The sequence below is a fragment of the Ziziphus jujuba genome, chromosome 1, assembly GCF_031755915.1.
Source record: "Ziziphus jujuba cultivar Dongzao chromosome 1, ASM3175591v1".
Taxonomy (NCBI): domain Eukaryota; kingdom Viridiplantae; phylum Streptophyta; class Magnoliopsida; order Rosales; family Rhamnaceae; genus Ziziphus; species Ziziphus jujuba.
In genome coordinates this window covers 34,083,983-34,155,007 of record NC_083379.1, presented here as the reverse complement: position 1 = coordinate 34,155,007, position 71,025 = coordinate 34,083,983, and the positions used below count along the sequence as shown (strand labels likewise).

At 34.5% G+C, this 71,025-nt stretch overlaps 6 protein-coding genes, 1 long non-coding RNA gene and 1 pseudogene across 27 annotated transcripts in view; 7 read left to right on the top strand and 1 right to left on the bottom strand.

Annotated features, from left to right (window-relative positions):
• Positions 1–6,899, top strand: part of LOC107405956 (G-type lectin S-receptor-like serine/threonine-protein kinase At1g11330) — a 7,854-nt gene extending 955 nt beyond the window's left edge. Inside the window, exons 2-6 of the mRNA XM_060813846.1 lie at positions 5,312–5,499; positions 5,634–5,841; positions 5,936–6,173; positions 6,341–6,491; positions 6,687–6,899. Of these exons, the coding sequence (XP_060669829.1) occupies positions 5,312–5,499; positions 5,634–5,841; positions 5,936–6,173; positions 6,341–6,491; positions 6,687–6,899 (998 nt within the window). The remainder of the gene's footprint in view (positions 1–5,311; positions 5,500–5,633; positions 5,842–5,935; positions 6,174–6,340; positions 6,492–6,686) is intronic.
• Positions 6,900–15,516: 8,617 nt separating this feature from the next.
• LOC107405954 (receptor-like serine/threonine-protein kinase SD1-8) lies at positions 15,517–18,949 on the top strand. Its single transcript, XM_016013045.4, has 7 exons — positions 15,517–16,824; positions 17,168–17,284; positions 17,370–17,590; positions 17,712–17,919; positions 18,014–18,251; positions 18,401–18,551; positions 18,647–18,949. The coding sequence occupies exons 1-7, from the start codon at positions 15,675–15,677 to the stop codon at positions 18,947–18,949; spliced, it is 2,388 nt and encodes a 795-aa protein (XP_015868531.3). The 5' UTR covers positions 15,517–15,674.
• A 56-nt stretch (positions 18,950–19,005) lies between these two features.
• On the bottom strand, positions 19,006–34,763 carry LOC132799553 (uncharacterized). Of its 18 annotated transcripts, XR_009634279.1 has the most exons (11): positions 34,433–34,661; positions 34,285–34,356; positions 33,492–33,614; positions 32,567–32,636; positions 30,735–30,982; positions 23,108–23,245; positions 21,344–21,490; positions 20,794–20,868; positions 20,537–20,652; positions 19,900–19,967; positions 19,006–19,020 (listed from the first exon to the last, which is right to left on the bottom strand). It is a non-coding gene; the product is annotated as an uncharacterized LOC132799553 (long non-coding RNA). The 18 variants fall into 18 exon arrangements; XR_009634274.1 differs by lacking the exon at positions 19,006–19,020 and having other exon boundaries at positions 19,844–19,967; positions 34,433–34,659; XR_009634280.1 differs by lacking the exons at positions 20,537–20,652; positions 20,794–20,868 and having other exon boundaries at positions 34,433–34,656.
• Positions 34,764–38,718: 3,955 nt separating this feature from the next.
• Positions 38,719–42,362, top strand: LOC107404298 (G-type lectin S-receptor-like serine/threonine-protein kinase SD1-13). 3 transcript variants are annotated; one of them, XM_060811666.1, is made up of 7 exons: positions 38,719–40,031; positions 40,305–40,400; positions 40,501–40,646; positions 40,919–41,126; positions 41,235–41,472; positions 41,566–41,716; positions 41,806–42,361. In XM_060811666.1, exons 1-7 carry the CDS (start codon positions 38,861–38,863, stop codon positions 42,088–42,090), a joined length of 2,295 nt encoding a protein of 764 aa, XP_060667649.1. In that variant the 5' UTR covers positions 38,719–38,860; the 3' UTR covers positions 42,091–42,361. The 3 variants fall into 3 exon arrangements, with proteins under 3 accessions (XP_060667649.1, XP_060667641.1, XP_060667648.1); XM_060811665.1 differs by having other exon boundaries at positions 38,720–40,031; positions 40,501–40,718; positions 41,806–42,360; XM_060811658.1 differs by having other exon boundaries at positions 40,501–40,718; positions 40,919–41,472; positions 41,806–42,362.
• An 11,518-nt stretch (positions 42,363–53,880) lies between these two features.
• Positions 53,881–54,730, top strand: LOC107428895 (G-type lectin S-receptor-like serine/threonine-protein kinase SD1-13). The gene is made up of 3 exons (XM_048467409.1): positions 53,881–53,963; positions 54,104–54,191; positions 54,350–54,730. Exons 1-3 carry the CDS (start codon positions 53,881–53,883, stop codon positions 54,728–54,730), a joined length of 552 nt encoding a protein of 183 aa, XP_048323366.1.
• Positions 54,731–57,404: 2,674 nt separating this feature from the next.
• Positions 57,405–62,255, top strand: LOC107428904 (G-type lectin S-receptor-like serine/threonine-protein kinase CES101). 2 transcript variants are annotated; one of them, XM_060816923.1, is made up of 8 exons: positions 57,405–57,557; positions 59,058–60,049; positions 60,332–60,445; positions 60,524–60,744; positions 60,887–61,094; positions 61,170–61,407; positions 61,546–61,696; positions 61,798–62,255. In XM_060816923.1, exons 2-8 carry the CDS (start codon positions 59,194–59,196, stop codon positions 62,059–62,061), a joined length of 2,052 nt encoding a protein of 683 aa, XP_060672906.1. In that variant the 5' UTR covers positions 57,405–57,557; positions 59,058–59,193; the 3' UTR covers positions 62,062–62,255. The 2 variants fall into 2 exon arrangements, with proteins under 2 accessions (XP_060672906.1, XP_048323293.2); XM_048467336.2 differs by lacking the exon at positions 57,405–57,557 and having other exon boundaries at positions 57,596–60,049.
• A 1,510-nt stretch (positions 62,256–63,765) lies between these two features.
• On the top strand, positions 63,766–65,918 carry LOC132803640 (S-locus-specific glycoprotein S6-like; annotated as a pseudogene).
• A 488-nt stretch (positions 65,919–66,406) lies between these two features.
• On the top strand, positions 66,407–68,276 carry LOC132800352 (cysteine-rich receptor-like protein kinase 10). Its single transcript, XM_060813839.1, has 3 exons — positions 66,407–66,570; positions 66,666–66,874; positions 68,192–68,276. The coding sequence occupies exons 1-3, from the start codon at positions 66,427–66,429 to the stop codon at positions 68,274–68,276; spliced, it is 438 nt and encodes a 145-aa protein (XP_060669822.1). The 5' UTR covers positions 66,407–66,426.
• The last annotated feature ends 2,749 nt before the right edge of the window (positions 68,277–71,025 follow it).

Genomic DNA, 71,025 nt, shown 5'->3' with positions numbered 1-71,025 from the left:
ATTTGAAGAAACAGAGCCTCTGTTCTTCAAGTTGGTGTTTCGAAAATTTGCTCAAAATATTAATTTGACAATACCAGGTGAACGTACTCGACGAGACTAGAACAACCAAGTTCGCCGGAGAGAAACGCAGAGCTTCACGCTCCCGCACGCGCCGTCTGAAATTTTCTGCAGCAGATCACGTGCCTCACGCGCCGTCTAGAGGTTGAAGACGACCACGTCAGCAGACACATCAGCACACTCAGCCACGTCATCTGCCACGCGACCCGACACGTCGTCAGCCACACAATCACCACGTCATCTGCCATGTGTTGACATGTCAACACAATATGCGACATCATCAGAAGTTTTTGAAATTATAGAACAGCCCCTGAATTGTTGGAAATTATAGATTGACCCCTGTAGTTTCTGTATTTACAGGTTGACCCAGAATTTTTATAAAATTGCATTTTTGCCCTAAAATTTTTGCTAATTATATTTTGACCCTGGAAGAGTCAAGTCCACCATTTTCGGTTCAACGGTTCACTCCGTTTTGCAAAATTCGGCTCCATTTTTGGTCAAGCCATAATGTCAATTGAAGAATCATCTTCGGGAGCTATGGTTAAGCTCATTGCCACAAATTATACACTTAAAACCCCGATCCCAGCAAAGAAGCAGAATGGAAGAAATTAAACAAGAAAATGATTGGTCAGATCAGGCAATGGATCGACCACAGTGTCTTCCATCATGTAGCGAAGGAAACGGATGCATATGCCCTCTGGACAAAATTGGAAGACATGTACCAGGCCAAGACTGCTCAAAACAAAGCCCTGTTGCTTAAGCGATTGGTAAATCTAAAATTACAGAGTGGAACTTCTGTAGCCGAGCATACCAGTGAGTTCCAGAGCTTGGTAAATCAACTATCTACTGTGGATTACCAACTAGGGGATGAGGATTAGGCCCTCCTACTTCTAAGCTCTCTTCCAGACAGTTGGGAGACATTGGTAGTCTCTCTCAACAATTCGGCCCCGAATGGCAAACTTACTATGTCTATGGTTAAGGATGCCCTATTTAATGAAGAGGCCAGGAGAAAGGACATTGGCATGGATCAGTCACATGCCCTCGTCACAGAGAGAGGAAGACAGCAAAGAGGTGGTCAAGATAGGGGGAGAGGCAGGAGCAAGAGCAAGAGCAGAGGTAGATCTACAGACGGTAGAAAATTATCATATAAGTGCTATCATTGTGGCCTGGAGGGTCACATGAAGAAGAACTGTAGAAAGTTGTTGAGAGAGCAGAGACTCCAAGGTAATCAGCCGAAGAAGGATGGAGAGACACTAGTCACTGTTACAGGAGAATTGGCGCTTTGCTCCACCGAAGAAGAGACATGCCTTCATATGTCAACCTAAGATGTTGAGTGGGTAGTCGATACTGTAGCATCCTACCATGTCACTCCACACAAAGATTTCTTCAAAATGTACAAAGCAGGACACTTTGGTACGGTAAAGATGGGAAATTCCAGTTTTGCAAAGATTATAGGAACCGGCAAAATTCAGGTAAAAACGAATGTTGGTTGTACAATCACTTTGAAGGATGTCCGTCATGTTCCAAATCTTCGGCTTAATCTACTTTTGGGAGCAGCCTTAGACAAGCAAGGCTATGACAACTACTTCAACAAAGGCACATGGAAAATAATGAAAGGTGCCATAGTTGTCACCCGAGGACATATTTGTGGAACGTTGTACAAAACTCATGTGAAGATATGTGCAGATAGCCTCAATATTGCAGAAGGAGAGGTGTCTCAAAATCTGTGGCACCAGAGACTCGGTCACATGAGTGAAAAAGGATTGTCCACTTTGGCAAGGAAGAAGCTTATCACTGTTGTAAGGATGCTGTGGTAGATCCTTGTAATCATTGCTTGTTTGGTAAGCAACATAGAGTCTCCTTCAGTTCCTTTGCATCGAGAAGATCAGAGTTGCTTAGTCTGGTGCACTCTGATGTTTGTGGTCCCATGGAGGTGGAATCATTAGGTGGCAACAAGTATTTCCTGACCTTCATTGATGATGCTTCTTGGAAGGTATAGGTATATTTCTTGAAGACAAAGGACCAGGTATTGGATTACTTCAAATTGTTTCATACCATGGTAGAGCGTGAAACAGGAAAGAAGCTGAAATGTCTCTGTTCAGATAATGGAGGCGAGTATACTTCTAAGGAGTTCGATGCCCTACTACAGAAGATATGGCATTCGACATGAGAAGACGGTCCCTCGCACCCCACGACATAATGGAATAGCTGAAAGAATGAACCGAACCATTATGGAAAAGGTCAGAAGTATGATTAGTATGGCTAAGCTGCCAAAGCCATTCTGGGGAGAAGCTGTTCGTGCCGCCTGCTATTTAATCAACAGATCACCATCAGTACCGTTGAATTTTGAAATTCTGGAGAAAGTGTGGTCAAGTAAGATTCCCTCCTACTCTCATTTAAGAGTGTTTGGTTGTTTAGCTTATGTACATGTATCCAAGGAGCTCAGATAGAAGCTCGATGCAAGATCTACTCCATGCATCTTTATAGGTTATGGAGATGAAGAATTCGGATACAGGTTATGGGACCCGAAAACAAAGAAGGTTATTAGAAGCAGGGATGTAGTATTCCATGAAAACCAGATAATGGAAGACATTGAAAAGCCTAGAATGTCTCTTAATTGCAGTTCTAGTGCCGAGAATTTTGGTCCTAATCCAGCACCAGCACAAATAGCCACAGAGGATAATGAGGTGCATGAAGATATACCAGAAGCAGACCAGGAGGAAGAAGGGGATATTGAGCAGGGGAAGACTCAATCCTCTCAAGTAGCTGCAGGGCCATCACAGCGGTCAGATGATGGTACACCTCCTGAAACCAGTGGTTTACAAGTTTGGAGATCTAAGCGAGGCCGAATTCCATCAAAGAGATTTCCAGAATCTGAGTATATTTTGCTTACTGAAGAGGGGGAGCCAGAGAGTTTCCAGGAAGTTGCTTCTCATCAAGAGAAGGAAAAGTGGCTACAAGCAATGCAAGATGAGATGGAATCCTTGCAGAAAAACCATACTTATGAGTTGGTTGAGCTTCCAACAGGAAATAAGGCACTAAAGAATAAATGGGTGTTCAAGTTCAAGAAAGATGGCAGCGGAAGGGTGGTGAAACACAAAGCCCGATTGGTGGTCAAAGGATTTCTTCAGAAGAAAGGAATTGACTTTGATGAGATTTTTTCATCAATAGTAAAAATGACTTCAATTCGAGTCATTTTTGGTTTAGTAGCAAGTCTAAACCTAGAGCTTGAACAGATGGATGTGAAGACAGCATTTTTTCATGGTGATTTACATGAAGAAATCTACATGGAGCAGCCAGAAGGATTTGAAGTTTTAGGGGAAGACAACCTCGTTGCAAGCTGAAGAAGAGCTTGTATGCCTCAAGCAAGCACCAAGACAATGGTACAAGAAGTTTGACTCATTTATGGTGAGTCAAGGCTATAAAAGGACTGCAGCAGACCAGTGTGTTTATATTCAAAAATTTTCAGGTGGAAACTTCATTGCACTTTTGCTATATGTGGACGACATGTTGATCGTTGGACAAGATGCAATGAAGATTAGTCAGCTGAAGAAAGAATTGTCAAAGTCCTTTGATATGAAAGACTTAGGACCAGCTCAACAAATTTTGGGAATGCAAATAATCCGAGACAGGAAGAATAGAAGGTTATGGCTATCTCAAGAGAAGTATGTTGAACGGGTAATAAAGAGATTCAACATGGATAAAGCCAAACCGGTCAGCATTCCATTTGCAAATCATTTCAAGTTGAGCAAAAGATTGTACCCCTCATCCAAAGAAGAGATAAAGGAGATGGCTTCAGTACCATATTCTTCAGCGGTAGGAAGTCTGATGTATATAATGGTGTGTACCAGACCAGACATTGCTCACGCAGTAGGTGTTGTAAGCAGATTTCTTTCAAATCCTAGAAAGAAACACTGGGAAGCAGTCAAATGGATTCTTAGGTATCATAAAGGTACATCGAAGCTGTGCTTGTGCTACGGGGGAGGTACTCCAATCTTAGAAGGCTATACAGATGCAGATATGGTCGGAGACCCTGATAATAGAAAGTCTACGTCAGGTTATCTCTACACTTTTGCAGGGGAAGCTGTGTCATGGCAGTCAAGATTGCAGAAGTATGTTGCTTTATCCACTACTGAAGCAGAGTACATTGCCGCAGCGGAAGCGGATAAGGAAATGTTATGGTTAAAGCGTTTTCTCATAGAATTGGGCATCAAGCAAGAAGACTACAAGATACATTGTGATAACCAAAGTACCATGGATTTGAGCAAAAACTCAATGTATCATTCCCGTACAAAGCACATTGAGATCCGCTATCATTGGATACGCGAACTAATAGATCAACAGTTGCTGAAACTGATGAAGATCCACACAAAAGAGAATCCAGCAGATATGCTAACAAAAATTGTTGCTTAAAAGAAGCTGAAGCTATGTAGAGACATAGATGGAATGGATGGCAGATGACAATCAGTTTAAATGCGGCTGGAGGGGGAGAATTGTGAAGTCCAGCCGCACCACCACTGCACCGACAGTGTGAAGACTAGTTAGCCACCATCTTTGACAATGGCCATTGCTGCATTTAACACCGAACTCCAACTTGCTCAACAATTGTGGGCTACTGTCAGAAGCTGTTGAAGATTGTGGCCATGCAACCGACCTTGTAAGCCTATAAATAGGCTCCATCCCCGTTGCATGCAAGCCAAGCCAAGAGAGCAAGCTCAATATCATCCCAAGTGTGGAGTATTGAGAGTAAACTCCGAGAGAGAGAGTGTTTAAGTTCTAGAGAGAGCTTGAGAGAAGAGTGAGCAATTCCAGAGAGAATTTGACAGTGTAAAAAGAGGTTCCACTTGAGAATCCTCAACGAGAGAAGTTTTTTTATTTTTGTATTCTATTTCCAAGAGAGTAATAGAATTCTTTTTATTTTTCTTCTCATATTTCTTCTCTAAAGTGGTCAGAGAACCACAACAATATGAGTAATTAATTTAATCTCCTTTGTCTATGTAAATTATGACAGTGTTCAATTCTTTTCTTTCTTCAGATCATGAGAAAAAGATGAAGATACTAATGATTGATAGTGTTCAATTCTTTTCTTTTCCCTTGATATTGATGATTTGTATCAAGCTTTTGTTTTACTTATGAAGAGAGTTCAACTGTTTAGGTACCAAATCCAACTTTTATATCGGCCCACAGTTTCAAAATATTTGCCTTGTGATGAAAAATTTTTCTATATTCGCATAAATAAATGTGAACCAAGTAGGCACAGGAGAAGTTCACGCATCCCAGTTAAGTCCAAACAATGATCCTAGCATAGAAGATGCTATTGAGCTTGGGAGGAAGAACGATCATGAGCTTCACCTGCTTAGTTTTATTAGTGTGGTGGCAGCTACTGATAATTTCTCACCTTGGAATAAGATTGGAGAGGGTGGTTTTGGACCTGTTTATAAGGTATTTTTTAACAGGCAACTCATTTTTCTTTTCTATTTTCTTTCTCAGCCTTCAAACTGACCGAAAATTGAATGCCAGAACTATAGAATGATATTGTAGAGATTCTTAGATTAAATAATATAGTCTTTTTGCAGGGGAAGCTACAAGGTAATGACATTGCAGTGAAAAGGCTTTCAAAATATTCTGGACAAGGATTAGGAGAGTTCAAGAATGAGGTACAGTTAATTTCTAAGGTACAGCATAGAAATCTTGTCAAGTTTTTGGGTTGTTGCATTGAGCAAGAGGAAAAGATCTTAATCTATGAGTACATGCCTAACAGAAGCTTGGACTTCTTCATCTTCGGTTTGTATATATATGGATTCCCATTTCCTTATTTGTATCTTTTTGCTCATTTTGTTGATTCATCTCATTTGGTTGAATACGCAAACTAATGCAGATCCAATAAAGCAACTGCTACTGGATTGGAAGAAATGCAAATACGTCATTGAAGGGATTGCTCAAGGACTTCTTTATCTCCACAAGTACTCTAGATTAAGAATTATTCACCGCGATCTCAAAGCCAGTAATATCCTATTGGATGACTATATGAACCCCAAAATATCAAATTTTGGCATGGCAAGAGTCCTTTTCGAGAACGAAAGTAAAATCAAAACGAAGAGGGTTGCTAGAACATAGTAAGTAACCGTTATATCTTTGAAAAATGAAATTAAACATGGTTGGAGGATACCATGCCTATGTATATGTGTGAGAATGCTTGTTTTTTTGCACGATACCCTTTATTCATAAACAAGCAAACTGACATTTTTACTTTGTATTCTTCTTCTTTTGGCATTGAGACCAGTGGTTACATGTCTCCTGAGTATGCAGTGCATGGCCTTTTCTCAACGAAATCTGATGTATTTAGCTTTGGAGTGATTTTGTTGGAAATTATAAATGGCAGGAAGAATGCAACTTTTTATCAACCAAACTACTCAATGAACTTATCAGGATATGTAAGTGACATAAACAAGGCCTTAGCTTTGAACTCTTCTGCTTTTTAGGTAGCTATTTGTTGTATTTGATATTGTTAACTTACAATGTGAAATCTGTGGGCTTGGGAGTCATGGAAAGATGGGAGATGCACCGAGTTAATGGATCCAACATTAGGTGATTCATGTCCTGTGAATGACGTACTGATATTCATGTAGGTGGGTCTGTTGTGTGTTCAGGAAAATGCAGAGGACAGGCCAAACATGTCGGATGTTGTATTAATGCTGAGCAGTGAAAGGGAGTGTTTATCTGAGCCTAAACAGCCTGCATACTCTACTATTCTAAATGCAGCAGCAGATGGTAGATCAATTTCAACAATGCAAAACCCTTCTCCAAATCTTGCATCAATTTCACTAGTCGAAGCAAGATAACATCTTGAGTTCCAACTTCTTTAACCGTTTTGGTATTTACTTCTTGGATTGTAAAAGTTCTTAGATTCGGTTACTTTTATCGAACAAGGACAAATAACATTTATTTATTTTGCAGGACTCAAATACTTTAAACGTGATAGACAACATTAAAATGCTTAAGTGATTTGTTGTTGAACTGAAATCTTTTTTCCTAGAAGGATTTGTCAGGGCTTATAATTTGTATGGCATTGTTTCCTAACTGGTTGTTTTTTTTTTTTTTTAATTTAAATTTTGAAATCCACTATATATAATAAGCAGCCAAATGACCTGTGTCAGCTTGTTGGCAAAATGGCTTGAAAACTAGTAGAAGGATGAATTCTAATTTACCCCAAAAATAATAAAATAAAATAACTAAAAAATAATCGATCTCTCATAGGCAAAAGGTTTGAAATTTTCATAAATATAGCTTCATCAAAATTAAAAATATATAAATATACAGTATATTTGATAAGTTATTTCAAATACCAAATCAACTAAAACAGAATGTAAAACAAATTGCCAAAAACTGTTTTATAATATATTTTATCGGTCATCTCAATCCGTGAGTAACAAAGGAAAGTTTCGTATATAAAGAAAGAGCTTTCAAAAAACAAATGCATGATCAAATATATATATATACATATATAGTCAAGTTAAAATCAAGATAACTTGATGGTTTTAATACCAATTCGTTTTTTAATTAATTTTTGGATCACATTAACATTAAAATTTTAATTTTAAAAATTATTAACAAACTAAAATCTTATGTAAAAAAAAATGAATCATATTAAATCCCAATAATTAATAAAAAAAAATAATTTTAAATTTCAGTTATTTATATGATCCCAGTTATTTATATGATCCAAAGTTTAATGTTAATATGATATTAAATATAAATATATATATATATATATATATATATGTAGTAGAAAATGTAACAGACGGGCCTATTTTATTTTTCTAATGATTTCTAATTTTTACAAACCCATTATAAAATAGAAATAAAAACCCTTATACTAAAAGAAAATACAGAAATTGTTTTGACCAGTCCCTACCCGGCAGATTTCTTATGAAATTGTCAAGGATCTTAAATTTTAATCCCCACACCAGCAACATCAAAAATAAAATAAAATAAATCTAATCCCCACACCAACAAAATCAAAAATAAAATAAAATAAAATAAAATCTAATCTCTACACCAACAACAGCAAAAATACAATAAAATAAAATCCTGTCAGTAAAAATAATATGGCTCCAATATGAAATTTATAACATAATTTTGAATTAGTTAGGCTACTTATTCTAATTGAAGAAAGAAATGTTCAACCTTTTGTCATACTGTTTTTCTTAAAAAAAAAAAAAATGAATAAATAAAAAAATCTCTTTTATTCATACAAAACAAGATTCAACTTTCATCATACAAATTGAACGGTTATTAGCTAAGCAAGGGTGATACATAATTATAATATTTTTTTAGTTTTTGTCATATGATGCTTTTCAACTTGCAACAAACAAATCTTTAAATAATATTTTCAAGATACTTCAAGCTACATAGTTTTTTTTTTTTTTTAAATAAATTGATACCATTTTGTCAACTAAGACTCTGAATTTTATTGGAATCCATATTGATTAGATGGTGTCATGGAAAATATTATATGTGACATATTCTCAAGAATTACTTGTTCCAATTAAATCATACGTGTATTGTATCTGATGCATCATCTGCTCCATTGACAAGCAGTTCTATGGTTGAAATTTTTTTTTTTTTTTTTTGGGGTAAGAATAGGTGTAAGATTTTAATTAATTATAATGAATGCGAAATTTCTTTTATTATTAATTTTATTATCCGTTGCTGACAGCTCTATATATCCATCTCATATATAAAAACAAATAGTAACAAATAAACCATTAAACTTTTTGATACAAGAAAATAAGATAATATCTGATAGGTGGTGGAAATTTTGTCAAGAAATTTTATTTTATGTAATTAATGTCTTTGCTAATAGTTATGAACTAGGTCAAATGTTATACTTTCTTGACTCTTGACTCTTTTCTTTTTTTCTTTTTTTTTTATTTTTTTGGGTCTTGTTTTTGATATAGGATAACAAGCTCAATATTTACTTTGCAAATAAGATTATTAGAATGAAGTTTTTCTTCATGAGATGCTATCCCTGGTTAGCTCTTTTTTTATTTTTTATTTTTTATATATATTTTTACCCCTTTTTCTCTCTTGGAAACCAGTTAAACCAAACCATCATGCATGTAAATGCTTTTTGAAAACAATTTGACAAACGACCATTTTTTTCCCCAAAAAACAAAAAAAAAAATTGTCAAACGGCTCTAAGCTTCTCTCTTGAAGGTGAAAACCTTGTATAGCTGTTTCTTCATGTGAAAGTAATTGTTTTTGCTTCCTTTTTGTGTCTGAAATGAAAAAATCTAAAGTTTTTCTTTTCCTTCAAAGCTTCATATGTATCTTTTGCTCATGTAATGACTTAAGACATCCTCACACCAAGAATGGTTTTACATAGTAGTGAAACATTGGTTTCTGCTGGCGGGGTTTTTGAGCTTGGATTCTTTATTCCTAGTAAATCAAGCTTTGAGTATCTAGGAATCTAGTTCAAGAATGACAGAAACAAAAGACTGGTTTGGGTTGCAAATAGAGAAGTTCACCTTATGGCTTCCACTGGAGTTCTCAGCATAAGGTATGATGGGAACTTGGTCATGAGTGATATAATGTCAATTCCATATATTGTCAACAATGGAGTAAGCCCATCAAGTAACGAAATAGGTGCGAAAATTCTTGATTCAGGAAATCTAATTTTATTGGAAGCAAGGAAGACCATATGGCAGAGTTTTGATTATCCAAATGATACACTTCTACCTGGAATGAACTTGGGCTGGTTCAACATAGACAATGCATATGGAATAAGAAAGCAGTATCTTAGATCATGGTTAAGCCCCTCTGATTCAAATAGAGGTTTTATTGTCTAGGTCTCGATTATTTAGACATGACAAAATCCAATGTCTGGCGCCAAGATAATGTTTAGCAGCAGATTGGCTTCTGGGATGGGCATGATTTCAGATTCTTTTTTGAAAGCTCATTACATGACCATTACAATTTTAGCTATGTACCAAACAACAGCCAGATTTCTCTTACTTTCCACAACAAAGAAAGTAACATATGTAGGTGGTTTGTTTTAGCTTCAGATGGGACAATTATGGAGTTTATGATGTATGGTCAAAAGATTTCTAATGTGAATTACTCTCTATGTGATTCCACATTGCCAAGCAATTCTACTGGATGCTTGGAATCTTCACAAATGATGTGCAAAAAATGTTATGGTTCTCTGACCACTATAAAGAAGAAATATGAGAAGAAAATAAAGAAATTCTATTACTCTCTTGGAAATAGAATACAAAACAGAAAACTTCTCTCACATGGATTCCCACGTGGAATCTCTCTCTTTTCTATCAAACTCTCTCCTAGAGTTTTAACTCTTCTCTCAAGCTCTCTTTGGAGTCTTTACAATGCTTTCAACACTCCTTTCTTGGGATTGGATTGAGATGGTTTTTGGCTTCGTGAAAGCAACAGGATGGAGCCTATTTATAAGCGCACAAGCTTGGTCACATGTCCACCATTTTCAATCGGTTCTAACTTCCAACACCAACCTCTGACAATTGCCCACAATTGTTGAGCAAGTTTTATGTTGAAGTTGCAAGAGCTCTTGTCAACAATGGTGAGCTGTAACAGTGCAGCTGGTTTCACACTGTCGGTGTGGTGTAGATAGACTTCACAATTCTCCCCCTCCAGCCGCATTTAAAACTGATGGTCATCTGCCATCCATTCCGGCTATGTCTCTGCATAGCTTCAGCTTCTCTTAAGCAAAGACTTTTGTTAATATACCTGCTGGATTCTCCTTTGTATAAATCTTCATTGGTTTTAGCAACTGTTATTCTATTACTTCGCATATCCAATGATAGTGAATGTCAATGTGCTTTGTACGGGAATGATATATTGAGTTCATGCTCAAATCTATGGCACTTTGGCTATCACAATGTATCTTGTAGTCTTCTAACATTTCCTTACCCGCTTCTGCTGTGACAATGTACTCTGCTTCTATAGTAGATAAAGCAACACACTTCTATAACCTTGACTGCCATGACACAGTTCCCCTTGCAAAAGTGTAAAGATAACCTGATGTAGACTTTCTACTATCAAGGTCTCTGGCCATATCTGCATCTGTATAGCCTTCTAAGACTAGGTCACCTTCCCCGTAGCACAAACATAGCTTTGATGTACCCTTAAGATACCTAAGAATCCATTTGACTGCTTCCCAATGTTTCTTTCCAAAATTTAAAAGAAATCTGCTCACAACACTTACTACATAAGCAATGTCTGGTCTGGTACACACCATTGCATACATCAAATTTCCTACCGCTAAAAAATATGGTACTGATGCCATCTCTTCTATCCCCTCTTTAGATGAAGGGCACAAATTCTTGCTCAACTTGAAATGATTTGCAAGTGGAATGTTGACTAGTTTGGATTTATCCATGTTGAATCTCTTTATCACTCATTCAATATACTTTTCCTAAGATAGCCATAACCTTCTATTCTTCCTGTCTCGGATTATTTGTATTCCCAAAATTTGTTGAGCTGGTTCTAAGTCTTTCATATCAAAGGACTTAGACAATTCATTCTTCAGCTTACTAATTTTCATTGCATCTTGTCCAACGATCAACATGTCATCCACATATAGCAAAAGTGCAATGAAGTTTCCATTTGGAAATTTTTTAATATAAACACATTGGTCTGCTGCAGTCTTCTTATAGCCTTTATTCACCTTAAACGAGTCAAACTTCTTGTACCATTGTCTTGGTACTTGCTTGAGGCCATAGAAGTTCTTCTTAACTTGCAAACGAGGTTTTCTTTCCCTGAAACCTCAAATCATTCTGGCTGCTCCATGTAGATTTATTCATATAAATCACTATGAAAAAATGCTGTCTTCACATCCATCTGTTCAAGCTCTAGGTTTAGACTTACTAAAAAACCAAAAATAACTTGAATTGAAGTCATTTTTACCACTGGTGAGAAAATCTTGTCCAAGTTAATTCCTTTCTTTTGAAAAAAACCTTTAACTACCAATCAGGCTTTGTGTCTCACCATCCTTCCGCTACCATCTTTCTTGAGCTTGAACACCCATTTATTCTCTAGTGTCTTCTTTCCTATTGGAAGCTTAACCAACTCATAAGTATGATTTTTCTACAAAGATTCCATCTCACCTTACATTGCTTGCAGCCACTTTTCTTTATCTTGATGAGAAACAACTTCCTGGAAACTCGTTGGCTCCCCCTCTTTAGCAAGTAGAATATACTCAGATTCTGGAAATCTTTTTTATGGAATCTGGCCTCGCTCAGATCTCCAAACTTGTAAACCACTGGTTTCAGAAGGTGTACCATCATCTGACCGCTGTGATGGCCCTGTCGCATCTTAAGAGGATTGAGTCTCCCCTTGCTCAACGTCCCCTTCTTCCTTCGTGTCTGCTTCTGGCATATCTTCATGCACCTCATTATCATCTATGGTTATTTGTGGTGATGGATTAGGACTAATATCCTCAACACTAGAACTACAATTAGGAGATATTCTGAGCTTTTCGATGTCTTTCATTGTCTGGTTTTCATGGAATACTATGGCTCTACTTCTAATAACTTTCTTTGTTTTCAGGTTCCATAACCTCTATTTGAATTCTTCATCTCCATATCCTTTAAAGATGCATAAAGTAGATCTTGCATCGAGCTTCTGTTTGAGCTCCTTAGATACATGAATATAAACTAAACAACCGAACACTCTTAAATGACAGTAGGAGGGAATCTCTAACCACTATAGAGAAGAAATATGAGAAGAAAAATAAAAGAAATTCTATTACTCTTTTGGAAATAGAATACGAAACAAAAAACTTCTCTCACATAGATTCTCAAGTGGAATCTCTCTCTTTTCTATCAAACTCTCTCCTGGAGTTTTAATTTTTCTCTTAAGCTCTCTATGGAGTCTTTACAATGCTCTCAACACTCCTTTCTTGGGATTGGATTGAGATGGTTTTTGGCTTGGTGAAAGCAATGGGATGGAGCCTATTTTTAAGCTCACAAGGTCGGTCACATGTCCACCATTTTCAATTGGTTCTGACGTTCAACACCAACCTCTGACAGTTGCCCACAATTGTTGAGCAAGTTTTACGCTGAAGTTGCAGGAGCTCTTGTCAACAATGGTGAGTTGTAGCAATGTGGCTAGTTTCACATTGTCGGTGTGGTACAGCTAGGCTTCACAATTCTTCCCCCCAAGCTGCATTTAAAACTGATGGTCATTTGTTATCCATTCTAGCTATGTCTCTGCACAGCTTCAACTTTTTTTTAGCAACAACTTTTGTTGACATATTTGCTAGATTCTCCTTTGTATGGATCTTCATTAGTTTCAACAATTGTTGTTCTATTACTTCGAGTATCCAATGATAGCGAATGTCAATGTGCTTTATACGGGAATGATACATTGAGTTCTTGCTCAAATATTTGAAAAATGAAATTAAACATTGTCAAAGTGGAGGTAACATGCCTCCACATGTTTGACTTAATTTACAAACAAGTAGAATGATATCTTCTTGTATCCTTCATCTTTTAGCATTGAGACCAGTGGTTACATGTCTCCTGTGTATGCAATGCATGGACTTTTCTCAATAAAATCTTATGTATTCAGCTTAAGAGTGATTTTGTTGGAGATTGTGAGTGGCAGGAAGAATGCAACCTTCTATGAGCCAAACTGCTCATCGAACCTACTTGGATATGTAAGTGACAAAAACAGGGCATTGGCATTGTATCTCTTTTACTCTTATGCATCTAGGTTTTGTATTTCACTTGTTTAACTTACAATATGTGAAAATTATTAAGGCTTGGCAATTACGAAATGGTGGACGATGCATGGAACTAATGGATTCGACATTAAGCAGTTCATGTTCAGCGAATGATACAATAATGTGCATTCAGCTGAGACTACTGTGTGTTCAAGAAAATGCAGGGAACAAACCAAGTATGTCAGATGTTGTTTCATTGTTCAGCTAGGAACGGATGAGTTTAGCTATGCCTAAATAGCCTGCATATTCCGCTCTTTTAAATGCAGGAGATTATTCAATCTCAACAAGGCAAAACCTTTCTCAAAATCTTGATACAACTTCAGTTATAGAAGCATAATGACAGCTCTCTAAACTTGTATAGCCAGTTTGGTACCTATTTCTTTCTTGTATAGGAAAAATTGTTGGCCAATAACCATCATGGATTCTACAACACAAAATCAAATTATTTGTTATTTTAGTGACTATTGATTTTGACATTTTGTTGTATTGCTAAGCATTAAAATTGTTGCACTCCAAATTCTTTCCTAAGTATAATGGATTAGAGTTTTTTAACTTATGTGCCTTGTTCCCGTGCTAGTTCTTCATGTTTTAGTAAAAGGAAAAATTGGATTGAATAAAAAGTTATGGAATAGTGTAATTTTTATTAAAAAAAAAACAAAATAATTGAAAAAAGAAAATCCATCATAAATAAAAGAAAACTACATAATCTTTAAACAATAATAATAATAAAATAAAAACTAACTTTTTGGACAGTTATTTGAATCATTCTACCAAAGCAATGTATATTTTTACATTTATAAATATTAAAATGCTTAAACAATATATTTATGAGGTCAACTTAATAGTTGAGTAAGGAGAGAAGCTGTCTACCGTTATTATTTATCATGAACATTTACATGGTGTTTTCAACTTGAAGTTATATGGTATACACAAGCTAAAGGTTGTTTACATTTTCCTGAAACCCCCAACAAACCTTTAAAAAAATTAAATAAATTCAGAAGATTCAAACTGCATGCGACATATGTATATATATACATATATATATATATATATATTAATACCAATTTGTCAATTAAGACTGAATTTTGAAATGTATGTTGATGTCTTGATTTTGTTTGATGGTTCATGGTTCTCTCGTCAAGGAAACATGTAAAAATAAAAAATAAAAAAAAAATAAAAAAGAAGAAAAAAAGTAATTAGTAGGTGTGACATCCTCAAATTGTTTCAATAAATTCATACATACGTATCTATGTGGTGCAACCGCTCCATTTGACCAGCGGTAATATTATTATTATTATTAGGATTTACATTTTAACGGTATCATATTGAATCATAAAAATAGTACCAAATTTCTTTAATATCCTTTTTACATATTTTATTATTAGTTACTTTTCAGATAGCGATATCATCTATGATGGAAGCGGGAATAATAAAGAAAAAAGAAGCTAATATCTGATAGTGACAGGTGGTAGGAAATTAAGATAATTAATTTAATAACCAAAAGAAGGATAATATAAGATCATAGTTATGAACCGCTTAGGTCAACTGTATGACTCTCTCTCTCTCTCTCTCTCTCTCTCTCTCTCTCTCTCTCTCTCTCTTTCTAATCTTATACTGGATTAAAAAAAACTCCAAATATGCAGCAGGGTTGGTATGAGGTAAAAACATGTAAGCTTGGAAGTATTCCTTTATGTGGTGCTATCCCTTTTTCTGTACGAAACGAAAGCTTTTTCTCTTCAGCATGAGAACCTCTTTTACTTTCTTTTTTGTTTCCCACTACCACTAAATGCTGCTTAAGTTATTCTACATGTGGAAAGGAAAAAACATTTGCTTATAACTTCTTTTTGAATTTGACATGAAAACATCCAAAGTTTTTCTTCACTTTCATATATTCTTTTGTTTTTTATGCTCGTCTCATGCCTTAGAAAAACTTACGCCAGGAATGACTTTGCAGGGCTATGAAACATTGATTTCTGCTGGTGGGATGTTCGAGCTAGGCTTCTTTACTGAACACAAGTTAAGATTTCAGTACCTTGGAATCTGGTTCAAGAATGATAGAAACAGAAAACCAGTCTGGGTTGCAAACAGAGGAACTCCACTCCTGGATTTCACTGGAGTTCTCAGCATAAGATATGATGGGAACTTGGTCATGACTGATGTGACAACAATTCCAAATATTGTCAACAATGGAGAACTAGCAAAAAGTAATGAAACAAGCGCAGAAATTCTCGATTCGGGAAATTTAATCCTCTTGGAATCAGGAAAGATCATATGGCAGAGTTTCGATTACCCAACTGATACACTTCTCGCTGGAATGAAATTGGGGTGGTTTAATATAAACACAAACAGCCTCAGGTTGCAGTATCTTTCATCATGGCTAAGTCCGTCCGATCCAAATACTGGTTTTTATTATCTGGGCCTTAATACGAACGACACTTCAAGATTCAACCTCTGGCGCCTGGATAGTGCTTATCAGCAGATTGGCTTATGGGATGGATATGAGTTCAGATTCTTTTTCCAGAGCTCATCAGATAATCATTACAATTTTAGCTATGTTTCAAACAGCAAAAATATTTCTCTAACTTTCCACAACATAGAAAATGAGGGAATTACTTGGTTTGTTTTAGATTCAGATGGGTCAATCATCGAGTTCAGGATGGAAGGTGAAGAGATTTCAAGTGTGAACTATTCAGTATGCGATGCCAAAATGCCACACAATTCTACAGGATGCTTGATATTATCACCAACCATGTGCAAAGATGGAGATGATTTCTCATACAACAGAGGACTAATACCAACTTCGATGCTTGTCAGTTTGCCGGCGATTACTAGTCCCAGCGAGTGTGATCTCATATGCAGGAGCAACTGTTCATGCGTGGGTTATGTTTCTATGAATGATAATGGAACTGGATGTCAAATTTTCTATGGAGAAAAAGCTGATCTTCTGAACAGCATAGGGCTAGGGAACGATGCAATTTATATGCGAGGAGATGCTTCTAAATCTGGTAAGCTTTAAATAGTTGCAAAGTATTGAGAGAAACAACTCTTAGTTATGATTAAAGAGTGACTCATGTTAAACCAATTAGCTTTGTTGAAAGTTCAGAATCAGAAGAATTCTCATTTTAAGGTTTTCAAATGAGTCCTCTGTCTCAACTATAAGTTCTTTCGCTTTCATTTTCTTACAAGACCACTTCCGATATGTGCTTTTGTTCGAATGTTTTTTTTTTTTTTTTTTTTTTTTTTTGTTATTTTCCAGACTATAACATTTTTCTGCAACAACCTTGATAGTCATCCAATGACCAGAGGTCTATAGCTTTCCTTTGTCTGTTCATTCTTTTATTTTCTCAGATCATCATAGAAAGAGGAAACTGCTGCTGATGATTGTCATCATTCTACTGCTTCCTTTGCTATTGATACTTTTGATAAAGTTCTCATATGGCGTTTCAAGATATTTCCATTATTCAGGTAACATCTCCAACATCTATAGCCATCTACAATTTAATAAAATTTCTGTAGTATGTACAGTACAAAAACTTCTCCATATTGACAGGAAACAATGAGAGGAGCCCAGGAAGCATGCGAGAATTTCAGACAACGCTAACATCCCAATTAAGCACTAATAAAGATTATAGCGGAGCTGATATTATTGAATTCAGCACAAAGAAGGATCATGAGCTTCCCCTGCTTAGCTTTTCCAGTGTTGTGGCAGCCACTGATAATTTCTCCACCCTGAATAAGATTGGACAGGGTGGTTTTGGACCTGTTTATAAGGTATTTGTTATCAGTCAACATTTTTTTCGCCCCATTATTCTTCGAACGATGAGAAAATTGGATTACATTACATTAGTTTCTTAGTCGCAAATATATACTAGTAGCCTGCACATTTTTGCAGGGAAAACTACAAGGGCATGATATTGCAGTCAAGAGGCTTTCTAAATATTCTGGACAGGGATTAGTAGAGTTCAAGAATGAGGTAGAGTTAATTTCTAAACTACAGCACAGAAATCTTGTCAAGCTTTTGGCTTGCTGCATTGAGGGAGAAGAAAAGATATTAATCTATGAGTACCTGCCTAACAAAAGCTTGGATTCTTTCATCTTTGGTTGGTATATATATGGTTCCCATTTCCTTTTTCTTCATCTTTCTTGTTCAATTTGATGATTCATATCCTGTGCTCGAATATGCAACCATTACAGATGCGGAAAAGAGAACTCTGCTGGATTGGAGAAAACGCAAACACATCATTGATGGGATTGCTCAGGGACTTCTTTATCTTCATAAGTACTCAAGATTAAGAATTATTCATCGTGATTTGAAAACCAGCAACATCTTATTGGATGACTGCATGAACCCCAAAATATCAGATTTTGGAATGGCAAAAATTCTATTTGAAAGTGAATTTCGAACAAAAACACATAGAGTAGTTGGAACATAGTAAGTAACTCATATACCTTCAAATATGAAATTAAGCATGACAATTGGAGCCTTCATATATGTGAGCATGCAGTGTTATAACATATCCTCAATTTGCAGACGTATAACAATATATTCTTGTATTCTTCTTCTTTTGGCAATGAGATCAGTGGCTACATGTCTCCGGAGTATGCAGTGCATGGCTTTTACTCAATAAAATCCGACGTATTTAGCTTTGGAGTTATTTTGTTGGAGATCGTGAGTGGCAGGAAGAATGCAACCTTTGATGAGCCTAATAGCTCATTGAACTTACTTGGATATGTAAGTGACAGAACAAGGCCTTGGTTATGTGTCTCTTTTATTCTTATACAGCTATTGTATTTGATTTGTCATGTTACAATATGAAAACTGTGTAGGCTTGGGACTCATGGAATGGGGGGCGATGCATGGAGTTAATAGATCCAACAATGGATGCTTTGTGTTCAGTAGATGATACAATGCTGTACATTCAGGTGGGTCTGTTGTGTGTTCAAGAAAGTGCAGAGGACAGGCCAACCATGTCAGATGTGGTTTCAATGTTCAGCAATGAAAGGACGAGTTTACCTACACCTAAACAGCCTGCATATTCTACTCTTCTAAAGGCAGCTGATAGTTCAATCTCAAGAAGGCAAACCCCTTCTCAAAATCTTGTAACAATTTCAGTAGTAGAAGCTCGGTGACAACCTTGAACTTCTATGAACAATCTGGTATATCGTTGAAGAGAAAATTTTTCCGGACTACTACTGTCATACTACATCAAAAAGAAAAAAAAAAAACTATATATAAGTTCCTTAGAGAGAATTAGTGAGAACTTAATAGAGTGTCTGGCAATGTTCCAGGACCAACTTTTCTGTTTTAATAAAAGACAAAACAACAATGGACATTGATTGTAAACAATTAAAAAAGAAGATTATAACAAAAAACTAAAGCCATTTGATTCATTGTTTTTATGCATTTTCTTGCAATGTATTCTTTGTTTATGTAGTGAAATATGGATCCTTGCAAGTAAAAATTTGCTGCATTTGAAATCCACTGTATAATAACCAAGAAAGTGTCCTTTCTCTGCTTGCCCAATGCATGTTCTGCAAATGAACTTAGGGTCTGCAATTGAACTTAGACAGTGCGCTCAAATTTTTCTCTTGTGAAAATCAAGAACGTGCCGCAGATAGAACAAGTTAAACCAGAATGACAGTACTCAGGCTTCAAATCTGTTTGAAGCATACAAGCTTGGAATCATTCAAGTCACTATTAAATAAAAGTCCCTTAGATTTGAGAATTATAGTTGTCCGAATTATTTTAAATCAAATTCTATCTTCCAAACTAACACAGTCTGGATAAATATGCAAAAACCATGCCAAATCTCTCAGCAAAATATAAAATATAAAACATAAATGTGATGCCAAATTACTTGTATCTGTAATCTGTAGTAGAACACCAATTGTAGCATTTAGTGAAATTACTCGTGGTTGCTGGACCGACTTCAGAACTCAAGCAATCAAGGATTGTGAGGAATATCTATAGCTTTAGTCATGTTGGGAAATCAGTAAAGAGTGCACATGTAAATCAAAAACTTGGCCAAATTGTAGTTAATGTGATTCAATAGGTTAATGGGGTGACTGAAATATAACACCTTACAGGTCGGTCAGCCTCTTGATATCCAAAATACTTGTGGTTCCCAGCTCACAGATCTATTTCATCCTGTTGCAAAAGTGCTAACCAAGTTATTTCAAAAATGCTAAGCCCACAAACAGGTATAACATTAAGGTCTAGTCTTTGTACATTCTACAAACATATTTATATACACATATATATATATATAGACCTTGCAATTCATATTCATGGATCGGGTTTGTGTTAACCCATTTAATAATTGGGTCAAAAATGCTTAATCCAAATTCGACCCATTTATTAATCATGTCATGTAACTAAAACACTAACCCAACCTGTTTATAATAAATCAACATGACACGACCCGCTTAACACGATTATTTTAATGGATCGTGTTGATCTATTAACCTATTAACTTGGAATTGACCTGTTAACTCGAAAATTAACTTATTAACCCGAAAACTAATATATTTATTGAAATAACCTGTTTAAAATGCCAAAAATTCTAATTCACAATACATAAATCTCAATATACGTGCATAAAAAAAAAAAAGTTCAATACACCAACATTAACATTTCAATGTCCTGATAATAGTACTACACCAATACAAAATAAAATAAATGGCTTCAGAACCATATAAATAGTCTCAAATTGTTACCATAATATATCTAAAACCAAAGGAAAAAGGACATAACCATCATTATGCTCCAAACTTATTTGTCAATATCCAAATTCGTAACCAAATATGTCAATTTTGGTGCTCAACAATTAGGCCTGGAATCATTATATAAATAAAAAAAATCAATTAAATATAAAACGTAAAATAAAATGTTAAAATATAATAAAAATAAATTAAACAAATTTTAAGATTCATATAAACTTATGCTGGAGTATTGGCATAATTAGAGCACTGACTTGAAGATTCTTCTTTATTGATATCACAGCTCAAAACATCTTCAGTAAGATCATCAAGTTGTGCTTAAAATTTTTCTTGCATTGCATAAATTAGTGAAATCAAGAAATTATTAATATTTATCATAACAAACATAAAAAGAAGAAAAAATTTAATGGGAAAAAAAAAAACCAATTCTCTTTTTTTCTAATAGTGGTTGTCTACATTTTATCCCATACTTACCTCAATATTTATGAATATTAAACCCAACATATTTTGCTCACAAAATAAATAAGGTTGACCTCTACTAATTTGTTAAGTCTAATTGAAAACAAATTACCAGTTAAATAACCTAAAAAGTTTCATACATGCGAACGAAATAAAGAAAACATTAATAAAAATAATTATCTTTTTCTCCAAAAACCCAATCTCTTGTACAAACTATTGCTTCAATAATACTATGCTTTAATGAATTGCGAAATTGATCTAATGCTCGTCCACTAATGCTAAAAGCAAATTCAAAGGCAACAATGGATATAGGAATACTCAATAGATCACGAGCCATTAAAGCACCTTCGGGATAACGAAATTGATTTGCTTTCTAATAATTAAGGACATTCAATTCAATTCAGTAGCCATCCTTGGCTCTTCTAAATAAAGCTTCAATTGTGATTTTTTTGTATTGACATCGAACTCCTCAATTTCACAAATATTAAATTCCTACATTGTTAGAAAATAAAAATTTCAATAAGATTCTTTTTCAAAAAATTATAGATAACCACTAATTAACACAAACACAAGCAATTAAAAAATAAAAAAATAAAAATTTAAGAATCATTTACCTTCAAAATAGGACTAGCTGTCTTTCTAAAAGCTCCAACATCATAAGATGTGGTACTTTTTTCTTTCTACAAAGAATGTGTAGAAGATGTCGAAGGCCTTTCTTGAACATACTCTTTTATATATTAAAAATAATTTGCTCTTCACTTTTATGGATGTACTAGAATGACTAGCTCCATAAATTTTCCTATAACACCAATCTACAAATTGAAGCTTATATCGAGGATCCACAACCACTGCAATGGCAAATATCAAACTAAATTCTGACAAATACTTCTCAAATTTTTTAAGCATATGATTAGCCATGGTTCTCAAGTACTCATCCTCACTTTTAATATTTTCCTTCAATGTAACATAACAAAAGAAAACCGAGGAAAAGTACAAATTTGAAGTAAGATATTTAGTGCCCAAAAATATGCAAATGATGTCATAAAACAGACCCAAAAATCTACTTATCTTTTCAATCTTCTCCTACTCATAACTAGAAGGATAACTCTTATAATTTGAATCAATTAGTTCCAAATAACAAAAGGCACGCCGATAGTGCAATGCACTTTCAAGCATCAAATATGTAGAGTTTCATCTAGTAGGCAATCTTGCCTCAAACCTTTCTTAGAGTCCATTGAAAACAATTTAACACATTCCAAAAACTTTTACTTCCTTACATATTTAATACTTTCTTAAATCTTATGAACAACATTATCAATATCCTTAAACCCATCTTGTACTATCAAATTAATAATATGAGCACAACATCTAAAATGAAAAAAATCACCATCACAAACTACAGCCCCCTTTAATTGCAATTAAGTAACTAACATATCAACAGAAACATCATTGGCCGAAGCAATATCCAAAATTAAAGAAAACAACCTTGTCTCAATTCACCATTCACACAACAAAGAGTATATTTTTTTTGTCAATGCTATCCCAGTATGTGGAGTGGCATATAACAGAAATTTAACACTCTTTTGTGCAAGACTCACTCTTTGTCAATGAAATGACAAGTAAGACATATATATCCATCAGTAGTTGTAGAAGTCCATATGTCAAAAGTCAAACAAATTCTACCAGGAGTTGCATCAAACATGCATTTTATCCTACATTTTTCTTTCAAATGCATTTTAAAAACATCCAACTTAGTAGTATTTCTAGAAACAAGTGTATATAAGGATGCAAATATTAAAATATGGATTTAATTCCATCATACTCAACAAATTGGAAAGGTAAATCATGTATAATTATGGCCGAAGTTACTAATTCTCGAAAATGTTCAAAGTCAAATTTATATGCATTCAACAAGATAATCTCTCTATCTTGAGATATCAATAATTAGCCTATCTCATGAGTGTTTCTTCTCACACAGCTTTTCAAATGACGGATCAAATTATCCATTCCATATTTACTATCACAAAGCGAAATCGTATCATAATTTTTACATTTACATCTTTGCTTACCATCAATATCTAATGGAAGCACATCAAAGTAAAACCAAACCTTTGAAATAAGTTTTCTCTTGCGCTTTGCTTTATGCTCACTTGTGACTCCCTCCATAGGACTTACATCATCTTCTAAATTAATAGGCACTTCCAAGCTAATTGATTCAAGATTTACTTGAAGTTCGTCCATATTTATCTGCATGTTTTCGAAAAAAATAAATTGCATATTAAAATATAATATTGTAATAAACTTAAAGGCTGATTTATGATATATCAAATTTCTTTCACTTAACAACACAATCAATAAAAAAGAACAGCACACCAATAAGCATTTAAAAGACAAAGAGGAAGAAAAAGAGTAAGAGCATTTTGTTCATCACATTCACAAGCATATAACTGTAACAACAACAATAGCAAAATTAAAAACTGTAACAATAATAAAATGAAACTTGACCATATCAAATATAAATATTTGACTGGCATGACAAAATAAAAGCATAGAGTTAGACAAAAGAAACAAAATAGAGATGCCATTTTGTTTGTGAGTTTCCCCATTTCTAAGTATGCCAAACTGGCAAATTTAATGTAAAGAACAACACACCTAAATTGCACCAAATAGGCCTACTAACATAATGATGAGAAGAAAATTAAATTCCACTAAATTAATGTCCAGTTAACAGCAAAAGATGTTGAACACCATTTAACTTATAGGGGGAGAAAATAGAAGGAAAAGCATAAACACATAGGACAAGAAACAAAAAACCAGAGAAAAACAATAGAGAAGTTCTTATATGGTTATGGTTCAACAGTCAACCACAGAGCTATTTGCATTTTCTTTTTCTTTTCTTTTTTCCTTTTTTATTTTTTCTTCCAATAAGCAAAATATAAAGTGAGCAGGATCTGGAAAATAAAAACAAAACAAATATCTTACAGTATTTCCTGCTTCAGATATGATATCACTCTATGATGACTTGCATGGGATTAATCTATCTCATACAATGGACAATTAAACTATCATTTTATTGTTCTCTTCTTCCTTTTGGCATCGGGACCAATGGCCACATGTCTTCGGAGTATGCCGCACATGGCCTTTACTCAACGAAATATAATTTATTTAGCTTTGGAGTATTTTGTTGGAGAATGTAAGTGGAAGGAAGAACAATTTTGTTGGAGAATGTAAGTGGAAGGAAGAACACAAACTTTCATGAGCCAAATTGCACATTGAATTTACTTGGAAATGTAAGCGATAAAACAAGGCCATTTTCCATCTCTTTTATTCTTATGCGGCTATTGTATTTGACTTGTGAAGTTACAATATGAAAATTATGAAAGCTTAGGAGTTATGGAATGGATGGAGTTAATGGATCCAACATTGAGTGGCTCATACTTAGTGAATAATATAATGTTGTGCATTCAGGTGGGTCTCTTATGCATTCAAGAAAGTGCAAAGCACAGGCCAACCATGTCAGATGTAGTTTCAATGTTCAGCAATGAAATGGCGTTTTCACTTATGCCTAGACAGCCTGCATATTCTACTCTTCTAAATGCAGCATATGGTTCAATTTCCAGAAGGCAAATGTCTTCTCAAAATCTAGTAACAATCTCAGTAGTAGAAGCACCTAGCAGTTTTAAACTTCTAAAGTCAATCTGATACTCTAGGAGGATCAAACAATTCTTAACTAAAACCTGTTAGGAAATTAATAAACCTAAAAACCAAAATGTATATATATATATATATATATATATATATGTGTGTGTGTGTGTAGGAGGAGGCTATAGTGCGATCCGTCCACATGCAGACCCGCATCAAATCCGATACTTTTTAAAAAAAACATCGGCTTTGGTGCGGGTATGCATGCGGACGGACCACACCGTAGCCTTTCTCTATATGTATATATCTACAAAATAACTACAAATATGAATATCTCTAGGTACATTAATATATAAAACAATATATAAATAACTATAATGAGATAAAGATGAACAACTCAAAGGTATTGTCTTAGTATTGTAATTCCAAGAAAGTTAATCTTTACATATTGATCGAAGCAAAAGTTGAACTCTCTTTCCTTAAGACAATATGCGCTCTGTTAAGGTGCTTATAATTTTACAATGGTTGTCTCCTAGGATACAACTCCAAATTCAAAGACACACATTTGTTAATTATTTTCAATGTCTTCTATAATAATTCCATATGTTATTTATAGACTTTAGAAGGATATCTAGAACGGACATATTGTTCCAAGACAAGACATATTGTTTCAAGAGAAGCACACTGTTTCAAAAAAAAGACACATTATTTCAAGAGAAGTCATATTGTTTCAAAGAGAAGACACATTAATTAGGAAAAAACACATTGATTCGAACATAAATAGACACATAAGAAACATTACATCTGTTTGTATTGAAATGATGTAAGTTGTAACTTTCTATCAAAAGTTATAATGAATGTTTCAGAAAGAATTTGTATTCATTCTAAATTTCTAACAATCACCCACATAAATAAATATTGACACATTTAAAAAGGATTCACTCATAAAGTAATTCTTTTAGGAAAGATAGCTTTTAGCTTTGAATCTTCCTTAGTGACAGACTATTAAATTTACAAACTAATAAGTAAACATGATGTCTTGAACTTTTAGCCATTGTTGTAAACTAAGACAATAGAATTCACACAATCACTTTCCTAAACATTGTTGGCTCTTTCGGTTGTATTCATTTTGGCCCTCATGACTACTCTAGAGAATTCCAGCCTATTAAAATTCTCGTAGAAGCGACCCTTCACACTCACATAGGTGACATCCTATTAAAAGTAAAACCCCATTTAGATTTCCAAAGAAGTCATTAAAAGTAATGCTTATCCTAACACACATTACAGGCAACACTAATTATCGTAGAAATGGGTAGAGCTATATAACTCTTAGTGTTCTTGTTGAGTCAGTTGAGATTCAATTATCCCTTTAAACCTAAATCTTAGAATCTATAGTTTACTAGATAGAGTTGCCATCAAGACAACTCTAAATTAATGGCTTTAATTCCATTCCCCTTGATGAATAATAAACTTGCTCCCTTGTTAAACCTTTAGTAAGCTGATTTGCAAGATTATCCTTAGATTTCACATAATCTATAGATATTATTCCATTTGAGAGCAACTGTTTTACAATATTATGTATTCGATGCATATGTTGAGATTTACCATTATAATTTTGGCTTTATGCCCTTTCAATGGCAGATTGACTATCATAATGTATGCAAATAACATATAGAGGTTTTAACCATCTTGGAATATCCTTTAAAAAAATTTGAAGTCATTTTGCTTCTTCTCCAACTTTATCTAAAGTAATAAATTCATATTTCATTATGGACCTTGCAATACAAGTCTGCTTGGAAGATTTCCATGATAATGCTGCACCGCCAAGCATAAAAACATATCCATTTGTGGATCTTGAATCATTTGAGTTAGATATCCAATTAGTATCACTATATCATTCAAGTAGAGTAGGATATATTGTAGAATGTCATCCATAATCCATGTTATGTCTTAGATATCTAAGAACTCTAATTACTGCCATCTAATGATTTTTACTAGGATTACTTGTGTACCTAATCAATTTGCGAACTGAGTAAGGTATATTTGGTCTTGTACAACTCATAACATACATTAAACTACTAATAATCCGAGAATATTCTAATTATGATACACCATTCCCATGATTTTTATAATGGAAAGTTTGGGTCTATTAGTGTTTTTGAAATACGATCACCGTCTTTGTCATATATATTAGGCAACTTTTTAATATAGTGCTTTTAAGTCAGAATAAAACCAACTTGTGTTCTAGAATTTAATTTTCAGAATAACATCTATGATACCCAAATCTTTCATTTCAAATTTACTAATCAAAATTTTCTTAGTAGCTTGAATTATTTCTTTAGTACTACCAATGATGAGCATATCACCTACATAAAGACATATGATGACATAATTATATTTAGTGTCTTTCTCATAAACACATTTATCATATTCATATATTCTAAACCCGTTTGAATTTATTATATTGTCAAACTTTTCATGCTATTGTTTTGGAACTTGTTTTAAACCATATAATGATTTTACAAGTTTACAAACTTTATTTTCATTTTCGGAGCTACAGATCCTTTAGGTTGTTTCATGTAAATCTCGTCATCTAATTCACCATTTAAAAATGTCATTTTTATGTCAATTTGATGCATTTCTAAATTCTTTAACGCAACAATAGCAATTAACATTTGAACAGACATAATTCTTGTAACTGGTGAATATGTGTCAAAATAATCTGCACTTTCTTTTTGTTTGTAGCCCTTTGCCACTAATCTCGCCTTATATTTATAAATTGACCCATCAGCTTTCATCCTTTTCTTAAAAATCCACTTGCAACCTAAAGGTTTACTTTCAGGTGGAAGATTTACTAATTCCCATGTATGGTTTTGCATGACGGATTCGATTTCACTATTAATTGCTTCTTTCCAATAAGGAGTTTCAAGTGTAGACCTAGCTTCTTTAAAATTCTTTGATTCAATTTCTAACATGAAAGTTAAAAATTCTGGATCAAAAGATTTTGAAATTTTCATTCTTTTACTACGTCTTGGCTCACCGTCTGTTTCCTCTTGATTTTCATCTTCATTATAAGTTCTTTTTGAAGAACTTGTATCACATGCCATTTTACAAGAAAATACAGCTTTATGAAAATATGCACATCTAGATTCAATAATTGTATTAACATGCATATCAGAAATTTCAAATTTATACACAAAAAACCTATAAGCATTATTATTAATTGCATATCTAATAAATATACAATCAACATTTTTAGATCCTAAGTCTCTTAGGATCAGATATTATTACTTTAGCAAAATATCTTCACAATTTTGAGTATTTATAGATAGACTTTCTACCTTTCCATGACGCATAAAGCGTCATATTAGATTTCTTATGAAGTAATTTATTAACAAGCAAATTTGCAGAAAGTAATGCTTCCTCCCACATATTTTGAGATAAACTAGAACATGTCAACATAGTATTCATCATCCCTTTTAAAGTTCTATTTTTGCATTCTACAATACCATTAAATTTGGGTGAATACAGAGCAATGGTTTTATGAATAATTTCATATTTAGAACAAAATAAATCAAAAAGTGTATAATATTCATCACCTCTATCACTTCTTAAAATTTAAATCTTTTTACTAGGTTGATTTTCAACTTCATTTTATAAAGCTTAAATGCTTCCAAAGTCTCATCTTTGGATCTTAATAAGTACATATAACAATAACGTGTACAATCACCAATAAATGTGATAAATTATTTTTTACCGCCTCTTTTTTGCACAAATTTTAAATCATATATATCACTATAAATTAAATTTAAAAATTGAGTATTTCTATTAATAATATAAAAAAAAATGTCTTTGTTAATTTAGATTCAACACACATTTCACATTTATAATCTAAATCAATATCAAATTTAGTATTAAATTTAAATTAATTAATCTTTTCATAGTAATATAACTAACATATCTACAATGCCAAACATTGGAAGACACAATCACAAACATAAAATTATTATTATTATTATTGAAAGTAGGCATCACAGTCATTTACATTAAGTTTAAAGAGACCCTCGCTCATAAAACATTTACCTAAATACATACTTCCTTTAGAAAGTACAAATTTATCAGACTCAAAGACCAACTTAAAACCATTTTTATATGTAATGATCCAGACATAAGATTTTTGCGAATATCAGGAACATGCAACACATTTGTGAGTGTAACTTCTTTTCCAAATGTCATCTTAAGTATAGCATTTTCTTTCCCTTCAACTTTAGAAGTAGAAGAATTCCCCATGAAAAGTTATTCTTCCTCATGATTTGGAATTTGATAAGTGGTTACCACAAGAAATTCAGCTTTTACCGACAAAAGCTTTTTGTCGGGAAAAAACTCAACTTTCGTCAGTAAACGTTTTACCGACAAAAATAAATTCGTCGACAACTTCATTGCCTAAGCTTCCTTTACGCTTGTCTTTACCAACAAATTTTATGATTTTCTCGGATAAAGCTTTTGCCGACCCAAAAAAAAAATCATCGCAAAAAACCATTTCCCTCAAACCAAAACTTGTCGGTAAAATCTTTTGGCTACAAAAATATAACATATTTTTATATTCTTGAAATGTAACTAGCGAAAAAATTATTTTTTCGGCAATAAGTTATTTGCCGTCAAAATTACATGTCGTCGGCAAAGCTATATTTCACAACGCAATTTGTTTCCTCGACAAAGAGTATTAGCGGCGAAACCAATTTCCTCGGCAAAAAGTTTTAGCCATGAAACCCTATTCATCGAAAATTAGTTTTAGCGACAATATAGTTCGAGAAAACGCTTTTAGGTCACAAAAGGTATTTCGTCAGCAATAATCAAATGTTTACCGACGAAATAGTGCTGAAGCACATAATTCCTTAGCGATGAAAGTGTTTGACAGCAATGTTATAATTACCGAGAAAAATGTGCTTATACTGCCAAGAAAAAAAAAAAAGGAATTAATATATCAATAATAGAAAGATATACCTAATCAGCAAAACTTTCAAATAAATTAATAAGTGAATCAAGTATCTATGTAATAATCACCTATCTGATAAGATATACCTCTCCAACATTCTCTGGCTTCATATGTAATAATCACCAATCTGATAAGTATCTATATGTATACATTTTAGTAAATCAACATATATATATATATATATATACACACACACATATATATTTCAACTTGCACACATAGTATTTTTGCTACCCAAAGGAGATCCAAACTTCAACAAAAAGCTGAGATGCATTATATCTCATGCAAGCCGTTTGTAATAATTTTTTATGTTTTTACTTTTGTATTTAATTTTCTAGTGGGGTGGCATGTTACATACAGACCAAATAGAAGAAAAAAAGGCAAGGAAACATCAGTTTGAGTCTCAGAGGACCACAAGAATTTCCGCAAAAAGGAAAATATGTATATGAAACTAGTTTATATTATTTATTAGAATTCATGAATTGGATTTTGCAAATTGTGGTGTTCTACAATTTGATTGGATTGCAATAATATGGTGGACTGCTATATTAAAAACTTTTTGATTCTGTTTATTTCTCTTTGGGCAGTGTGTGTTGTTAATTTCATCAAATTTCTTTATAGAAAATACATGATTAGACTAATTTTAAAGATTGCACTTATTCATAGGCTAATGTTGGGAGTTTTTTCATTCAGTTACAGGGCAAAATACAAAGCTTGTCAATGTTGAAGATAAAATAATACTTAACACCTTTATATTTGTTTGTATATTTGCATTAAATGCATAAAATTATTAGACTTGATATGGTTCTTAAACGTTACATGATACCCTAAATCCAAGCAAAAGATTTGAAGTGGCTCTTCCTAAGTATGAAATTCCCATCCAGTTCATACATTGAGGTTTAGGGTCATTGATAGGTCTACCACTAGATCCAAAAACACTAAGTGTTCAGCTGTGTGCATGGTGAAACATGACAGATTGACTAGGTCCAAAAACACCAAGTGTTCAGCTGGGTGCATGGTGAAACATGACAGATTTGTTTTAGCTTATATAGATGACATTTTAGTATTTAGTATAAATATGAAAGAAACTAGAAAAACCTGTAGAAGGTCCCTGATTCTTTTTCTTTCATTCTCATCAATCTGCATCCATGTCTGAACTTCTAGAGGAGCATGCTTTCTAACTAGATAACCGCATTCACTTGTTAATTTACTTGAAATCTTGTCATTTGTGGGCGTCCCTGTGGCATAATCTAGTTCCACCTTTAACCTCCCCATAGTTGCAACCATAGCTGCAGTTCCTTTGCTAATAGTCCCTCCTCTAACATTTTTGCTTTGCAAATCGGATGCTGGAAATATTAAATAAACAAACAAAAATTTGTGTAAATAAAATAGAATTAAGAATACTGATTTAAGCAACTATTTATATGTAACTAATATTAAATAAACAAACCTGACAGTTAATGCTATCAGAGTTAAGTGATTAAGAATACTGATTTGATGAATGTATCCTAGTGTTTGTGTATACGTTTTGTGTATTATAAGTAGTGTTCTAACCTGAACAAGTTCATCAATATGTTGAACGGCAAAAGAATGAGAAGGGCAAAGTTCGTCTATTCTAGAGAGTAAGTAAGACCAACGGGTGTTTTTTCCATGAGAATTGCATATAACATGTCTTAGTATGCTCAAATTATTTTATTTTTGTAGTTTGAGGCTAACTCTGGGTATCAAAATCAGTGTATGTTGAATTTTTATGTGTCTCTAATATCATGGATTAAAATAAACATATTTTGATCCAACCAAATACTGTTGTGAATCATAATAGATTTCAGTACCAAATGTTTTTTAGCCACTTCAATAAATGATGCTACATCATCAACATATTCTCTAGAAAGTCTTTGAAAGACCGATCCAACTTTTATCCATCTATTTCATACATCAAAGATAATCAAAGATCCATCCCATTTGGGTATAGATGAAAAATGTGGCATGGTTAAAATTAAATGGTAGTTGAAAGTATACACAACATGATTCAATACACATATATGAAAAAATATACATGTTGTCATACATACATATCAACATTATCTAACAACAAAACCATTGATCTGTATTTAACTCCTTCTATTTAGGGATTATTCTAATAAATTCGACTGTAATACAGCAAGAAATTTTTGAACTTTCGTATGCCTTACTAATAAAAACACTAATGTCCCTAACATTTGGTAATATGTCAACTAGATTCCTTCAGGTTTCAATACCATCAATTTAGTGTTTTTCTCCAACAGCTACACAACGGGTATAATCGCAATTACATAATTACCATAATGGTTAATATCTTCCAAAGCCCCTGATGTTTGGTAATATATCAACAAACTCCCTAAGGTTTAAACAGTTGTTTTACATTTTTAGTTTTTTGGCCTTTTCTTCTTTGTATCTGATTATCAATATATGTATTTTACTTTTTGAAAATTTTGGTATTGTTGTTAATTTTTTAAAGAAAAATTTATGTAACTATATATTATAATTATATATATATAGTTATATGTATATATATAACAATATATATTGTTGTTATTTTGGTATTGTTGTTATTTTGAGTATAACTTGTCCGAATTTATGAAGGCAGTTGATATTGTTGTTATTTTTTTAAAGAAACTTTTTTTAATTTTTAGACCATACTTTTTTTGTATACTTTAGATATCTAAGGAAACAACTAATCAAAGCATTGATACTTTCTTCTTGGCTAATGGACAGTGTATTACTATTTGGATACTCATAAGATTAGAAGAAGACCTGTAGAAAATTCCTATAATTGTAAACTCATTTAGCCTTCAAACAGATAATAAATGAATACAAAATCATGAAAGAAACAGAACAACAAAGTAAGGCATGCATGGGAAAGTAACAAAATTGTTGTATACTGTACATACCTGTCCTTGAAATGGTTCAGGAACGCATAATTGTGGCTCTGAAGCTTGTACCCAGTCCACTTCTCTATGCCTAATCACATGATAACACCCACCAATGAAAGAGTCAGTAAAATTCACGGTAGATTGATTGAGCAACAAGATTAAGCAGTAAGCATTATAACACAGGATCGTAACCTTATGTCTAATAGATAGTGGTATTGCATTTTACTTATCTTCATAAAGCAATCATTATACTTAAGCTGAACAAATTTGTTACCCAACAGAGAAGCTCCACAAAACCAAATCCTTAATGTAATATGATATGCACCACAAGGACTAAAGACAAAATGGAGCAGTCAAGAATCACTCAATCCCAGATATTCATGAATACATTCCATGACATGATTTCCACAAAACTAAAGGTGGGAAAGCTCACAATTTTTAATTACATCAACCACATAAAGCACCATAACCTTAGCTCAGGCAATTCAATAACACAAGCACACTCAACCACTTCTACTCCACCGTGCTCTACATGAACTAACAAGGAAGATGTGAGCCTGTGAATAAGAGAGGGGTCATGTCCCTTCAGCGTAAAATGAAACAGCACATACAAAAATTTGTTTCTCACTGAAACCACCTAAACTTGTAGGAAACCAAAAGATATTTTAGTATTTGAAAAACCAGTGCACAAATTCCTATAATGATACTTGAATGTTACTAGTCAAAAAAATAATAATAACATCAGAAGTGCACCAAGGCTGTGGAAGGATAACTTATTTTATCTCCAATGTGAAATAGCTGAAACATTACTAGTTCTGTCAACAGCAATAAAGCATTCACGATTATGCTGAATATTTACAAAATGAAGCAAACTTCTTTGTTGATTGCCTATTCAGTAACTAAAAACTAGATAAATAAAAATAAAAATGACATTGAAACCCACCAATTCTACAATGAAGATTCCAAAAAGACCAATCATACAAGCTCTAGGATTCCAAATTTCAGCAGTCTTGGTGAATCCAAGAAACGAGGGATTGAATTTTGGCACTACTTTTGGCACTTCCACCTGAGATACAGAAACCCTTTTTTTAATTAACTCCCATATAATGCAAATATTGACTATGATAAAGAACAAAAGAAAGCCCAGTTCATATATGTAAAAAAAAAAAAAAAAAAAAAAAAAAAAAAAAAAAAAAAAAAAAAAAAAAACTCACTGAAAAGCAACATACTCGGGCAGGAGGTTTTGCAGCTTGGACCCTAACAGAGATACGAATTTTGGAGGCGTTGCGAGGCCAAATAGGATAGCAAAAAAGGGGCTGCAGATTGTGATGATTTTGTGTTACAAGTCTAGCAGGAATGAGAGAAGATGTTGTTATGGTAGATGAAAGTACTGCCATTGTTTCGGGTTTGATAGGCATAGAAACTCTGTTTTCCCACCTTATCGACTCGCTCAATAGCCACTCAAAAATATATTTAAACTAAAAATACATAAGTTTTTCTGTACACAAATTTTCGGGGGTGGTTTTTCCCCCTCTACTCTTACTGATTCCCATCCCACAAATTAACAGAAATTAGGAGCAAGCACTCTTCTTTTCCACAATGAAATAGAATATTGATAAACAAAAAGTGAAAAAAATAAATAGATAAATTAGATATCATCATATCTACATCACCAAACAGAAAGGGCTCATAGCAATATCCCAAAAAAAAAAAAAAAAAAAAAGAACAACACCAACCTGCAAAACGACAACGACCAGGGACGAGAACAGCTTTAAAAGGCAACCAGCAGATCGATCGGCGACCACCACCTGCAAAAAAAAGGAAAAAGAAAATCAAAGAGAAATTCAAAGTGAGATTCGAAGAAGAATATGGGTTTGCTTCAACCTTTGGAGATGCAGAGAGCAGCTGGTTTTGAGGGAAGAAAGTGGGTTTGCAATGGAGATGCAACCTTTGGAAAATGATTTTGACAGAAGAAAAAAAAAACAAAAAACAGAGAGAGAGGAGGAGAGAAAAATAATGGGATAAATTAAGTATTTTGATTATTTTTACACATTAGGACTGGCGGGACTGTGAGGTGGAATGGGCAGGCGCGAAAATTTTTTATCTATTGCCTACGAATATGTTAAAATTCTCGCCAAAAATACAAAGTACTTACCGTCAAATTTTATCAATTTCTCGGAAATAGAAATTTTTCTGAGGAAAATCTATTTCGTCGGCAAACGTTTCGAACAATTAAAAATATATAATATATATCAGTTTTTTTATAAATACATCCAAACAAGAATAAAAAAGCAATATATTTACCAAATAAATAAAATATATATTTCATCCACAAATATTTTTAAAAAATAAAATACATACAATATAACAAATATACCAACTCTCTACCATTAGAATGCAACATAGAATATAATGAAACTCCAAATTTAATTGTAATCTAAGATAAAAAGTAACTTAGTTTTATATATACATGTTGGTGCAATTTAATTCATATATTACGAATTATAAAATAATATTACTACTAATAATAACAATAATAATACTTTATATATAGTTTTATGTAATTATAATACTATTTATTAATTAGCAGACAATTAATTTTTTTAATATAAAAATTTTACATACACATGTCCCCAAAAACTACAATTTTCCCAAATGTTTATTCCATTATCAGTAATAAAATAAAATATTTGGAATATAGCAAATCATTTGTAAGTTAAAATATAAATTAACTAATTTATAATGAATACTCTTATATTACTACTACTAATATACATATATATATATATATATATGTGTGTGTGGAAATTCTATGGTGAGTAAGGTCCGCATGAGAACTACAGTATTAGTGATGGTTTTTTATAATATTAATGATGCTTTTTTAGAAAATCGTCACCAATATTATGAAAAACTGTCACCAATACTATATCAATATTATGATCTGCATGAAAACCGTACGCATCATAGACGGACTGTATATATGTGTGTGTGTGTGTAAATATATAGTTACATATAATAATAATACTATCTACTATTATAATTAATTAATTTTTAACATTAAAAATTTACACATATATGTCACAAAAAATATATGACAATTTTCCCAAAAATACATTTTTTGAAAAAAAGAAATTTACCACTTTTACCAACAAAATTGTTAAATTTCATCGGCAACACTTAGATTTGTCGAGGAAATTTTTAAATTTGCAGGAAAAAGTTAATTCCATTACAAAAAAAAGTAAGGTATACAAAGAAGGTAACAATTAGATGCAAGTTAGGATAGAAAATAATTTATTTGTTCAAAATTTTAAAAATCCAAAACAAAGCATGTGGCAGATATGTAAAATTTTGTTGGCAATTTTTTTTTTCTTTTTTTTACTACCTCCTAACCAAAATTTAAATATATAGTATATATTAATTAGAAACAAATAAAATACATAGATTTACTAAATAATGATAATAATAATTCAAAAATATATATTTTGGAATTTTACCTTTTACCAACAATTGTGTTGCTGGTTGGTAAAAGGTGTAATAACTCACATACCTTTTGCCGAGAAAAATTCTAATTATCGCTAAAAGGTACCTTTTTTGCCAATTAATTTTAATTTCGTCGGTAATTGTTTGGTTTTTGCCGACAATATCTAAATTTGTTGACAAAATTTATGACTTTTTCTGATGAATTTTTATTTCATTAGTAAATGTTATGTTTTGCCGACACTATTAAGTAATCGTCAGTAAAAGACAATCCAATACCGGCAAAATTTAACTTTCATCGGTAAAAATCTAACATTTGCTGACAATTTTACTTTTTCGTCGTAAAAAGTATAGGTTTTACCAAGGAATAGTTTTTGGCCGGTAATGGTCTCTTTGGCGACAAAAATTTAATTCGTCAGTAAAAATTTCATCACTAAAGGCTCATTTTCTTGTAATGGGTGAACATATTCTTGTCAGAACATATATGGTGAATAGCCCCAACTTCCAACCACCTTGACCTCGAATTCCATATCAAGTTATCTTCATAAACGATGGTAGATAGATTCATCTCATTGACATTGTTGGAAAAATTTTCAACTTTAGTAACATTAGCATGAATGGTCTTTCTTTTTTTGTTTTCTTGGCCTTTAGGGTTACGACAATACTTAGCATGATGCCCCAGCTTGTCACATACACAAAATTTGTCATTGACCTTTTAGATCCAGCACTATTAGACCCTCCATTGGAATTTTGATTTTCAAATTTCCTTTTCTTGTTCTTGTTGGTCTTATCCCTTTATTCCACTACATTTTCCTTGCTCTCCATCGGATTTCTATTTTTATTTTCAGAAATTTGAATATCTTCTTCTATTCTCAATCGCACAGTTAAGTCCTCAAACCCCATCTCTTTACGTTTATGTTTTAAATAATTTTTGAAATCCTTCCAAGATGGTGGCAATTTTTCAATCACTGCAGCCACTTGGAAAGACTCACTAATTTCCATTTTCTCAGCATGTATTTCATGAAAAATGAGTTGGAGCTTTTAGACTTGATTTATGATATTCTTTGAATCAACTATTTTAAAATCCAAAAATTTACCAACAACGAATTTATTCGTCCGACATCTTCTATTTTATATTTTTTATCCAAAGATTACCATAAATCTTTTGTAGTTTTAACACTACTATATACATTATATAGTGTGTCATTTAAATCATTGAGAATATAATTTTACATAGAAAGTCCTAATGGCGTCAAAGGTATTGTATTTGTATTATAATTTTAAAAGTTGATCTTTATATATTGATTGAGATAATAGTTTAACTTTCTTTCCTTAAAAAAATATTAACTCTACTAAGGTGCTAACAATTTTACAGTATAAGGATCACTTGTTTAAATAATTGCACTCCAAATTCAGAGAACAACGAACCACACAAGTTTTTTATTCTCTCTATACACATGTTTGTTAATTATTTTTAATACCTTCAAAAATAATCTCATATGGTATTTTTATAGGCTTCAGAAGGATATCAATAAGGGATACATTGTTCCAAAGGAAGACATATTATTTCAAAAGAAATACACTCTTTCAAGAGAAAGATACATTATTTCAAGAGAAATCACATTGTTTCAAAGAGAAGACAAAAAACACATTGATTGGAATATTATAGACAGACACATGGGAAAAATTACAACTGCTAGTAATAAAACAATGTAAGTTGTAACTTTTTATCAAAAGTCATAATGTTTCATAAATAATTTTTATTCATTCGAAATTTCTAACAAAACCACCATATCATATGAACATTACTATAAATGTGATAACCACATTCAAGGATTGTGTGACTCAGTTTTCAATGGTTATAGTTTGGTTGTAATGTTACATGGTACAATTATAACTATGCAATTGTATTTAAGGCTTTTTTACTTTGAATAGCTGAGAAAGTATAATGTGCAGGCCCTAAACATCCGGCATTTCAATCCTCTCAAAAGTAAATTGAAAATGATTTTCTATGCAATTCGATAATCAAATCAGTTTCACGTATAAAATTTAGCCAACATTTATCCTGATGCACTGCTAAAAATACTTAAGGAGGTAAAAACAAAAAAAAAAAAAAAATTACAAAAAAATACAAAAAAAACTTTCTAAAGAAGCATAGCACAAGAAAAAATGTGTTTCAACTTTCAAGTACTTGAATAAGTACATGGTAAACAGAAGAGAATATAGCATAGAAAGAGAATTATGACCAACCTGTTTCCAATCACAGGCAGAGAACAGGCAGGAGTTGAAAGGTGATTGGGTCGTACCAAGAAGACCATTGACAATTCTATAGCGAGTCGTATTTAATCTATGAAAAAAACCCTTTTTCCTTTGCAAACCCCACAAGGCAATGCACACCTTCAGTGCATAACATAACCCCGAGGATTAAATAATCAATGTATAGAAGAAAATTTTTAAAAATAAATCTAGAGTGACCAAACCAATAAAAAGTTTTTTTATTTAAAAATAAAATAAAAAGACACTGGTCCCATTCTTACTTCTTAGAACAAAACCCACGTTGTGAGTGAAAGTCAAAATGAGGAAAAATTCGCATTAACTTTTATTATGAATGGCAATCTTTTTAGACTTTTATGACCACATAATTTTCCATATCTTATCAACATTGTATTTGATTTTTATTTTTGCTTCATGGAAAAATATGGCAAAGATTATACACAATTAGTAAACGTCAACCCCCCAAAGAAAGGGTTTCAACAAATTCATAAATTTGTATTTATAAGAATTCTATGGTTTTAAGACTTTCATTTCAATGGTTTCCCTTCTCATGGAAGCACTATGAGATACCTTTTTGAGTCCAACGTGAAAACATCCAAAGTTTTTCTTCTCATTCATATCTTCTTATGTCTGATTTGCTCACTTCATGCCTTAGACACACTTAAACCTGGAAAGCGTTTACATAGTGATGAAACATTGATTTCAGCCGGTGGGGTGTTCGAGCTTGGATTCTTCACGCCCAGCAAATCAAACAGTGAGCATCTGGGAATCTGGTTCAGGAATGACAGAAACCAAAAACCGGTCTGGGTTGCCCTCAGAGAAATTAGTTTCATCAAATCCACTGGATTTCTTACCATACAGTATGATGGGAACTTGGTGATAAGCGATATACTGACGGTTACAAATATCGTAAACAGTGGAGCATTAGCAACAAGCAATGAAACAAGTGCAAAAATTCTTGATACAGGAAATCTAATTCTAATGGAAAGAGGAAAAACCATTTGGCAGAGTTTTGATTACCCAACCGATACACTTCTCCCTGGAATGAGCTTGGGGTGGTTTAACATGAACACAGATCGCTTTAGGATGAGACATCTAACATCATGGTTAATCCCTTCTAATCCAAACAAAGGTGATTACTCTCTAGGCATTGATCCATCAAACATGACAAAGTTCAACGTCTGGCGCAAAGATGCTTACCAGCAGATTGGATTTTGGGATGGCCGTGTTTTCAGATTCTTTTTCCAACCCTTATTAGCTAATCACTACAATATTAGCTTTGAATCAAACACCAACGACAGTTATCTTACTTTCAATAAGGCAGGAAGTAATATACTTTCCTGGTTTGTTTTAGAATCAGATGGGACCATTAAAGAGTTCAACATGGTGGGTGAAGAGATTTCAAGTGTGAATCATTCTCTATGCGATGCCACGTTACCACGCAATTCTACAGGCTGCTTGGTATTGACACCGATGACATGCAAAGATGAAGATTATTTCACAGATATCAGAGGATTTCTCCCGAATTCAATGGTTGTTATCTGGCCAGCTAGTTCAGGTACCGGTGACTGTGAATTGATGTGCAGGAGCAACTGTTCATGTGTTGGATACGTTTTCTTGGTTGACGACGGAACTGGATGTAAACTTTACTATGGTAATAAAGATGATCTTCTGAAAAACATAGGCAGAGGAAACAACACAGTTTTTGTGCGCGGAGATGCTTCAAAATCTGGTAAGCTTTTTTATAGTTGCGGAGAGTACTGGGAGAAACAACACTAATTATAATGGCTTCTCCGTTTATGGCTTTCAAATGAGTCCTCTGCATCTACCTAATCACAATTTTTCAATCTTAATATGCTCAACTGTTTAATGGAGTGAATCATGTAACAGTATTACTGTCGCTCCAAACACTTTCATAGTTTATTCATTATTCAATGTTGATATGTGAATAACTTTTCTCTGTTTATGTAAATTATGACAATGTTCAGTCTTTTTATTTTCTTAGACCATCAGAAAAAGAGGAATCTACTATTGATTATCATCGTTCCACTGACTTCCTTGACATTGATAATTTTGACCAAGTTCTTGTACACTTTTCCGAGTAAGTTCCATTGTTTAGGCACCAATTTCAACTTATATTCATGAACAATTTCAAAATTTACCACAAGAAGTGTAGTGCAAAAACTTCTCTATTTTGACAGGAATCAAAGGGAGCCCAGGAGGCATGGAAGAAGTTCAGACATCATTAGCTTCCCAATTAAGAACTAGCAATGATCAAAACAGGGAAGGAGTTTTTGAATTCAGCATAAACAAGGATCATGAGCTTCCCCTGCTCAGCTTTTCCAGTGTAATGGCAGCCACTGATAATTTTTCTCTTTGCAATAAGATTGGAGAGGGTGCCTTTGGACCTGTTTATAAGGTTTTGTTATCAAGCAACACATTTTTCCTTTTCCATGTACTTCTAATATTGGCAGAAAATTGAATGCAAGCAACTGTAGAATACATTAGATCCTTAGTTTCAATAATATACCAGTACTTAGATTTTTTTTTTTTTTCTGGTGTATTTTATTATTATTAATATTATTGTCATTATTGTTATTACTATTTTTTCTGTTGCAGGGAAAGCTGCAAGGGCATAATATTGCAGTTAAAAGGCTTTCAAAACATTCTAGACAAGGACTGACAGAGTTCAAGAATGAGTTGCAGTTACTCTATAGGGTACAGCACAGAAATCTTGTTAAGCTTTTGGGTTGTTGCATTGAGCAAGAAGAAAAGATATTAATCTATGAGTACATGGCTAACACAAGCTTGGATTCTTTCATCTTCGGTTTGTATATTCGTTGTTTCCTTTTCCGTTTCGATTTTTTTTTTTTTTTTTTTTTTTTTTTTAAGTGTATTGATTTATCTCATGCGGTTGAATATGAAACTGAGGCAGATCCAGTAAAGCGATCACTGCTCGATTGGAGAAAACGCAAACACATCATTGAAGGGATTGCTCAAGGACTTCTTTATCTTCACAAGTACTCAAGATTAAGAATTGTTCATCGTGATCTCAAAACAAGCAACATCTTATTGGATAACCATATGAACCCCAAGATATCAGATTTTGGCCTAGCAAGAATTCTTTTTGAGAATGAATGTCAAACAAAAACAATGAGGGTTGCTGGAACTTAGTAAGTATATTCATGCTCATTTCCCTATTTTGAATTTGCAGACAATTAAAATAGAGTTTTATTATTTTCTTCTTCTTTTGGCATCGGGACAAGTGGCTACATGTCTCCAGAGTATGCAGTACATGGCCTGTACTCAATAAAATCTGACGTATTTAGCTTTGGAGTTATTTTGTTGGAGATTGTGAGTGGCAGAAAGAATGCGACCTTTGATGTGCCTAATCAGTCATTGAACTTACTTGGATATGTAAGTGACAGAACAAGGCCTTGGTTATGTATCTCTTTTATACAGCTACTGTATTTGATTTGTCATGTTACAATATGAAAACTTTGTAGGCTTGGGACACATGGAATGGTGGACGATGCATGGAGTTAATGGATCCATCAATGGATGCTTCATGTTCAGTGGATGATATAATGCTGTGCATTCAGGTGGGTCTGTTGTGTGTTCAAGAAAGTGCAGGGGATAGGCCAACCATGTCAGATGTGGTTTCAATGTTCAGCAACGAAAGGATGAATTTACCTAAGCCAAAACAACCTGCATGTTATACTATTCTAAAACCGGCAGATGGTTCAATCTCTCAAAATCTTGTAACAATTTCAGTAGTAGAAGCTCGATGATACAAAGAGTGCAACATGTAAATTAAAAATTTTGCCAAATTGTAGTTGCTCTGATTCAATAGGTTAATGGGGTGACTGAAATATAACACCTTACAGGTCGGTCAGCCTCCTAATATCCAAAATACTTGTGGTTTCCAGCTCACACATCAATTTCATCCTCTTGCAAAAGTGCTAACCAAGTTATTTTAGAAATGCTAAGCCCACAAACAGATATAATATTAAGGTGTAGTCGATGTACATTCTACAAACATATATATATATTCAAAAAAAAAAAATATATATATATATATATATATACACACATACAGTTTTATTATAGTTGGTGTGCATGCTCATCTAATGGTGCGCCTATCAAGCCTATCTACATGTAGACGGCATCCACAACTATCATATCTGAATGATTTTCGAGATCTAACAGCTATGGTTAATTGTCCTTTGCAATCTCTTTCATAAATCCCTTGCCATATCAAAACCGTGTGTGTATAAATGTGTTTGTCTTAACTTTGATTGCTACGGCGTGGAAAATATGGAAACTATAATAAATTAGTGGTTGATAATTTCTCATACATCAGTTGATTTATCCCCACTCCAATGCTTGTTAGTTGGCTAGGTACGACAAGTCCCAGTGACTATAAGACATGTGCAGGAGCAACTGTCATCTGTTGGATATGTTTCTATGATTGATAATGGAACTAGATGTGAAATTTCTTTGGAAATAAAGATGATCTTTTGAACAACACAAGGATAGGAAACAACACCATTTATCTGCACAAAGATGCTTCTAAATCTGGTAAGATTTTTGATAGATGCAAAGTATTGAGAGAAACAATGTCAAAGTAATGACACTTTTGCTGCTATCACTAGTTTCTTTTTGATATTTACTTTATATAAATATTTAGTTGATTTATAATCAGCTTTTTTGCTAATGTTTAGGTAATCAAAGAATGGTCTTGCTTATGACAGTATTGTTACTACAGTGTTGGGTGAAAATTAGGTGAATTATTGTTGTAAACTTGTGTTTATATATTTTTTATTCATGAATGAATGCAGATCAATTTTTGTGCTAGATTAAGCCCTAGATTTCCGCTTTTTTTTTTTTTTTTTTTGGGCTGCATTTTTTATTTTGAAACCTACAAAATGGTATCAGAGCTTCTATGGTCTTAGAGGGGCTGTGAGTGAAATAGCAAAAAAATATAAAAGCCTTCCTCTTATCTTTCCTTACTTTTTAAGTGGCTTCAACTCATTTTTCTGCTCCATTATCTCCTATATGTTTTGGAAAAAATTATACTATGTGGTCTATAAAGATAAAAGCTTATCTTAAAGCTTTTAACTTGTGGGAAATTGTGGAAACTAATAGAGATCCTTCTCCTTTGAGAGAAAATCCCACTATTGTATGAAGTTGCTAAAACTTTTAAGGCTTTATCTGCTTTACATGCTAGTGTTTCAGATATGATGCTCATTATAATTATGGCTTACACTATAGTTAAAGAGGTCTAGACAGTTGAAAGAAGAGTTCCAAAGAAGTGCAAGAACAAGAAAAATGCAAGTATTGGACTGAAGGAAGGAGTTTGAGACTTTAAGACCGAGTTAGCGAATGACTTCATAGATAGACTTATGAAGGTAACAAACCAAATCAGAATTCTTAGAGAGGAGTTAAGTGATAAAAGAGTGGTGGAGAAAGTGCTGGTCAGCTTGCTGGAGAAGTTAGAAGCCAAGATCTCATCCTTGGAGGAGTTAAGAAGCCCGAATCAGATTTCTTTGTCAAAGCCTATTAGTGCTTTACAAGCAACTGAACAAAGAAGATCTACAAGACAAGTAGAGACCTCAAAAGTAATGACAAATGAAGACATGGTGCTAGTACAAACAAAGATGATAAAAGAAAGAAGTTTGTAAAGCATTTTCATTGTAAAAAGGACAACCATTTTGAAAAATATTGTAAGTTTAGGCCTAATGTTCAATGTACAGCTTGCAAACAACTTGAACATATTGAAAAAGTTTGCAAAAACAAAGGAGAAACCAGTGCAACAAGCACATCAAATATAAGTTGCTGATCAAGCACAACAAAATGAGGAAAGATTATTTGTTGCTACATGTTATGCAGAAAATGATAGCAAAGAAGCTTGGTTGGTGAATAGTGGCTACACTCAACAAGTGATGCATGATGCTGATCTCTTCAAGAGCTTGGATGGAAGCTTTTTTTCCAAAGTCCAAATTGGAAATGGAGTTTTTATTCAAGTTCAAAACAAAGGAGCTGTGGCTATGGAAAATTCAATAGGTACTAAACTCATTTCAAATGTGCTATATGTACCTAAAATTAATCAAACCTTGTTCAGAGCAGGTCAAATGCTTGAAAATGGATACTCGTTGAATTTTCAAAATAAATCTTACACAATATATGATCAACATGTAAGTAAAATTCTAAATGTTGGAATCAAAGACAAAAGCTTTGCAGTAGAGTGTAACAAGAAGGGAAACAATTTTATTTTTTTTAATGCCAAATCTAATGATGAATCTAAGTTGTGGCGAAAAAGGCTTGGTCGTTTTAATTATGATTCTTTAAATCTTATGCATGAAAAGCAATTGTAGAGCATATGCCTACTGTTAGCAAAAATCAGGAAGTGTGTGAAGTTTGTCAACTTGGTAAGCAACGAAGGTTCCCATTTCCTTCGAAAAGTGCTTGGAAAGCTTCTAAAAAGCTTCAATTGATTTATAGTGATGTATATGGACCTATGAGTGAAAATTCTATCAATGACAGCTAATATTTTCTCACTTTCATAGATGATTTCTCTCTGATGTGCTAAGTGTATTTCATGAAACAAAAATATGAAGTTGCTAAGATGTTCACTAGTTTTGAAGAATGGTTGAAAATCAAACAAAGTGTAGCATCAAGGTGATAAAATCAGATAATGAGACTGAATATACAGCTCAAAAGTTTGAGTTGCCATGCAAAGAAGCTAGAATTCAACATTAGATGACTGCTCCCTATACTCCTCAGCAAAATGGGGTTAATGAGAGGAAGAATAAAACTATTATGGAGATTTGTAGTTATTTGTTGTTTGAGAAGCAATTACCAAAGAAGTTTTGGGCTGAAGCAGTGAATACCTCACTCTATTTGCTAAATAGATTACCAACTAAAGCATTGGAGTTCAAAACTCTATATGAGATGTGTATGAAGTCAAACCTACTGTGGAGCATTTGAAAATATTTAGGAGCACTTGTTATACACATGTTTTTTATATTAAAAGAGACAAGCTGGATCAAAATGCTAATGTGGGAATCTTTGTTGGTTGTAGCAGCAACACAAAAGGGTAAAGAGTCTATCATTTGAAAACTAACAAGTTGATTGTTAGTAGGAATATTAAAGTTGATGGAGCTGCTGTTTGCAATTAGGAAAACAGTGAAATTCAAATCTTAAAAGAGAACTTTATCCAAGAATATGATGAAATTCAGGATGATTCTGATTCAGATGATGAAAATGCTATTAGAATCCAAGGTACAACATCCTTGACAAATGTATATGAGAGATACAATATAGCACTGGATGATCCAATCACTTTCCATGATGTAAATCAATTTGAAACATGGAGAGAGGCCATAGAAATTGAACTCAACATCATAAACAAAAACAAAACTTGGGAATTGGTGAACAAATCTAAAGGTAAAAAGACAATTAAAGTGAAATGGGTCTTTAGAACCAAACTCAATGCAGATGGTACATTAAACAAGCACAAGGCAAAGTTGGTAGTTAAAGGTTATGTGGAACAACCTGGTGTTGATTATGGAGATACATTTGCACCAGTTCCAAGGCATGAGACAATCAGATTGCTACTAGCTCTTGTTGCTCAAAAGGGTTTGAAAGTATACCATTTAGATGTGAAATTTGCATTTCTAAATGGTTACTTACAAGAAGAAGTGTATGTTAGACAACTTGAAGGCTTTGTAGTTCAAAAAAAGGAGGACAAAGGCTACAAGTTGCATAAAGCTCTTTATGGCTTGAAGCAAGCTCCTAAAGCTTGGTATAGCAAAATTAACTTTCTTGGCATGGAGATATGTCAATTTAGTAATGGTATTTTCTTATTCGAAAAAAAATATGCTGTGGAACTACTTAAAAAGTTTGATATGAAGAAGTGTAATCATGTTGATACTCCAATGGTTCACAACCAGAAGTTTGAACTCAAAGATGATGCTGCTAAGATTGAACTTTCAACTTATTGAAGCCTTATGAGGAGTTTACTATATTTATGCGCTTCTAGATCTAGTATTATGTTTCCTATAAGTTTGTTTTCTATATTTATGCATGCTCCATCATATATTTATTATTCTACAGCTAAAATAGTGCTAAGGTATATTAGAGTCATTATAGATTATGAGGTTTGGTTTTCGAAGCAAAGAGAAGGCAAGTTGGAAGGCTATGCTGATAGTTATTGGGCTAGCGGCATGGAGGATTCAAAGAGTACTTTAGAGTACTTATTTTCTCTTGGTTTAGGTCCATTTTCATAGAATTCAAAAAAACAATGTTCAGTTGCTCAATCCACAACTGTAGTTGCTTTGAATCAAACTTTATCGCTAAGAAAGTTGTTTGTTGATTTAAATGAGAGGCGAGAAGCAGTTACTATTATATATTGTGATAACAAGTATGTAATTTCCTTTGCAGAAAATCTAGACCAACATTAAAGAATAAAACATATTCCGATCAAATATCATGCTGTGAGGAAAGCTAAAAGAAATGTGAAGTGAAGCTTGCTCATTGCAGGTCTAAGGTCCAACTCACTAATATTTTGACAAAAGCATTGCCAAGAAATGGGTTTGAAACATTAAGAGATGATCTTAGTGTTTCTATCAAAAGTATCAAGGAGGAGTGTTAGAGTAATGACACTTTTGTTATTGTCATTAGTTTCTTTTTGATATTTACTTTATGGAAATATAAAGTTGGTTTATAATCAGCTTTTGCCATAAAAACTGATGTGTTAGGTAGCCAAAATATGGTTTTGCTTATGGCAATATGGCAATTGTAACGTTAGGTAAAAATTAAATGAATTACTGTTGTAAACTTGTGTTTATATATTTCTACCCATGAATGAATGCAGATCAGCTTTTGCATTAGATTAAGCTCCAGATTTCCTCTTTTTCATTTTTTATGTGTTTTTGGTTTTAAAATCTACAAACAACTTGTAAATATGATTAAAGATTGACTGATGTCCAGCTAGTTGGCTTTGTTCATCAGAATCAGAAGAATTCGCAATTTAGGCTTTCAAATGAGTCCTTTGCCTCTACTGTAAGTTTACATTTTCATTTTGAACAAGACTACTATCGATAGATATTGTTACAATTTCAGCAACACAAACATTCAAGAAATTAAATAATAAACCAGATCAAAACACCACAGAATTTACGAGGTTCGATTCAAGATTGAATCTACATCCTCGGAGCTCCACAAGGAGTTCAAATGCACTATAACTGAATGTGTTTTACAGCTTATCTAGTTCTCTTTCTTTGTTTTAGAAGCTCCACCTAAAACCCATATACCAGATCCAAAATCCCTTTTTACAACCTTTCTCACCTCACAACTCTCACCCAAGAGAATACTAAAGAGAAAACCTTGAAGGGAAAGAGAAAGAGAACTTAAATTATATTAACACCAAAGAAAACGGTTGCTGCAGAATTGTTGCTGCTGTAGAACTGTTGCTGCTGTAGAACTATTGCTGCATATCTCTATTGCTGTTAGGACTCTTGGAAAGCCTTTACATGACTGCCAGCTTCTCTTTAAACCACCAAGCCAAAACTCACAGTTTTGTTTAATGATATAAGGTTAAAATGACGTAGTTTTGATGACAGCAACTATGCAGAAAAAATAACTGAAGCTTTGACTTCTTTGAATCACATAACCAACAATCTCCACCTTGATTCAAATAAGTCAAGCAATATAAAGTGCATTGAACTTCCTTTGCTTCTCAGCTCACTTTCTTCATTATCAGCCTGTATCAATCTTGAGCAAACTTTTGCAAAACTCAAGCTTGCTCATAAGTAACACCTTAGTTCCCATATCTGCAGGATTCCTTTTTGTGGATATCTTTTCCAACTTTACCAAACCTTCCTCAACCACATCTCTATTAAAATGATATTTAATATCAATATGCTTAGTCTTCTCATGAAAAACTGGATTATTACAAAGTTGAATAGAACTCTGACTATCTGAATAAACCCCTACCTTTTGCTCCAACAACTTCAACTCTTCTAACATGCCTTTCAACCAAAGTGCTTCCTTCATAGCTGCTGTTGTTGCAACATATTCAGCCTCAGCTATGGAAAGAGCTACCTAAGACTGTAATTGTGATTTCCAACGAACACCATTGTCACACACAGTAAATTTATAAGCTGAAGTAGATCTTCTTCTATCTCTATCTTCTCCATAATCAGCATCTACATAGCCTCTAAGTACCGCACCATCTTTGCAATGATTAAATACTAAACCAAAATTTAAAGTTCCTTTCAAATGCCTTAACAGTCACTTCATAGCTTCCCAATGTTCTCTTCCTGGATTAGCCATATACCTACTCAAAACACTAATCGCATGAGCCAAATCCAGTCTACAACAAATCATGGTGTAAATGACAGAACCAACTGCATTGGAGTATGGAACACCAGCCATTTCCTCTTGTTCTTCTTTAGTGCTAGGACAAAGCTTTGCAGATAACTTGTAGTGATTTGCCAAAGGAACAATTGTTGATTTTGATTCTGAAATTGAAAATCTAGAAAGGATTTTTGGAATGTAATCTTCCTGATTCAAGAATAACCAATTCTTTCCTCTGTTTCTTTTAATACTCATTCCCAAAATCTTCTTTGCAGGTCCAAGCTCCTTCGTATCAAATTCAGCTTTCAAAGCTTCCTTAACTTGATTGATAGTCTCTAAACTTTGACCAGCAAGCAACATGTCATCCACATATAGAAATAGATAAACTGAAAAATTAATATTTTCACCTTTGTAATACAAACAGCTATCATAACTACTCCTCTTAAAACCAATTCTAATTACATAGGTGTCAAACCTCTTGTACCATTGCCTAGGAGATTGTTTCAGCCCATATAATGACCTTTTTAATAGGCAAACCAGCTCCTATTTTGAATTTTTCACCTCAAAACCTTCAGGTTGTTTCATATAAATTGTCTCATCTAATTCTCCATGTAAAAAAGCTGTCTTAACATCTAGCTGCTCCAATTCCCAATTGAAATGAGCTACCAAAGATAGTATTACTCTAATAGTTGTATACTTGATCACAGGAGAAAAGATTTCCTTGTAATCTATACCTTCTACTTGTGTGAATCCTTTGGCCACAAGTCTAGCTTTAAATCTTATAGGTTCTGAATCTGTCATACCTTCTTTCACCTTGAATATTCATTTGCAATCTACCAACTTCTGATCTTTTGGTTTGGGAACTAAAATCCATGTCTGATTCTTATGTAGAGATTCTAACTCCTCTAACATGGCATTTTGCCACTGCTTAGCTTGTTTACCTCTTACTGCCTCAGTATATGACTGTGGTTCATTTTCTGAAAGATCCTGATATGAAACCAAAGCAAACATATTATAATCAGTAGGATTAAATTTGGTTGGGGTTATTACCACCCTTCGTTCTCTATCTCTGGCAAGTTGGTAATGTTGTAGTGGATTATACTGCTGTGAGATGACAGATCTTTGATTTTGTTGAGGTGTTGTCTCTCCTTGAGGTATATCTACTACTTCCAGCGGTTGTACTTGCTAAAATTCACCTGTTTCACCTACTGGCTGTTGAGTTTCTTTACTACTTGGCTGGTTATAAGGCTCCACCTCAAACTGTACCATATTTTTAGTAGGTGTTTTACTAGAATCTACGACTTGGTCACTCAAACAAGGCATTATATCTTCCTTAAACAAAACATCTCTACTAATAATTGTTTTATAGCTTTTTGAGTCTCTAACCCATAGTCTATATCTTTTAACTCCCTCGGGATAGCCTAGAAAAACACATTTAATAGACCTAGGCTCAAGTTTTCCATCATTATGATGTACATAAGCTGCACATCCAAAAACTTTCAGTTTTGTATAATCCCCTGGATGACCACTCCACTTTTCTTCTGGAGTTTTCAACTCAATAGCTGTTGAAGGGTATCTATTAACTAAATATGTTGTTGTCATAATAGCCTCACCCCAAAAAAGCTTTGGTAAACCAGAACTAGTGAGCATACATCTAACCTTTTCTAATAAGGTTCTATTCATCCTTTCAGTAACACCATTTTGTTGAGGGGAATATGGAACTGTTTTGTGTCTTAAGATGCCATTTTCTTTACAAAAATTATTAAATTCATAATTGCAAAACTTAAGACCATTATCAGTTCTTAAAACTTTGAGTTTCTTGCTGGTTTGGTTTTGTACTAAAGCATGCCAGAATCTAAATTTTGTAAAAGCTTCATTTTTATGCTTTAAAAGAAAAACCCAAACCTTTCTAGAGAAATCATCAACAATAGATAAAAAATACCAATTTCCTCCATGCGTTAGTGTTGTTGAAGGTCCCCACAAATCTGCATGTGCATAATCCAAGATTGAGGTTGATTTGTGTGAGCCTAGCTTGAAACTCAACTTGTGTTGCTTCCTCAAAATGCAATACTCACAGAATTCTATTTTACTGATCTTATTTGTTCCAAAGAAACCTTGTTTGTTCAGTACTTGAAGCCCCTTTTCACTAATGTGCCCCAATCTTCTATGCCATAGTTGTGTTTCATCATGACTTTCTGAACTTGTAGCTGCCGTAGAACCTATTATTGTTTGCCCTTGAAGAACATATAGTCCATTTCTCTTGATACCTTTCATAACTGTCAAAGCTCCCTTTGAAATCTTCATTTGTCCATTTTCAGATTTGCAAGAGTATCCAGCTTCATCCAATACCCCAACAGAAATCAAATTTCTTTGTAAATCCGGTACATGCCTCACATTGCTCAATATTCTAACCACTCCATCTGCCATTTTGATTGAGATATTGCCTATCCCAACCACATTGCAAGCCATATTGTTTCCCAATAGAACCTGTCCACCACTGATCCTTTTGTAGTTCCTAAACCAATCCTCTCTTGGACACATGTGAAAGGTGTAGCTTAAGTTTAGTATCCATTCTTGACTTGCTTGATCAGTTGATACAGCACGAACATCACCAATTTCACTCTCATTGCTGGCTAGATCAGCATCTCCATCTTCCTCAGATCTTTCTCTATTTTCTCTGCTTTCTTTGTTCTTCCTTTTGTAACAATCTTTGATAAAATGCCCTTTTTTTTGACAATAGAAGCACCTTTTTCCTCCTGTTCTGGACTTAGATATACTCTTCCCTCTAGATTTGCTTCTCCAATTATTATTATACTTTCCAGAATCTCTACTACCTTTTCTGTCTCTAGTAATAAGTCCTTCTCCATGTATATTTTCTTGTTTTTCAATTTTCATCTCCAATTCCTTGGATCTTAAAGAACTTATTACAATTTCAGTAGTTAGAACCTCTCTCCCATATTTAATTACATTCTTTACTTCCTTGTAGCTTTCAGAAATTGAATTTAGTAAAATCACAGCTTGGTGCTCATCTGAAAACTTCTCATTACAGTTTGCTAAATCCAAGCACAACCTATTAAACTCATCTAGATTTTCATCTAAATCCTTAGAAGGATTCATCTTGAATCCAAAGAATTTTTCTAGAAGATATATTTTGTTGGGAAGAGATTTTACAGAATATAATTGTTCTAATTTTTTCCAAAGAGCAAAGGTAGTAACTGAATCATTTACCTTTCTCAGAACACTATCTGCAAGATGGAGGATTATGGTGCTATAAGCTATCTCATCCATATCCTTCTTCTGTGATTCGGTCAGTTCTGGAGGGAAGGAATTGTCTAGTGCTTTTGCCACTCTCTGCTAGACTAGAATAGCCTTCATCTTTTGCCTCCAGAGAAGAAAATCCCCTTTGCCAATGAATACTTCAAGTTCAACTTTTGAACCCATAAGTTGCTTCTTAGGAATTTTATCAAACACGTTGCAGGCAGGAATTAATTTCTCTAATCCTTGAATGTATTGAAAATGCTCTGATACCACTGCTACAATTTCAGCAACACAAACGTTCAAGAAATTAAATAATAAACTAGATCAAAACACCATAGAATTTACGAGGTTCGATTCACGATTGAATCTACGTCCTCGGAGCTCCACAAGGAGTTCAAATGCACTATAACTGAATGTGTTTTACAGCTTATCTAGTTCTCTTTCTTTGTTTTAGAAGCTCCACCTAAAACCCATATACCAGACCCAAAATCCCCTTTACAACCTTTCTCACCTCACAACTCTCACCCAAGAGAATACTAAAGAGAAAACCTTAAAGGGAAAGAGAAAGAGAACTTAAATTATATTAACACCAAAGAAAACGGTTGCTGCAGAATTGTTGCTGCTGCAGAACTGTTGCTGCTGTAGAACTATTGCTGCATATCTCTATTGCTGTTAGGACTCTTGGAAAGCCTTTACGTGACTGCCAGCTTCTCTTTAAACCACCAAACCAAAACTCACAGTTTTGTTTAATGACATAAGGTTGAAACGACGTAGTTTTGATGACGGCAACTATGCAGAAAAAATAACTCAAGCTTTGACTTCTTTGAATCACATAACCAACAGATATGTATTTTGTTCAATAATGATTTCAAAACTACAACATTTTCTGCAAAAATCTTCATAGTTATTTGCAGGTCAGATGTAAATAAATTTTACTTGTCTGCTCATACTTTTCTTTTTGCAGATAATCAGAGAAAGCGGAAACTGCAACTGATTTTCATCATTCTACTGATTCCCTTGAGATTGATACTTTTGATCAAGTTCTTCTATGGTTTTTCTAGAAATTTCAATTGTTCAGGCAACATTTCCAACATCTATAGTCATCTACAATTAAGTAAAATGTCCATGAAAGGTACAGTGAAAAAATCTTCTCCATATTGACAAGGAACAATGGAAGGAGGCCAGGAAGCATTCGAGAATTTCAGAGATCACTGACATCCCAATTAAGCACTAGTAATGATTATAGCAGAGATGATATTAAATTCAGCAGGAAGAAGTATCATGAGCTTTCCCTGCTTAGCTTTTCCAGAGTTATTGCAACCACTGATAATTTTTCCACCATGAATAAGATTGGCCAACCACTGATAATTTTTCCACCATGAATAAGATTGGCCAGGGTGGTTGTGGACCTGTTTATAAGGTGTTCATTATCAGGCAACATTTTTGTTTTCCCTTTTTCTTCAAACCAGGCAGCAAATTGGATTACATGACATTACTTTCTTAGTTGTAAATTTATACTTGTAACCTGGATAGTTTTGCAGGGAAAACTACAAGGGCATGATATTGAAGTCAAGAGGCTTTCTAAATATTCTGGACAGGGATCAGGAGAAGAGTTCAAGAATGAGAGAGTTAATTTCTAAACTGCAGCACAGAAATCTTGTCAAGCTTTTGTCTTGTTGCATTGAGGAAGAACAAAAGATATTAATCTATGAGTACATGCCTACCAAAAGCTTGGATCCTTTCATCTTTGGTTGGTATATTTATGGATCCCATTTTCTTTTTCTTTATCTTTTTTGTTCAGTTTGATGATTCATCTCCTGTGGTTGAATATCCAAGTATTGCAGATGCAGTAAAGAGATCTCTACTGAATAGGAGAAAACGCAAACACATCATCGAAGGGATTGCTCAGGGACTTCTCTATCTTGAATCATGATCTGAAAAAAGAAACAACATCTTACTGGATGACTGCATCAGATTTTGGAATGGCAAAAGCTCTATTTGAAAGAGAATTTCAAACAAAACCACATAGATTCGTTGGAACAAAGTACGTAACTCGTATATCTTCAAACATGAAATTAAGCATGACAATTGAAGCCTTCACATGTGTGAGCATGCAGTTTCCTAACATATCCTCAAGCATAATAATATATTCCTGTATTCTTCTTCTTTTGGCAATGAGATCAGTGGCTATATGTTCACAGAGTATGCAATGCATGGCCTTTGCTCAACAAAATCTGATGTTTTTTGCTTTGAAGTTATTTTGCTGGAGATTGTGAGTGGCAGGAAGAGTGCAAACTTTGATGAGCCTAATAGCTCATTGAACTTACTTGGATAAGTAAGTGACAGAACAAGTCCTTGTTTATATGTCTCTTTTATTCATATACAGCTACTGTATTAGATTTATCATGTTACAATGTGAAAACTGTGCAGGCTTGGGACTCATGGAACAGTGGGCGATGCATGAATATAATGGATCCAACAATGGATGCTTCATGTTTGGTGGATGATATAATGCTGTACATTCAGGTGGGTCTGTGTTGTCTTCAAGGAAGAGCAAAGGACAGGCCAAGCCTGTCAGATGCAGTTTCAATGTTCAGCAATGAAAGGATGAGTTTACCTACACCTAAACAGCCTGCATATTTTGCTCTTCTAAGTGCAGCATGGTTCAATCTCAAGAAGGCAAATTACATCTCAAAATCTTGTAACAGTTTTAGCGGTAGAAGCACTATGACAACTTTGAGCTTCTATAACCAATCTAATTCCTGGATACCACCAAAGAATATGTCGACAAAAACAATACAGGTTCCTTAAACAGAATAGGTAAGACCTTATAAAGTGCCTGGCATTGTTCCCAGACCAAATTTTATGTTTTAGTTATAAAAAATAAAAATAAAAATAAAAATAAAAATAAAAGAAGGAAACCTACAGGGTGGACAATGATTGTAAGCAACAAAAGACATTTATAAGAAAAAATTACAGCCAGTTGATTCATTGTTTATATGCATTTTGTTAATATGAATCCTTGTTTATACAGTAAAATTTGGATCCTTGTAAGTAAAAGGTTGCTGCATTTGAAATCCACTGAATAATAATCATGCAAATGTCCTGTGTCAGCTTGTTGCAAAATTGTCTTAAAAGAGTATTTTTAAGGATGTCAACTCTTAATTATAGTCGTATACCGGTTAATAAAGATTACTTTCTTAGTTCGAAGGACTAACCAACTTCGATGATTAGAATTGGTCTGCATGATTCTACATTTCTAGATTAACCAATTATAGATCATTAAGTGGCAATAAAACCAATGGTTCAATCATTTTTCTTCTTCAAGATTCTGCATTCGTCTCCAGGAATGAGTTCAATAATAAACTTTATCTGACATGGAATTCTGTGGGAAAGTATGAGGCTGTTGGAGATAGTAGATACTTCAAACAATTGAAGGGCCACAGATAGATCAAAGTAGATGATATTGGCAGAATTCAGGATCCATATCTGTTTGAAGTATACAGTTTAGGAATTACTCTAAGTCCCTATTCAATAAAAGTTGCTCAGATTTGAGAATTATAGCTATCCAAACTAAAACAACCTGCACAAATATGCAAAAAAATCTAGCCAAATATCTCTTAGCAAAAAACAAATGGAAAAGGCATGCCTATTCACACCCCTGGTCTGTACTCTGTAGTAGCACCACTATTGCTGCATTAGTGAAAACACTTAAGGTAGCCGGACTGACTTTGAAAGCAATTAAAATGGTGATAGATATCTGAAGCTAAAGCTATGTAGGGAAATCAATCACACTTTTTTGTTTTCATAGCTAACTATTAACTAGTTAAATAACCATGTAAGAATATTGAGAAAACTTTAAACTATTATATTGGATTCAGACACAGGGAAAAAAAAGATGTAGTACAGAAAAAATGTGATCTATGTACTTGATTTTGTACTTTGGGAAACACTAAAGAGAGCAGCAAGAAAATTAAAAAATTTTGCCGTATCATAATTACTGTAATTCTTCTTTTTGTTAATTGAAGTGCCTGAAATATAACATCTCAGTGCCAGCATCCTGACATAAAAAAAAAGCCCACAAATTTATGTAGCCTCTTCCCAAAGTTCTAGTCAACATGCTTTAGGAATCCAACAAAAACTGTGTAACCATTGTATTGGAAGTTCTTTTTTTTTTTTTTTATTTATTAAATTCAATCCTCTCAAAAGTAAATGAGAATGATTTGACACCAAAATGCAGACTTCGCATCTGTTTCAAGTAAATATTAAGTAAGATTTAAGTCTGTTACGGAATTGGGAGAAAAACAAATAGCAACGGAAATAAAGAAAACGAAGAACAAACACACAATTTACGTGGAAACCCTTGACGGGAAAAACCACGGGCAGGGAGAAGCAAATCCAATATCGAAAGGTTGGTACAAAGGTGAGCCAAATTTCGAGATACCCTCAAAACCCCAATTACAGCCGAACAAATATATATATATATATAGTACGGAAGAAACCCTAAAATTGAACAGGTCCATACCGCGGGGGCGCTGCCCCCATACCCCCGTCGGGCTCAGTGGTGGGCTACGGTTTCGGGCCTATCGGCCCGAGACCTCCGCTTCCACCACAGAGCCCCAAATTTTTCTCCAAAATTAGTTTCACCAAATGGGTCGCACTGCGAGTTTTTCGGGTCGGGTCAACAACAATTCGGGTCACTAACTCTAACAAAGTCGTTATCCAAAAAAGTCCCTGAGATTTGAGAATTATTGCTGTCCTTGTTATACTAGTAAACAATTATCTTCCAACTTAAGCAACCCGCATAAAAATATCAAAAATATCATGCCAAATCTCTCAGCAAAACCCAAAATGAAACAATTGCTTATTTAATTCTTTTTCATATAAAACTTGGTTCTCTGTATTAGTCAGTAGTTTGTTGCAATACTAAAAATACTTAATATGGTAAAAATAAAAAAATTAAAAAAAGAAATAAAATGTGTTACAAGTAAAAAGCATAGCACAAGCAAAAATTTGTTACTCTAAATTTGCCTCATGGCTATCCTGTTGCCACACAGGTAGAGCACAGGCAGGGGTTGATGGGGAAAGGTGATACAAAAGCGACCATTTACAGTGGTATAAATCTGCATATGCAAGCAAAATCCTTTTCACTTTAAACTTTCCCTGCCACAAAAACCCAGATGAATAATCAGCAACACTAGGCAAATAATGGGTAAAGTTCAGAGCTTTTACCCATTTTGGCTTTCGTTAGCCCGCCGAAGAGCTTCAATAGTAGTAGACAACTACACCAAGGATGAAATAAAATAACATTTTTCTTAAAAAAGTAATTTAAATTATAGAAGAAAAACTATTATAATATCAAAAAAAAAAAAAAAAGAAAGAGTTTTTTTGTTTTTTGTTTTTTTTTTTTTTTTAAACAAAAGGCAAAAGAAAAAAAATAATAATAAAGGCAAAAAAAAAAAGGGCATAAACAGAAACAAAATAACAAAACTACTCCCAGTTCTAAGAGCTGATATTTCCTCACTACGTAGGGAAGAGTAAAACACTGGCTGTAAGTGAAAGTCAAAAAGAGCAAAAGATCTCCATTATTTGGATACCAGTTCTAATGGGAAGTGTTAAATCTATTTCAACAGTCACAGTGAGTCTCTTCTTTCAAATTCCCAAGTTATTTTTGCAATTTTGGTGGTGGAATGAAATTGTATTCATTTGTTTGTTATGTGATAGTATGATGTCATTCCTGAGGAAAGAAAGATTCAACTTTTATCTGCAAAATTAGTAGGATTAATTTTTTTTTTTTTTTTTTTATAACTTTATGCAATGTAAAGACAAAATTCGTTCATGAGAACGAATTCATTTATGGTGGTTCCTTCTGTTATTAATCTGATTATTTAATACTTTTTTGACTTCCATAGAATGTTAAACTATTTCTTACATTGTCAATGAAACCCACCAACCTTTCTGTAATATTTTTCCAAAAGAATTCAAACTTCAAGCTACATAGTATATACATTTTCATGTCACATTGTCAACAAACTGGGTATTTTATACATTTTCATGTCACATTGTCAACAAACTGGGTATTTTAATTGGAACATATCTTATTGTCTTTGAATTTGATTGTTCAACCCCAAAGAAATGCTTTCAACAAATTCATACACTTATTTGTTTATCCAATGCAGACTGCTTCATTTATAATCATGCTCTATGGTTTTAAGACTTTCATGTGATTGGTTTTCATTCTCATGAAAGTACTAGGAAATTTCTTTTGTTTCTGTTTTCACCAATTTTTATTGTTAGTTTGTTGCACCCAAACAATTCTCCATCGAAGACTCAAAATATAGAAAAACTGCCATTGTTTCTTTATATTATCTATGAGATATAATTTTGTCGGTGAAGGAAATTAAATTTCATTTCATTACCAATCAAATCAAGCTAGTAGGATGATGAGAATAATTATTAGCCACTTACGTCAATTGTTGACTCAACTTTTCATAACTTCTGCATATAAGACTGGGTTGTGCAAGTTCCAACTTTATATCAGTCTGTAATTAGTTATTTAATTTGTCATTTTCTCTTGAAAATAAGAACTTTTTCTCTTGTGAATGAGAACCTCGAACGTTTCCCTTTCTGTTCCCACTACTCCTACATGATGCTTTGAAATGTTCTTTGCTACCTATTTTATAAATACACAATCAATGCTAAAGCTAATATTCAAAAAAAAATTGTTCTTACTTTTTAAAATGGGAGATCTTCTTCGGTTAGGTATCATACTAATTGTTAAGTCAATCATTCATTTCGAGTTTGACTATCTTAGTTCGCAGATAAACCATTCTTTAGGGGTCGGATTTTTAATTCAGAGAGAGAAAACAAAACATACATGTTGCATATAATACAAAGTACAGTAAAAAAGGCATATACTAGTAATTGCTTTTGTTCGATATCTGCTTAGACTTTCCATCTCCTTTTTTGTGTCTAACATGAAAACATCCAAAGCTTCTTTTGTTTCTTGCTGTATCTTGTGCTGTTTTCTTTGTTTATCTCATTCCCTAGACACACTCAGACCTGGAAATATTTTACATAGCAATGAAACATTGATTTCTGCTGTTGGGGTGTTTGAGCTGGACTTTTTCACTTCCAGTAAATCAGGTTATCAGTACCTGGGAATCTGGCTAAAGAATGACAGAAACCAAAAGCCAGTCTGGGTTGCAAACAGAGAAAATCCACTCGGGTATACCTCTGCAATTCTTAGAATATCGTATGATGGGAACTTGGTCATGAGTGATGCAAGAACAATTTCAATTATTGTCAATGCTGGAGCAGTAGCAACAAGTAACAAGACAAGTGCAAAATTACTTGATTCAGGGAACCTAATTCTGATGGATGGACAAAAGACCATATGGCAGAGCTTTGATTACCCGACTGACACATTTCTCCCTGGGATGAACTTGGGGTGGTTTAATATAGACACAGATTATCCAAGGACACTGTATCTTTCATCATGGTTAAGTCCTTCCGATCCTAATAGAGGTTTTTATTATCTTGGCCTTGATGCAAGTGACAGGACAAAGTTTAATGTCTGGCACAAAGGCCGTGCTTACCAACACATTGGCTTTTGGGATGGCCATGTATTCAGATTCTTTTTCCAAAGCTCATTAGATAATCATCAAAACTTTAGCTTTGTATCAAACAGCAAAGATATTTACCTCACTTTAAACAGCAGAGAAAGTAACATAATTTCATGGTTTGTTTTAGCTTCAGATGGGTCAATCAACGAGTTCAGGATGGTGGGTCAGGACATCTCAAGTGTGAATTATTCCCTATGTGATACCATGCTGCCGCACAATTCTACAGGGTGCTGGCTATTTAAGCCATCAATATGCAAAGATGGCGATAATTTCTCAGACATCAAAGGGTTAATCCCAAATTCAATGGTAGTTACTTGGGAAGGTCACATGGGTCCAAGAGACTGTGAGCTAACGTGCAAGAGCAATTGTTCATGTGTTGCATATGCTTCTTTTGATGATGATGGAACTGGATGTGAACTTCTCAGTGGACATAAAGCAGATCTTCTTAACAACAAAGGGAGAGGAAACAAAACCATTCATATACGTTCAGACGCTTCTAATTCTGGTAAGCTTTTCAATAGATGCAAAGTATTAAGATGAACAACTCTAATTATAATTAGATAGTGATTCAAATCAAGCCAATAAGTTTTGTGGTTGTCCAGAATCAGAAGAATTGTCAGTTTAATCTTTCAAAACTGTTCTCTGCCTCTACTTCCCAGTTAGCGATGAAGTGATATGTTTCCATTTTCAATTTCTTTGAGACATCTTTCCAGATTTTATGTATTCTGATGTTAATTTCCTTTGGTCTGTGTAAAATATGAGAGTGTTCATTCTTTTCTTTCTTCAGATAATGAGAAAAAGAGGAAGATAGTAACCATCATCATCGTCCTACTGATTCCTTTGATTTTGATGATTTCTATCAAATTTTTATTTTGCTTATGGGTAAAATTCAACTGTTCAGGTACCAAATCCAACTTCTATATTGGTCCACAATTTCAAAAAAATTGCCTTGCAATGAAAATTTTCTCCATATTTACAGGAATAAATAGGAGCCAAGTAGGAACCAGAGAAGTTCACACATCTTTAACATCCCAGATAAGTACAAACAATGATGATCCTAGTGGAGCAAACCTTATTGAACTCAGCAGGAAGAATGATCATGAGCTTCCTCGGCTTAGTTTTTCTAGTGTAGTGAAAGCCACCGATAACTTCTCTGTTTTGAATAAGCTTGGTGAGGGTGGGTATGGACCTGTTTATAAGGTATGTAAGTTAGGCAACACAACATTTTCTTTTTCCATTTTCTATGAATCTTCCAACATTGGCAAAAAACTGGATGCAAGCAACTACAAGATGGTAGATTCTTAGTTGTAATTATATACTAGTAATCTGCATTTTGTTTCAGGGAAAGCTACAAGGGTATGAAATTGCAGTCAAAAGGCTGTCAAAAAATTCTGGACAAGGAATGGCAGAATTCAAGAGTGAGGTAGAGTTGATTTCTAAGCTGCAGCACAGAAATCTTGTCAAACTCTTGGGTTGTTGCATTGAGAGAGAAGAAAAGATATTAATCTATGAGTACATGCCTAACAGAAGCTTGGACTCTTTCATATTTGGTATGTAATTCATTGATAAACATTTCCACTTTAGTTTTTATTTTATTGATTTATCTCTAGTGGTTGAATCTGCAGATCCAGTGAAGCAACAGCTACTCGATTGGAGGAAACGCAAACACATCATAAAGGGGATTGCCCAAGGTCTTCTTTATCTTCACAAGTACTCAAGATTAAGAATTATTCACCGTGACCTGAAAACCAGCAACATCTTGTTGGATGATTACATGAACCCCAAAATATCAGATTTCGGAATGGCAAGAATTGTTTTAGACAACAAAAGTAGAAACGAAACAAAGAGGGTCGCTGGATCATTGTAAGTAACTCATGCATCTTTGACATTGATATTAAACATGACAAATTGCAGCATACCATGCCCCCATATGTGAGTGACTTCAATTTAAAAGCAAGTAGAATAATCTTTTATCCTTCTTCTTTTTGGCATTGAGACCAGTGGTTACATGTCACCAGAGTATGCAGTGCATGGACATTACTCCACGAAATCCGATGTATTTAGCTTTGGAGTAATTTTGTTGGAGATTTTGAGTGGCAGGAAGAATGCAACATTTTGTGAGCCAGACTGCTCATTGGACTTGCTTGGATATGTAAGTGAGAAAACAGGGGAATTGGCTTAGTATCTCTACTATTCTTATGCGGCTATATTATGTATTTGACTTGTTTAACTTATAAAGTGAAAACTGTGAAGGCATGGGAGTTATGGAATGATGGGAGATGCATGGAGTTAATGGATCCAACATTAGATGGTTTATGTCCAGAGAACGATATGATGGTGTGCATTCAGTTGGGTCTGCTGTGTGTTCAAGAAAGTGCAGGAAACAGGCCAAGTATGTCAGAGGTTGTTTCGATCTTCAGCAACGAAAGGGCGAGTTTAGCTATGCCTAAACACTCTGCGTATTCTACTCTTTTAAGTGCAGCAGATTGTTCAATTTCAACAAAGCAAACTCCTTAAAATCATGGTAACCTTGATACAGTTTCAGTTATGGAAGCATGATAACGGCTCTGAAATTGTATATAACCAGTCTGGTACTGCTTGGAAAGGAAAAAAAATTTTCTTACATAATTTCTAGAGCACAAATATTGGACTTATATAAGATAAATTTTTTAGTTCTCATGTTGTACCTTAAATCTGATAACAACATCAAATAAAAGTCCGCCGTGGCATTGTTCCCCGCCCTAGTTTTCATGTGTTAGGGTAAAAATAATAATAATAAAAATAAATACATAAATAAATAAAAGATTTAATAAAAAGCTAAGGAAAAATATGTTATTTTTAATAGAAAAATAACAAATCTCTAGTAATAAAGGGGTTAGAAACAAAAGCAGTATTTATAACTTTTAGCTTAATCTAAATCAAAAAAGAAAAAAAAATTTGGAGAGTTATTTCAATCGTTCCAACAAAGAAATGCACATTTTCTACATTCACAAATATTGAAATTTTTAAACAATGTATTTATCAGTCAGCTTAGTAATTGATCAACAAAAGGAGTGTATGCTCGGAGCAAAACAAAAACAACAAAAGAGGAAAGTGAACAACAATAATATATCATTTATATAGAGAAAGAGTTAAGGGAACCTACTGATTTTGGCAACAATAATATATCATTTATGTTCTGTTGGGATAATATGATGCTTCCCAACTTGAAGATATGGGGTAAACAAGCTCAAGGTTGCTTGCATCTTCCTGAAAAAACCTTTAGAAAATATTTTTCCATACGACTCAAACTACATTATAATTCCATTTTGTCAATCAAGACTGGATTCAGTAGATGTGACATCCTCAAGTTGTTTCTAAATATTAATACATATATGTATTTATCCGATGCAACCGCTCCATTGACTAGCAGTATTTCTATTACTATTATCGTATAGTTGTGAGATTTACATTTTAACGGTATCATTTTATATCATAAAAATACAACAAAATTTTTTAATGCTCTCTTTAACAGATTTAGTATTAGACACTTTACAGATAGCCATGTCATCTATGAAAGACTCAAAATTATGGGGGGAAAAAGAAGAAGAAGCAAATATCATCGTGATAGGGGGTGGAAATGTAAGATACTGAATTTAATTACCAATAGAAGGATAATATATAAAAGGTCATGGCTATAAGCCGATTCATCTATGACAGACTCAAAATATGGAAGAAAAACAAAACGAGCAAATATCTGATAGTGATAGGTGGTGGGAATTTAAGATATTGAATTTAATTACCAAGAGAAGGATAAACAAGATCATAGTTATGAACCACTTAGGTCAACTGTTTCTCTCTCTCTCTCTTTCTCTAATCTTATATAAGATAAAAAAAAATACCAAAAAAAAAAAAACAAAAAAACAAAAAAACAAAAAAACACAAAACAAAAAACTCCATGTATGCAGCAACATTAAAGGGGTTGGTATGAGTTAAAAACACGTAAGCTTGGAAGTCTATCTTTATGTGGTGATATCCTTTTTCTGTTGGTGATGAAAACTTTTTCTCTTCAGCATTAGAACCTCTTTTACTTTCTTTTTTTTTTCTCACTACCACTAAATGCTGCTTAAATTATGCTACATGTGAAAAAAAAAAAAAAAAAGGTATTTGCTTATGACTTCTTTTTGAGTTTGATATGAAAACATTCAAAGTTTTTCTTCACTTTCATATATTCTTCTGTTTTTTTTGCTCGCTTCATGCCTTGGACAAACTAACGCCTGGAATGACTTTGCAAGGCGATGAAACATTGATTTCTGCTGGTGGGATGTTCGAGCTAGGCTTCTTTACTGAACATAAGTTAAGATTTCAGTACCTTGGAATCTGGTTCAAGAATGACAGAAACAGAAAACCAGTCTGGGTTGCAAACAGAGGAACTCCACTCCTGGATTTCACTGGAGTTCTCAGCATAAGATACGATGGTAACTTGGTCATGACCGATGTGACAACAATTCCAAATGTTGTCAACAATGGAGAACTAGCAAAAAGTAATGAAACGAGCGCAGAAATTCTCGATTCGGGAAATCTAGTCCTTTTGGAAGCAGGAAGATCATATGGCAGAGTTTCGATTACCCAACCGATACGCTTCTTGCTGGAATGAAATTGGGGTGATTTAATAAAAATACAAGCAGCCTTAGGTTGCAGTATCTTTTTCATCATGGCTGAGTCTGTCTGATCCAAATAGTGGTTTCTATTATATAGGCCTTAATACAACAGACACTTCAAGATTCAACCTCTGGCGCCTGGATGGTGCTTATCAGCAGATTGGCTTATGGGATGGAAATCAGTTCAGATTCTTTTTCCAAAGCTCATCAGATAATCATTACAATTTTAGCTATGTTTCAAACAGCGAAAATATTTCTCTAACTTTCCACAACATAGGAAATGATAGAATTACTTGGTTTGTTTTAGATTCAGATGGGTCAATCATCGAGCTCAGGATGGAAGGTGAAGAGATTTCAAGTGTGTACTATTCAGTATGCAATGCCAAAATGCCACACAATTCTACAGGATGCTTGATATTATCACCATCTATGTGCAAAGATGGAGATAATTTCTCCTACAACAGAGGACTAATACCAACTTCGATGCTTGTCAGTTTGCCAACGATTACTAGTCCCAGCGACTGTGAGCTCATGTGCAGGAGCAACTGTTCATGCGTGGGTTATGTTTCTAGGAATGATAATGGAACTGGATGTCAAACTTTCTATGGAGACAAAGCTGATCTTCTGAACAGCATAGGGATAGGAAACGATGCAATTTATGTGCGTGGAGATGCTTCTAAATCTGGTAAGCTTTTAAATAGTTGCAAAGTATTGAGAGAAACAACTCTTAGTTATGATTAAAGAGTGACTCATGTTAAACCAATTGGCTCTGTTGAAAGTTCAGACTCAATTTTAAGGCTTTCAAATGAGTCCTCTGCCTCAACTACAAGTTCTTTCACTTTCTTTTTCTTACAAGACTACTTCCAATATGTACTTATGTTCAAATGTTTTTTCAAGACTATAACATTTTTTCTGCAAAACCCTTGATAGTCATCCAATGATCAGATGTGTATAGCTTTCCTTTGTCTGCTCATTCTTTTATTTTCTCAGATCATCAGAGAAAGAGGAAACTGCTACCGATGATTGTCATCATTCTACTGCTTCCTTTGCTATTGATACTTTTGATAAAGTTCTTATATGGTGTTCCAAGATATTTCCATTGTTCAGGTAACATCTCCAACATCTATAGCCATCCACAATTAAGTAAAATTTCCGTATTATGTACAGTACAAAAACTTCTTCATATTGACAGGAAACAATGAGAGGAGCCTACCAAGCATGCAAGAATTTCAGACATCGCTAACATCCCAATTAAGTACTAATAAAGATTATAGCAGAGCTGATGTGATTGAGTTCAGCATAAAGAAGGATCATGGGCTTCCCCGGCAAGCTTTTCAAGTGCTGCGTCAGCCACCGATAATTTCTCCTCCCTGAATAGGATTGAACAGGGTGGTTTTGGACCCGTTTATAAGGTATTTGTTATCAGGCAACATTTTTTTGGCCCATATTTCTTCAAACAATGAGAAAATTGGATTACATTAGTTTAGTTTCTTAGCTGCAAATATATACCGCTAACGTGGACATTTTTGCAGGGAAACCTTGAGAGGCATGATATTGCAGTCAAAAGGCTTTCTAAATATTCTGGACAGGGATTAGTAGAGCTAAACAATGAGGTGTAGTTAATTTCTAAACTACAGCACAGAAATCTTGTCAAGCTTTTGGCTTGTTGCATTGAGGGAGAAGAAAAGATATTAATCAATGAGTGCCTGCCTAACAAACGCTTGGATTCTTTCATCTTTGGTTAGTGTGTGTGTATATATATATATATATATATATGAATCCCATTTCCTTTACCTTTTTTGTTCAATTTGGTTATTCATATCCTGTGGTTGAATATGCAACCATTGTAGATGCAGGAAAGAGAACTCTACTTGATTGGAGAAAACACAAACACATCATTGAAGGGATTGCTCAGGGACTTCTTTATCTTCATAAGTACTCAAGACTAAGAATTATTCATCGTGATTTGAAAACCAGCAACACCTTATTGGATGAATGCATGAACCCCAAAATATCTGATTTTGGAATGGCAAGAATTCTATTTGAGAGTGAATTTCGAACAAAAACACATAGAGTAGTTGGAACATAGCAAGTAACTCATATATCTTCAAACTGAAATTAAGCATGACAATTGGAGCCTTGTATGTGTAAGCATGTAGTCTCATAACATATCCTCAATTTGGAGAGATATAATAATATATTATTGCATTCTTTGTCTTTTGGCAATGAGATCAGCGGCTATATGTCTCCGGAGTATGCAGTGCATGGCCTTTACTCAACAAAATCCGACGCATTTGGCTTTGTAGTTATTTTGTTGGAGATCGTGAGCGGCAGGAAGAATGCAACCTTCGATGAGCCTAATAGCTCATTGAACTTACTTGGATATGTAGGTGATAGAACAAGGCCTTGGTTATGTATCTGGTTTATTTTTATATGGCTATTGTATTTGATGTGTCATGTTACAATGCAAAAACTTTGTAGGCTTGGGACTCATGGAATGGCAGACGATGCATGGAGTTAATGGATCCGACAATGGATGTTTTGTGTTCAGTGGATGATATAATGCTGTACATTCAGGTGGGTCTGTTATGTGTTCAAGAAAGTGCAGAGGACAGGCCAACCATGTCAGATGTGGTTTCAATGTTCAGCAATGAAAGGACAAGTTTACCAAGGCCTAATGTCACGGACTTGTTTCTTATCCCTTCAAGCCGTGCGGCCTTAGTTGCTATTTCGACCCTTTGTTGCAACTAAGTAAGCCTTTTGCCCACTTAAAAGAGAAAGCTAAGCAAACAAAGCTAGAGCACAAAGAGAGTTTGGGAGAATGAAAGTATATTGCTTAAAAGAGAGCTTTACAAGTGTAGCTTGGATTCTTGAATCCTTGGATGTTCTTGGATTCTTGGATTCTTGGATGCTTGGATGGATTCTTGGATGCTTTGGCCAAATGAGGCCTCCACTTATTTATAGGCATACAAAGTCTAATCCTACGGTTATAATTGCTTTAATCCTACGGTGGAGAATGGGTGTCTAGATCCTTCCCACCTCCTTTACAAAAATATCTAAAGAAGCATCTAGAAATGGATATGTACATGGCTTGACCTAGAGTTCTCCATAATGTTCTAGAGAATTCTACACTACTCTAGGTGCTTGGCCCATTGTAAGGCCCAAAATGGATTGTAAGGCCCAAAATGGAGAGAATGCTCACCAAGTGTTTGATGAAATGTCCCAACCATGACATTCTCCCCCACCTATGCCGTCGACGTCCTCGTCGAGCTTGCTTCATGGAACCTCTTGATGTGATCTTCAAATTGCCACAGCGCGGTTGCAGGTTCCCAACTTGCTTCACTATTGGGTAGTCCCTTCCATTTTACCAAGTACTCATGACTCGGATGGTTGTCCCTTCCACGAACTATTCGATCGGCTAATATGCTATCCACATCCTTGTCATAAGTGTTGTAGACACCTATTGGTGCTCGCTTGGACTCCCCTCTTGTATGGTCTTCCTCATCCTTGTAGTATGGCTTTAGACAACTTACATGGAAGACCGGGTGAAGTTTGAGTGTAGGAGGTAACTCCACCTTATAAGATACCTTGCCCACCTTCTTGACGATTGGAAATGGTCCCTCGTATCGGCGAACAAGGCCTTTGTGCAGCGCTCGAGTAGACTTGTGTTGGGATGAAAGGATTTTGATGAACACCAAGTCTCCCACTTGATACTCCACGTGCCTTCTTTTGGCATCCGCCCACTTCTTCATTTTCTTGGTGGCCTTATGAAGGTACGACCTTGCTAAGTCCACTTGTTCATGCCAATCTTTGGCAATCTTGAATGCGGCAGGACTCCTTCCTCCATACTTGGTAACAAGTGTTTGTGGAGTGAGTGGTTGTTGCCCCGTGGCTAACTCGAACGGGCTTTGATTGGTAGACTCGCTCCTTTGCAAGTCATATGAGAATTGGGCAACATCTAGTAACTTTACCCAATCATGTTGATTGGCACTCACAAAGTGCTGTAGATATAGCTCCTTTAGCTCCGGGGGAGACATGCGATATGGTGCCATTGCGGGTGGTTTGGCACCGGGCTCCAAGTTGATGCAATGATCCACCTCCCTCCTTGGTGGAAGTCTTTTAGGTGGCTCGGGTGGCATGACATCTTTAAACTCCTTAAGGACTTGGCTAATCTCCTTTGGTGGCTCCTTGGGAGTAACTTCTTTTTCCTCACGTAAGGTAGCAAGGAATGTAGCATCTCCCTTCCTTATCCCTTTCTTGAGTTGTATGGCAGAGAGATGGTTGAAAGTTCTCGGTTTGTGCATCGTCGGGACCATGCAAGGGCCTCCCTCCATTATACACACCATGTTGTAGCAAGGGAGTGGTACCACATTGAATTGTCTAAGAAATTCCATGCCAAGCACAATATCAAAGTCATCCATAGGAGCAATGGAGAAGTTGACTTTACCTTGCCAAGTGCCGATGTGTAACTCCACGTTACGAGCCATGCTATCTAGTGGTTTAGCTGCAGCATTCACAGTCTTTAACCACCCTTGACCCTTGTCAAGTTTTAGGCCAAGCCTCACGGCCTCCTCCCTCTTTATGAAATTGTGAGATGCTCCTGTGTCCACCATGACTTGAGCATCCTTACCATTAATACGTGCCGCCACGTACATGAGGGAGTTGTCCTTTGCATTGTGAGCTGGGATCGGTCTAGCCTTCAATGAGTTAAGGAGTTGTAGACAACCCATCTGTGTGTGCTCTTGAGTTTCCCTCTCTTCGAGCATGGCATTTAAGGACTTCCTCTTTGGACAATCTCTAGCCCAATGGGGACCATCACATAAGAAGCAATTTTCCTTCGGCTTGAATTCGGGCTTGCCTCCTTTCTTCCAATCTTTGTTAGGTAGTGGTGGCCTTCTTGGAAACTCCTTACTTTGGGGAGTTTTATGGAATTTGGCTCCCCCACCTTTAATATAATTAATCTTAGGCTTAGAGTTGGAAGACTCACCTTGCCTATATTCGACAAGCGTTTCGGCCGTAGTGAGGGCAGTGGAAATATCTTGTACTCCCCTTCGTTGAAGCTCTTGGCATGCCCACGGTTGCAACCCATCCATGAAGTTGAAAAGGAGATCCTCCTCACTCATGTTGGGAATTTGGAGCATTAACCCGGAGAATTGCTCCACATATTCACGGATGGATCGTTGGTGCTTCAACTCCTTCATACGTTTCCTAGCATCATTCGCCACGTTCTCGGGATAGAATTGTTTCTTCAATTCACTCTTTAAATCTTCCCAAGAATTGATGGCGCATATACCTTTCTTCATTTCTTCATGCTTTCTACGCCACCATACCGCAGCAAGATTAGTAAGATAGAGGGTAGCGGTGTTTACCTTTTGCTTCTCGTCTTGGAAATCCAAGGCCTCGAAGTACCGTTCCATGTGCCACATGTAGTTGTCCAACTCCTTTGCATCCCTTCTCCCACTAAACTCCTTGGGCTTGGGAGCATCTACCCTTGGAGTAGAGACTATTTGTTGGGTAGTGACGGTGCCACTAGTTGTAGCTCTTTTGCATAACGCCCAATCCTCACGTGTCTCCTCTAAACTCTTCTTAAACTCATCTAATTGAGCTTGCATAAGGGACAAGGTTTCAATTACCTTTGTTTGGAAAGCTTGGCTTTCATGACGCCATGCCTCGGTGTTGGCCTCGTTGGTGCTTTGCATGGTACCTCTAAGCTCCCCCACTTGGTCACCCATACGACCATCGAGCTCCTCCATGCCTTGCTCCACATGATCAAGCCGCTCCAACATGTCGGCAACGGCCAACTCCATCTTGACCACCTTGGTCTCCATGGCGGTGAGAACGTCCTTCGACTTTGAACGCCCACGTCCCTTCCTTGCAGCTTCGGGGATGACCTCTCTTCCCCTTGCTTCTTCAACCACAACCTCTGATGAAGACATTGTGCTCTAACTGCTAGCTCTGATACCACTTGTCACGGACTTGTTTCTTATCCCTTCAAGCCGTGCGGCCTTAGTTGCTATTTCGACCCTTTGTTGCAACTAAGTAAGCCTTTTGCCCACTTAAAAGAGAAAGCTAAGTAAACAAAGCTAGAGCACAAAGAGAGTTTGGGAGAATGAAAGTATATTGCTTAAAAGAGAGCTTTACAAGTGTAGCTTGGATTCTTGAATCCTTGGATGTTCTTGGATTCTTGGATTCTTGGATGCTTGGATGGATTCTTGGATGCTTTGGCCAAATGAGGCCTCCACTTATTTATAGGCATACAAAGTCTAATCTTACGGTTATAATTGCTTTAATCCTACGGTGGAGAATGGGTGTCTAGATCCTTCCCACCTCCTTTACAAAAATATCTAAAGAAGCATCTAGAAATGAATATGTACATGGCTTGACCTAGAGTTCTCCATAATGTTCTAGAGAATTCTACACTACTCTAGGTGCTTGGCCCATTGTAAGGTCCAAAATGGATTGTAAGGCCCAAAATGGAGAGAATGCTCACCAAGTGTTTGATGAAATATCCCAACCATGACACTAAACAGCCTGCATATTCTACTCTTTCAAACGCAGCTGACAGTTCAATCTCAAGAAGGCATACCCCTTCTCAAAATCTTGTAACAATTTCAGTAGTAGAAGCTCGATGACAGCCTTGAACTTCTATTAACAATCTGGCATATCGTTGAAGAGAAAATTTTTCCTCACTACTACTGTCATACTACATCAACAAGAAACAAAAAAATGATATATAAGTTCCTTAGAGAGAATTAGCGAGAACTTATAGAGTGTCTGGCATTGTTCCAGGACGTATTTTTCTGTTTTAATAAAATACAAAACAACAGTGGACACTGACTGT

Bases quoted from the DNA above. Each gene is read 5' to 3' on its own strand.
- LOC107405954 (XM_016013045.4), top strand. From the start codon at position 15,675: ATGAAAACATCCAAAGTTTTTCTTCACTTTCATATATTCTTTTGTTTT. The intron at 17,285-17,369 runs GTAACATCTCCA...CCATATTGACAG, and splicing joins AAGATATTTCCATTATTCAG to GAAACAATGAGAGGAGCCCA. The intron at 17,920-18,013 runs GTTGGTATATAT...CAACCATTACAG, and splicing joins CTTGGATTCTTTCATCTTTG to ATGCGGAAAAGAGAACTCTG.
- LOC107404298 (XM_060811658.1), top strand. From the start codon at position 38,861: ATGAGATACCTTTTTGAGTCCAACGTGAAAACATCCAAAGTTTTTCTT. The intron at 40,032-40,304 runs GTAAGCTTTTTT...TTATTTTCTTAG, and splicing joins CGGAGATGCTTCAAAATCTG to ACCATCAGAAAAAGAGGAAT. The intron at 41,717-41,805 runs GTAAGTGACAGA...AAAACTTTGTAG, and splicing joins CATTGAACTTACTTGGATAT to GCTTGGGACACATGGAATGG.
- LOC107428895 (XM_048467409.1), top strand. From the start codon at position 53,881: ATGACTGCATCAGATTTTGGAATGGCAAAAGCTCTATTTGAAAGAGAA. The intron at 53,964-54,103 runs GTACGTAACTCG...CAATGAGATCAG, and splicing joins CATAGATTCGTTGGAACAAA to TGGCTATATGTTCACAGAGT. The intron at 54,192-54,349 runs GTGAGTGGCAGG...AAAACTGTGCAG, and splicing joins AAGTTATTTTGCTGGAGATT to GCTTGGGACTCATGGAACAG.
- LOC107428904 (XM_048467336.2), top strand. From the start codon at position 58,897: ATGAAAACATCCAAAGCTTCTTTTGTTTCTTGCTGTATCTTGTGCTGT. The intron at 60,050-60,331 runs GTAAGCTTTTCA...TTCTTTCTTCAG, and splicing joins TTCAGACGCTTCTAATTCTG to ATAATGAGAAAAAGAGGAAG. The intron at 61,408-61,545 runs GTAAGTAACTCA...CATTGAGACCAG, and splicing joins AAGAGGGTCGCTGGATCATT to TGGTTACATGTCACCAGAGT.
- LOC132800352 (XM_060813839.1), top strand. From the start codon at position 66,427: ATGTCTCCGGAGTATGCAGTGCATGGCCTTTACTCAACAAAATCCGAC. The intron at 66,571-66,665 runs GTAGGTGATAGA...AAAACTTTGTAG, and splicing joins CATTGAACTTACTTGGATAT to GCTTGGGACTCATGGAATGG. The intron at 66,875-68,191 runs GTTTCTTATCCC...AAAGTGCTGTAG, and splicing joins AGGCCTAATGTCACGGACTT to ATATAGCTCCTTTAGCTCCG.